The following is a 72089-nucleotide window of genomic DNA, read 5'->3' on the forward strand; positions in this document are numbered from 1 at the left end:
CTCATATCACGCTAATAAACTTGTGCATTGATTACTAACTAAGAAACTAGCTTTTAAAGTTCCTATGGTTCCATACAATAATTCTATAATGGTACAAAATACCCAAGATTCATACTTCATACAAATTCAAGTCCTAGGCTGCTATAGGCCATCTATTGGGCTGCTGCAGGCCGCCCCAGGTTAGTTCTAGGCTCTGATAGGTCACTGCAGGCCATTTCCAGCCACTGCATCTCTTTCGCAGAGTAGACATTATGCCATGTAATAGTTATATGTACAATCATCTCTTTAGATTGTCAAGTCTCAAAAAATGCAACTTATTACTTAATTACCATATCATTAGTCTACGAGACAATTTCAGTTCAAAGACCTTTACACAATTAGCATGTCTCAGTTGAGTGCTACAACTTACGCAGGTTTTGCAAGGTCCATAGGATCCAGGTCTTTACTTCAAAAAACCAAAAAACTACATGATGATAAATTGATTCAAGGTAGAGTATAATAGGAGTCAAACTAATAAAATACTAATTAAAAATTGATAAAAAAGGATGATAAGTATTGAACATATTATGCTGTCATCAATCTTAAACCACTTCCCCTGGAAATTCCGAATATTGTTGGGGTTTATACCAATGCCAATCGATTTCCCACTACACAGATAACTTGTATTTGAACTCAATTCAACTCCAGACAAATTCTAAATATCAACTACAACCTAGCTAACGTGCCCAACTCGCTAAACAACTATTAACAACAGATAAAGCAGTAAAGCGCATACCACAACACAAAGATATACCGTGGTTCAGCCAATGGTGCCTACTTCCACAAGAGCTAATCCTTTTATAAAGTGGTAAGGAATATTACAATCACTCCTTTCAGTCTCTCACCTTACTAGATCACTCTCCTCTCTTTACAGGGTTGTTTATCTGTGAAGGTTATCTCTCAATCTTGATTGCTTTCAAGATTGGGTTTCCTCTCTGTGTGTTGTGTATTTTTGTGTCTCAGTATATGTTTGGTTTTGCCAAAAACCCAAACATTATAATGCAAACTCACGGTTCACAAAAAATAGAATTCTGCCGAAAATAGACATGGGCGCGGGGCGCGCCTTGGGCAAGGCCAAGTCGAGCGTGGGTCACACTGAAAACACTGGAAGTCGTCCAAGGCATGAGTGTGGGCCGCGCCTTGTGCAAGACAAAGCGAGCGCCGCGACGACCTTCAACCTTCCTTGGTGAGACCGGTTTCTCCTAATGTGAGGGATAACTCCAACAATCTCCCCCTCCCGAACAGTGAGGGGGAATACCTCCATGCAATTTCCAAATCAACAGGAGGAGTCTGCTACCATTCCGGCGGTAACACAGCAAACATCAAACTTACCTTTCGGTAAGACTTTGGTCATCATATCCGACTTGTTCTTGTCGGTATGGATCTTCTTGATACATAAATGTTTGTCTTTGAGTACTTCTCTAATCCAATGATAACGCACATGTATATGCTTGGATCTAGAATGAAAACTTGGATTCTTGATCAAATGGATGGTGCTCTAATTGTCACATAGAACTACAACCTGCTTCTGCTTTAGCCCTAGTTCGTCGAAGAACCTCTTCATCCATAACATCTCTTTGCAACACTCAGTGGCTGCAATATACTTGACTTCTGTAGTGGAGAGGGCAACACACTTTTGCAACTTAAATTGCCAAGAAACTGCTCCCCCTGCAAAAGTAACCAGATAATCGGAGGTGGACTTCATCGAGTCAACATCACCTGCCATGTCTGTATCAGTGTGGCCTTCAAGTAAGGGCTTACTTCCACCAAAACACAAACACGATTTGGAAGTGCCCTTGAGATATCTTAATATCCACTTAACACTTTCCCAATGTTCTTTCCCTGGATTTGACAGAAATCGGCGTACAACACTAATGGCGAAAGCAATATCCAGTATTGTACATACCATTGCATACATTAAACTGCCCATTGCGGATGCATAAGGAATCTTTTCCATCTGACTCTGCTCATGCTCACCCTTTGGACAAATCTCTTTGGTCATGCGGAACTGGCCACCAAACGGACAATTGACTAGCTTCGCTTGATCTATGTTGAATCTCTTCAACACTTTCTCAATGTAGCTTTCTTGAGAAAGCCACAACTTCCCACTCTTTCTGTCACGAGTGATCCGCATCTTAAGTATCTGCTTTGCTTGACCCAAATCCTTCATCTTAAAGGACTTACTCAAGTCTTTCTTCAGCTTGGATATCTTGTTGATGTTTGGGCCAACTATCAACATATCATCCACATACAACAAGAGTACTATGAAATCCCCGTCTGGAAAATTCTGAACAAACACACAATGATTGGAAGTAGACTTCTTGTATCCTTGCTTTGCCATAAAGGAATCAAACATTATGTACCACTGTCTTGGTGCTTGCTTCAACCCATACAAGTTTTTTATCAGCTTGCATACTAGGTGCTCCTTGCCTTTGACATCAAACCCCTCTAGCTGGTCTATGTAGACATCTTCTTCAAGGTCTCCATGAAGAAAGACTGTCTTAACATCTAGCTGCTTAACCTCTAGGTTCATACTTGCGGTCATACCCAATACCATCCGAATAGAAGTCATCTTCACTACAGGAGAGAAAATCTCATCAAATTCAATCCCTTTCCTTTGACCGAATCCCATCACTACAAGGCGAGCTTTGTGCCTTGGGTGTGGATTGTTCTCCTCATGTTTGACCTTGTAGATCCATTTATTCTTGAGAATTTTTCTTCCTTGTGGTTTCTCAACTAACTCATAAGTGTGATTCTTATGCAAATAATATATCTCGTCATGCATAACCTTCAACCACTTCTCTTTGTATGTACCTTCAAGTGCCTCTTGATAGTACATAGGTTCTCCACCATCTGATAGTAGAACGTATGTATGTGGTGGATACCTGGTTGAAGCTTGTCTCTCTCTGTCTGACCTCCTTGCCCCATCTGCTGGTGCCTCAGGAGGATGCACTTCTGCTTACTCTGGTGGTGGTTCATGCACTTCATTTGCATCTTCTATACCATTAGGTTCTATCATATCCCATCATGAGCAATAAGATTCTTATCATGAGCTTCAAACTCATAGTTTTTGCATTCTTAATGCCTTCTACACGTTCCACAGTAGGAACTTCTGGTTATGAATCAACAAGATCATTAGTGAAAGCCGGTAGCTTCTTACCCTCCTCAAAGTATGCTATGGTTTGGTCTTCCAAGAACACAACATCTCGACTTTAGATTACCTTCTTGTTAATCGGATCATAGAGTTTGTAACCAAACTTTTCATCTCCATAACCCAGAAAAATGCACTGCTTGGCTTTATCATCAAACTTGGATCTCTCATCCTTTGGAATATGCACAAATGCTCTGCACTCAAATACCATCAAGTATCCATAATCAACATCTCAGCCTGACCATACTCTCTCTGGATAATCACTATTTAGAGGCTTTGACGGTGATAGATTGATCATATGCACGGCTATACGCATTGTTTCTACCCAGTAGGTTCTAGGTAGCTTAGAGTGAGACAACATGCATCTCATCCTCTCTATAATGGTACAGTTCATTCTCTCTGCTATTCCATTCTATTATGGTGTCTTGGGAACGATCTGCTCATAAAGAATCCCATGACTCTGGCAATACTCTTCAAACAGCCCAATGTACTCACCCCCATTATCTGAGCGAATACACTTCAACAACTTTCCTGTCTCTCTTTCCACCATGCTATGGAATTTCTCAAACACGCCAAGTACTTTATCCTTGGTCTTCAGACTATATGCCCATACCTTTCTTGACGCATCATCAATGAAGGTCACAAATTATAAAGCTCCTATTGGACTTCACTTTTATAGGACCACATAAGTCTGTGTGCACTAGTTTAAGGACATTGTCCTTTCTGTGAGACGGGAATCTTTAGAAAGACACCCTGTGTTACTTTCCTACCAAACAGTGAGTACATCTATTTAAATGTGTACCTTTGATGTCTGGTAGGGCCTTTTGCTTAGCAAGAACTTCCATCCCTTTTTAGCCCATATGAAACAGTCTTTTGTGCCACAGTTCAGAGAAAGCTTCTTCTTCTGCCGCATTCACTTCTGCTTTACACAAACTAGCCTGTGTTTTGTAAAGAGAGCAAATTTTCTTTCCTCTGGTTGATACAATGGAACCTCTGCTCAGTTTCCATACCCCATTACCAAACGAGTTTACAAAGCCATCGTCATCTAAATTTCCAGCCGAAATTAGGCTTAGCCGAATGTTAAGGACATGTCTTATATCCTTGAGTGTCAAGGTGTAGCTGACATTGGTTTCTACATGAACATCTCCAATGCCTATAATCTTCAAGACATCACTGTTACCCATCTTCACTTCACCATATTCACCATAGCTGTAGGTAGTAATGAATTCCCTGTGCGGTGTGATGTGATAGGATGCTCCTATATCTATCACCCACTCTGTATCCTGGCATGAGGTACTAAGACATAACACACCATAATTTGACACAATTCCCACTAGGTCATCGACTAGTGCGGTAGTATCTCTGCCTGTGTTTCCGTTCCTTTGCACCATGTCTTCACGTACACAATTATTCTTCTCATCCCTCTTTAGTGTTTTGCACTTATATCTGAAGTGACCCTTGGGGGCACAATAGTAACATTGCCTCTCTGCCTTAGGAGTTTTAGCTTCACCCCTAGATTTACTTCTGTCATCATCTCTAGAACGAGATGGCTTTTTACTTCTATCTTCCCCCTGTTTCTCTATGACAAGAATCTCTGAGTGAGAGGAGCTGCCTTTTGAACTCGTTCTAGTCTCCTCATTTAACAAAGACGCAGTAGCCATCTCCATGGAAATGATTCCATCCTTGGCTGCTCCGTGTAGAGAGACTGCTAACGTCTCCCAACTTTTGGGTAGAGAGCCTAATAGAAACAAAGCCTCAATTTCATCTCCCAAATCAATCTTCATCAAATGCATCTGATTGATGGTATTCTGTACTTCGTTAAGATGCTCAGACATTGAAGAACCTTCTTGGTACTTCATGTTGGCAAACTTCTTAACGACCAGCACTTTGTTTCCGCCCACCTTACTCTCATAGAGGTCTTTGAGTTTCTTCCACAAACCAAAAGTTGTAGTCTCTTGGGATACATGGTGAAAGACACTGTCATCAATCCACTGTCGAATGTACCCAATTGCTTTTCTGTCAAGCTTGCTCCACTCAGCCGTAGCAACCGATTCCGGTTTTTCTCTTCCATTCTCAATGGGTTTTGCCAAGTCCTTGCAGTTAAGCAAGTCTTCTATCTTGGCTTTTCAAATGTTGTAGTTCTTCCTATTTAGACTCGTCATGCGAGTGTTCATGGAATTGTCCATCTCTACAAGTTATTTAAACTCAAAGCTTCTCTCAGGAGTTTTGTCAAACACCTTCTGACCAAGATTTGGATAACACCCTAGGCTAATCGAACCAAGGCTTTGATACCACTTGTTGGGGTTTATGCTAATACCAATCGATTCTCTACTACACAGATAACTTGTATTTGAACTCAATTCAACTAACTACAACCTTGCTAACATGCCCAACTCGCTAAACAACTATTAACAATAGATAATAATGTAAAGCAGTAAAGCACATACCACAACACAAAGATATACCGTGGTTCGGCCAATGGTGCCTACTTCCACAAGAGCTAATCCTTTTATAAAGTGGCAAATAATATTACAATCACTCTTTTCAGTCTCTCACCTTACTAGATCACTCCTCTCTCTTTACAGGGTTGTTTTTCTGTAAAGGTTATCTCTCAATCTTGATTGCTTTCAAGATTGGGTTTCCTCTCTGTGTGCTGTGTATTTTCGTGTCTCAGCATATGTTTGGTTTTGCCAAAAACCCAAACCTTATAATGCAAACTCGCGGTTCACAAAAAATAGAATTCTGCCGAAAATAGACATGGGCACGGGGTGCGCCTTGGGCAAGGCCAAGTCGAGCGTGGGTCACACTGAAAACACTGGAAGTCGTCCAAGGCATGAGTGCGGGCCGCGCTTTGTGCAAGACCAAACTGAGCGCGCGCGCTCAGCCTTCTTCGTGCATACTGAACTTCACTGAACTTCAGTTTCTCCTCATGTGAGGGATAACTCCAACAAATTTAACACACGTAGTGTCCAGAAAATGCCGCATTCAATGTATCTAGGTGAACCACCATTGCATAAAGCCAGTATTTTGTGGATTTGTCACTAGTCCCACTCATATATGGGGCCAAATTTAAGATCTTTGGAAACAGGACTGCTTTTATATTGACCTTCCCAAACTTCCCACCCAGGGTACAGCATGAAACTTGAGATGTAAAAAACAGGTATGCTAGCAGTGGAAAAGAGCCACTACTTTGATTTATGACATGAAATCTCATTTTCTAAAAATAATATTATGAACCAATTACCTGAAATCTCGTTAAAGCGATTGTGAGGACATTAGGGGCCTCCACTATCGTCAACCTTTTTTTGGCTTTTTCATAAGACTTACATCTGATTGAAAATAAACAGACCTTCAGAATGATACAATAGTCTTCAGAAAAACTCAAGAAAGTGTATCCCAAAACTTAAAAAGGTTCAGTCGTGGTATGGGGAAGATCCATGTATGAATCTGACAAAAAAATAAAGATTGACAACCAAAATATTACGAACTTGGAGGTCAAAAAAGAAAAGGAAAATAATCCAATGTTGACCATGTTGGTATACGACTCAGATTTGGATAAACCACACAGTTAAGGTTTTGGTTTCCTATTCTAAATAGGATTCTAATTTGATACCCACCTCTATAAATACGAGACCATTTGGTGGGATTTGTAAGGTTCAATTTGTGAGAGAGAGTTTGTGAATTCTTCGGGATTCGTTTGTGAGTGATTGTACTCTATTTGTTTATCTCTTGATTAGTAAAATTCTCCTCTTTTGCTTGGTGGATTAGGATAATGCCAAACCACGTAAATCTCGTCTCCACTTATATTGGTTATTCGCTTTGCATTGGTAAGTGTTTTAATTGATTTGTTTTTTGTCAATTTCTATCACCACATTCAATCTTCTTTGTCCAATTGTCACGCTTCCGCATTCGTTTACGTAACAAATTGTTATTGGAGCCAAGATTCTACCTAGGGTTTCTTTTGTTGGTTTATTGATTATTTTGTGGTATATGAAAGTTTGAGAAAGTATGGCGACAGATCCTCCATCGGGTACTACTTCTATGACGTCTAAGGAGAAATCACCTCCTACAACTTTGAATATTAACCATGCAAGGATTGATGTGGAGAAATTCGATGGATCTAACAATTTTAGTATGTGGCGTTGTGAAGTTATAGATGCACTATGCCAACAAGACTTGGATGATGTGTTAGACGAAAAACCATCGGATATAAAGGAGAGTGTTTGGGTTAAGAAAAATAGGCGAGCTTGTGGTATCATAAGATCGTGTTTGGCTAAGGATGTGAAGTACATTGTTCTCAATGAGACTTCGGCCAAGAAAATCTGGAGAATCCTTGAAGAGAAGTACTTAGATAAGACAATAGAAGGTCGTGTCTTTATGAAATCAAAGTTGTATGATATGAGAAAGAAAGAAGGTATTTCATTGTCCCAGCATATGAACGAGTTTAACAAGTTACTTACCGACTTGTTGAACATTGAAGAAGAAACGAAGGATGAAGACAAAGCTTTCCATTTGTTGAGATCTCTTCCCAAGGAGGAGTATGGGCATATAAAAACCACCATTATGTTCGGGAAGAAAGCTTTGAACTATTCTGAGGTGCAGTCTGCGTTGACAAGTTGGGATATGATGAACAACAATGAAAAGGAGTCAAGAGAGTAAATTTGTTAATCTTTTGTGGTAAGAGGGAGGTCTAATGACCGGCCCAAACTCTGGTGGTGGAAGAAGTAAATCTCGCTCCAAGTCGAGAGGGCTTAAATCTAGCCCGTGATGAGTGTGTTTTTGTCATGAGGTTGGACATTGGAAGAAGGATCGCAAGAAGTTGAAACACAAGCGAGAAAGATCCGGCGTAAAACATCCTAATGTCAACATTGCTCAAGGAGGTAATGATTCCGATAGTTTAAATTTCTCTTTTCCCTGTTACATCGAAAGTATTTGTTTCATTGATTCGGTCATTGGATTTTGGATAATGGTGCTAGCTATCATGTTTGTCCCATAAGGGAGTGGTTTACAAGTTTCAAGGAGCTTGAAAGTGGTGATGTGTTGATGGGGAATGATCAACCCGCCGCATTATGGGGATGGGTAATATTCGCCTTAAGATGTATGATGAAACAATTAAGGAAATAAAAGATGTTCGATATGTTCCCGCTTTGAAGAAGAATCTTATCTCTTGTTGGTACTTTAGAAGCTAAGGGCTACAAGGTAGTCATTGATGATGGTGTTCTAAAGATAGTTTCGGAGCAATGGTTATCATGAAAGGCATACGTCGTAATAACTTGTACTATTTGAAGGGTGGTATGCAGTTAGTGGAGAAGTAGTCATATCGAGTATTCGTGAGGCAGTTGCTAAGGAGGCCACAGATTATGGCATATCGTCTTGCACATGCGGTGAGAAGTCCATGCAAACGCGTTAATAAAGCAAGGATTGTTGAAAGGTGCTAAGACCTGTAAGTTGGATTTTTGTGAGCATTGTGTTCTGGGCAAGCAGACAAGGGTAAAGTTTGGCACCGCTATCCACCGTACGCGTGGAACCCTTGATTATGTTCATTCGGATGTTTGGGGTCCTTCTAGGAATGCATCTCTTGGAGGGAACAAACATTATTATGTGACCTTTGTTGATGATTACTCTAGGCGTTTGTGGGTATATACCATGAGAAACAAGGATGAAGTCCTAGATATCTTTGTGAAGTGGAAGAAGTTGATTGAAACTTAGACTAGCAGAAAGATCAAAAGACTCCGAACCTAAGCAGTTAAAATCGGTTTTCAGAAGTAATCGGTCTAAGAGCGATATGTGATTAATCGGTGAATCGGTGATTAATCGGCGATTTAATCGGTTTAATCTGTTTTATATTATTATATACAATTATATCTTCAAAATATTTTAATATAGAATAGTAACAACATTAAATGTATTAATAAAAATTGTTATTAATTAGTAGGCATTGTTATCCTTGTTCTTATTTATTTTATTGTTATTAAAATTTTAGTTGTTTTTATCTAATTTGTAGTTTCATAAAAAAAAAAAATTATCTCATTCTTATGTAATATTAATATTGCAATTTCAATGCATTTGGTGTGACAAAATTTGCAAAACTCTCTTTCAATTTGATTGATTGAATAAAAAATAGTTATTAGTGGAAAAAAAAATAGAAAATAGTCAAAATATAACTTTTTTGGATGAGAATATATATTAAAAAAACTTAGTAAAACTTTAAAGAATATAAGTATAGAGATCATTGGCTTAACAAGAAAAGTAGTATGGCCATGTAACTAACATTGGTAAGCACCATAGTATTTCTTTACAAAAATAGAATAAAACAATGTTTGACTTTAAGCTTTCACCATCGTCCTCAATCTCTCTTCAATATAGATCTGTAGATCTGGTTTTCTTCTTGGTTCTCTCTCTCATCTCTCTTTGTATTTTGAGGAACCCATCACTCCTCAAAATTCCATCCATCGTCCTCAATCTCTCAAAATATAGATCTTGTTTGTATTTTGAGGAACCCATCACTCCTCAACCAATCACTCCTCAACCAATCACTCCTCAAAATTTGATCCATTTGCAGTTCTGGAATATTAATCTTGTTAGGATCCGATAATATCGGCGAGGATTTTTCTCATTTGTTTCGAGAAAACGGTGTTTTCTCAGTGTTATCGGTCGATATGACCGATTAAATCGGCAACTGAGTATTAACTAAGAAATCGGATAAAAGCATATCGCTCAACCCCCGAGATACGATTAATCACCGATTAATCAGCGATATAATCCGATATTAACTGCTTAGCTCCGAACTGATAATGGTGGTGAATATACTAGTGATCCATTCTTGTAAGTAAGTCAGAATGAGGGAATAGAGAGGCACTTCATAGTGAAAGGTACGCCGCAACAGAATGGGGTAGCTAAGCGTATGAACCGTACTCTAATGGAGAAAGTGCGGTGTATGTTGTCCAATGTTGGATTGGGCAAAGCCTTTTGGGCTGAGGCTGTGAGTTATGCATGCTACCTTGTTAACAGGTTGCCTTCGGCTGCAATTGGAGGTAAAACTCCTATGGAGGTTTGGTCTGGTAAACCTGCTTAGGATTATGATTCCCTTCGTGTGTTTGGGTGTCCTGCTTACTTTCATGTCAAAGATGGTAAGTTGAATCCTAGAGCAAAGAAAGCTATCTTTGTAGGTCTGAAAAGTGGAGTTAAAGGTTATAAGCTATGGGATCCGAAAGATAAGAAATTCATTTTGAGCAGAGATGTGACATTTGATGAGGCTTCTATGTTGAAGTCTGCTGACTCTCAGCAGGTGGAGAGTATGGACAAAGAGGTATTGCAGCAGGTGGAGATTGATGCGTCTTCACCTAGTCCAGATGGTTCTGTATCTAGTAGATTGGCAACCATGGATAGTCAGTCAGTTAATGTTCCAGTTGAAGACACAGAAATAGTGATTACAGGTGATGGAACAAATGATGATGCAGAGGATATGGCTCCATTAGAGGAGCAGATGAATGTTGGTCCTTTAGCTCCGGTTCATGAGCCTATTGCAACTGGTAAATCTAAGAGAAATGTTCCCCCATTGTATTGGCTAAACGATTACGTTACCTATGCACTTCCTATTATTGAAAGTCTTGATGAAGATGTTCCTTTCTCATATTATGGAGCAATCCAGTGCTCCAAGTCAGAAAGGTGGAAGACAGCTATGGATGAGGAGATGCAATCTTTTCATAAGAATGATACCTGGGTGCTTGTAAAGTTACCTACGGGTAAGAAGGCGATTGGCGGGAAATGGGTGTTTGCATTGAAAGAAGGATCTCTAAGTAATGAGTTACGTTACAAGGCAAGATGGGTAGCTAAAGGCTACGCTTAGAGGGAGGGGATTGACTATAATGAGGTGTTTTCTCCAGTTGTGAAGCACTCCTCTATACGCATCCTTTTGGCCTTGGTAGCTCAAGATGATTTGGAGCTAGCTCATTTCGATGTAAAACCGCTTTTTACATGGTGATTTAGAAGAGGAGATCTATATGACTCAGCCAAGTGGGTTTAAAGTTGCAAGCAAAGAGGATTTGGTGTGTAAACTGAAAAAATCGCTATATGGTTTGAAACAGTCTCCTAGGCAGTGGTACAAGCGGTTTGATCGGTTTATGCTAGGGCTCAAGTACACAAGAAGTCACTACGATCATTGTGTCTATTTTCGCAAACTACATGATGGTTCTTTCATCTACTTGCTCTTTTATGTTGATGATATGCTTATAGCCTCAAGAAGCAAGACTGAGATTGATAAGCTTAAACAGCTTTTGTCCTCAGAATTTAAGATGAAGGACTTGGGTGAAGCTAAGAAGATTCTTGGCATGGAGATTCAGAGAGATAGAGCAAAAGGCATAGTTTGTTTGTCTCAAAAAACATATTTGAAGAAAGTACTACAGAATTTTGGTATTGATGGGAACACTAAGTCTGTGAGTACACCTCTTGCCCCTCATTTTAAACTTAGTGCTACTATGTCTCCGAGTTCCAATGAGGAGCATGAGTACATGACTCATGTTCCATATGCAAGTGTTGTTGGTAGTTTAATGTATGCGATGGTGTGTACTAGGCCAGACATTTCACAAGCTGTTAGTGTTGTTAGTAGATATATGCATAACCCTGGGAAGAAACACTGGCAAGCTGTGAAATGGATTCTACGATACATTCTTGGTGTTGTAGATGTTGGTTTGATGTTTGAGAGGGATACTAGTAAGCTTTGTGTGGGTTATGTGGACTCTGACTATGCAGGTGATTTGGATAAGCGTCGGTCCATTACTGGGTATGTATTTACTTTAGCTGGTGCTCCGGTAAGTTGGAGGTCTATTTTGCAGTCTCTGATTGCATTGTCTACTACGAGGCGAGAATATATGGCGGTGACTGAGGCTATGAAAGAGGCTATTTGGTTGCAGGGTTTGTTAGATGACTTGGGTATTGTGCAGGGTCAGCTCGAGATTCACTTTGATAGCATGAGTGCTATATATTTGGCCAAGAACCAAGTTCATCATGCCCGTACGAAGCATATTGATGTGCGTTTTCACTTTGTCAGAGAAATTTTAGAGGAGGGTGATATCTTACTCACTAAGATAGACACCAAGGAGAACCCAGCTGATATGTTAACCAAAGTGGTTTATGGAATCAAGTTTCAACATTGTTTGAATTTGATTCATATCCTTCATTGGAGATGATTTGGCTCTTAAGAGCATTGGTGAACTATGGTCGGCTTGATCTTTTAATAAGGGTACGTAGGCAGCCACTATGTGGTACAGTCGTGTTTGGTCCATCGGGACATTTTGTTATTTGTTTGGTCCTTCGGACATTTGTGCTTTGAAGAGGGGATTTGCTATTCGGTTGATCGGCTCAGATTTGGATAAATCTTCACCGAGGTGGAGAATTGTTGGTATACGACTCAGATTTGGATAAACCACACAGTTAAGGTTTTGGTTTCCTATTCTAAATAGGATTCTAATTTGATACCCACCTCTATAAATACGAGACCAGTTGGTGGGATTTGTAAGGTTCAATTTGTAAGAGAGAGTTTGTGAATTCTTCGGGATTCGTTTGTGAGTGATTGTACTCTATTTGTTTATCTCTTGATTAGTAAAATTCTCCTCTTTTGCTTGGTAGATTAGGCTAACGCCAAACCACGTAAATCTCATCTCCACTTCTATTGGTTATTTGCTTTGCATTGGTAAGTGTTTTAATTGATTTGTTTTTTGTCAATTTCTATCACCACATTCAATCTTCTTTGTCCAATTGTCACGCTTCCGCATTCGTTTACGTAACAGACCAAACCATCCCACTGGAATACAAAGCAAGAGGAAGTATGAAAGGTCCCCCAGCAATGAGAGTTTCTTTACTTGCAAGTGCTATGTCTTTTCTTGCTAAGACAAGATGGAAAAGATAATCTGGTTACAGATGATAAATATTTTGCAAAATTTTATGCATCAATGCCGTGTTACAGATTACAAATCGTACTCCATACCATTAGATATGTTAGACACGTAAGGTCAACCAGACTCCTAATGGATTAACCTTAACAGAATTTCTATTTGTTCGTCAAAGCATGCAAAATCCCATTGTAAATTATTACAGTAAATATTTTTAAAATTCTTGATCTTCACTATTTTGAGCAAAAACTTCAATCTTACCTTCAAACGGTCAAACCAGCACACCCTACTATTCCTGTGATTACTGTAACAGCATCAGGGTGGCGAGCAACCTGATAATCATTATGAAATAACTTGTGAGACAAAGAACTCCACCATATAAAAGAAAACCAAAAGACTAAAGAAAATGGGTCTAACCTCCACAACACCTTGCTCTCCAGGGATGATCTCCGGACCCAGCAAAAAAAAGGGGTGATCTCCGGCTTGTAATCGGCATCAGCCAAAGCTTCTTTAAGTTCATTTAGTAACGATTCATTTCTAACAGCTGCCAGTTGAGGCCTAAAGGTTTTCACCTGTTCATAGATAATTACTAATAAGCATCTAAGTATTCAAAGCCAACCCAAGTGTTGCTAACATATTAAACAGATTTCTAGCTTCACCAGCTTTGTGTATGCTTTTTGTCAAATTGAACTTGAAACACACTCGCTTTCCAAAGAAGAAGAGTGACATTCGAACCGGTGCTAGTGCAACAACCCCGAACTTATCTGGATTCTCTACAACTATGTCCAATGTCTGCAAAATACCAGATCATGGGACTCAATGACCATATGAAGAAGTAACAGATACCCAAAATTTGTTAACCAACTCAAACTTAACAGAATATATCAAAGGGAACAAAATAGGTTTATGCAAGCATATTCATGACTAAAAGCTCCTAAACAAACCTATTCAAGCAAGTTGGTGTTGCTTAAATCATCAATTGTTCTTCTACTTTACAGACACTGTACCTGAGTTCCAATGGAGCCGGTAGACCCAACGATAGAGATAGGTTTGGGACCATCCAAAACCTTACACCCCTTGCTTTCGATGTATTTCGTCGGCGGCCAGCAGAGGAGGCGATTGAATAGAACAACGAGCTCTCCTTGATTCTATCACTTCAATCTTGTGGTTAGTAGTTAAAAAAGCTAGTGTTATTTTGTTCATTTATACAAAGAATTCCTACTAAAACATTCATTAAACTTAAGGAAATACAAAAAAAGGTGAAGTAAGTACCGTGTTACAGCAGCAGATCATCTGCTTCACTCCCAAAGTGAATGCAAGCAAGGCATGCTCACGAGTTTGTCCATCCTTCGAGAATCCAGCTTCAAAACCACCGGTAGTTGAGGCAATGATCAAGACTGCACAATCAGCTTGAGAGGTTCCAGTGATCATGCTCTGGATAAAGTCACAATGTCTAGGGGCATCAATGACAGTGCAGTAGTACTTAGTTGCCTCGAACTTCCACAAGGCAATGTCAACAGTGATACCACGTTCATGCTTAGCCTTAAGCTTGTCAAGGACTCATGCCTAAGCTTGTCAACATAGGTAACAATATAGAATTGTGGGCAACAACTGAAAATAACCGACATAATTATCATACAATTGACTGAAAATAAGAGGCTTAAGTTAGACAAGTTAAGCTTGATTGGGCAGAAAATGATGGGACTATATCATGAATCAAGGGCTACTTATTTGAGGAGATGATCTCCCTGCCATAAAGACAATATAAGGATGGAGTAAAAGATGAGTTTCTCGCCATGAATAGAAACAAGCAGAAATTGTAGAAGTAAGAAAAAGAATTACTTACATCTATAATAGCACCAGTAGCTTCAGTTAACGTAGGTGAATCCAGCAAAAGAAAACATCTGCCATCCTTCTCCCTCCTCCTTTATCTGGGCTTGGACCAGTAATGCAAACTTATCATAAGTTTGCACAGGCGGAGTTACAAAGGGGGTTAGTAGAACACAACTCAATTATTACTTTCCTAAGAACCATATTACTAGTGATAAAACATATACATCACAACCACGAAACCCAAAAGGAAATAGCAAAAAGCCGGTAGTTTACTTAGTACTTGGCACTCGTAAAAGCTAATAAAAACATTTAAGTACATTAGCAGTGCTTCAAGAAGGTGACCCAATGATTACAACATTAGCAGTTCTTTGGGCCAGATAACACTCCCTTGAGCGACCTCGCCAAGCTTTGATCTCCAATCATCATGAGGCAATGATAGTACATCACCTCCGTCATAAACCACGTTCACATGAACTTTGAAGTTCCCCTCTTCCAATCTCTTATTACCAAACTCGGTATTAGGATCAATATCTTGCACGATACCTCTCGCCACGACTCTAAGTGGCCAACCACCACGCAGATCACATTCTTGACCAATATATCCATTGACAACCTACAAAATTAAATTGTGTTATCAGTCTTTCCTTATAAGAGTGGATCATATATGTTTTTCAAAAAATAACTCGAATAATTACCAGGGAAGCGTGACTAGCTGCCATATACGTTCTTCCTTGGCTCATAAACTCTCTCAACAAAGTTGTATTCTCCAACAGTCCATTCTAAAGCACATCTACCCTCTTCTCAAGATTCGTGTTCATCTCTTTCAAAGCCAAATTCTGTTACGCCACAACTTTCATCTTCTTCACCGATGTTTTGCATACCCCTTCACCCAAGCCTCGAAAACGACCCCTATTATCTGGCTTAAGAACCTGTACTTAATGGACAATCGATTTAGTACCCTTAAAATCATGTCAAACAACAATTAATTACAACAACTATGATTAAATATGAGACCTTTGTAAGGGCATCATTAACCGACGTCTCTCATGACTCCAGGTGCAAAGCAGTGTAACCATTAAGCTTTTCCTAGTAAATCAGATAAACAAAAATATCTCAAATTACTATCTTAAAAATAATTAAGTATCTCAAGTCTTATTAAGTCAGTACACTAACAGCTAGCTCCGGGTCCTGGTGTTCCCCATTCTTTCTTTTATGATTGTGCATATATTGGTCTAATCTAGTGATAGATGACACAGGGACCACTTTCTCCTTTGCCATTTCAACTTTAGCTACAGTTGTAGATTTCCTCCCAAGACACAAAGAGTTTTTTTTTGTTGCTTACGATTTTCTGTGTTCCTCAAACTAGAAGCCTGCACATGTTAAAGTTAGTTATAGTGCACTTTAATTTATATCAAAACATATACACCTAATCACCATGAAATAAAACAAAAAAACCCATTAACCTTGAACTTCTCTATATATATTGCAATTATCCACAAATTGTTGCCAATTTTGCAAAGGAATTCCTTATTTGGGATGTTCCCTCACAAAGGAAGGAGGTTGCTCTTTAAGAAGAACAAAAGAAATACATTGTAAATTATTGCCAGAGAGAAGAAATAAGAGTAATTTCTAATCAATCAAGCAGGACATTGAAGAAAAGGCACTATCAATATTTGCTAACATAATCCTGTATTAAACATTGGTAAATAAGCTTTAAGAGTTTCCACAATCATGTTTATAACAATAACAACAACATCGACTTTGGATCTGATCACGTTTATGGCGCTCTAACTCGTGCTTGAGAAATATGCCCAACAAATCAAATTTCTAATAAGATACAATTCTATAGTTATACTAAGTAACTTCTCACAGTTGGTACATACTTCTCATAAAACTGCTTAAGAAAAATTTGAAAAGAAAACACTCATCCGATAAGACCAATTAGAACTTTTGAATCAAAAGACTATTTATGGAAAGTTCATTAGAAATTAGTAAACCAATTTTATTTTGTTTAAATGGTTTGTAAGACAAAGTTACAAAGTCACATAGGAACTTAACATATTTTTCTAGGAGATATAAGGTTATGAACAATCTCGTTTCACAATGCACCTCTTGTTTCCCTTAAACGGCTACAACAATTTGGTTCGCCATGTTCGTATCGATACAAAGTTGGGTTTGGAGAGAGGACAAGTAACAATTCAAAATCACAATGGTGTTCCAGAGTGGTCATCTATATGGATTCTCTGCTTTCGCCAAGAGAGTTGTTGTCAATTCAAAGGGGATTGTTATGCATCAGTACGCTACTACCTCCAACAAGTCTGAGAGTTTAGTGGTACAACCCGCAGTGCAGAGGAGAAGAGTAACAATATGGAAAGGGATCTGTGCAAGGAGACATATTACTCAAGGAGGAGCACTTTTCTTAGAAGAATGCCAGAGTTGTTTAGGATACGTCTCGAAGCATGTGCTGAGAGGGGTCTGTGCGGCGTAGATGATCGTGCAACTCAACCACGCACAAGTCTGATTAGCATTCGGTGCTCAAGTAACTCATAGATAGTCGAGAATGAGGCTTACCCCGTTTGCCCACAGTCTAATCCTCGGATGTGTCTGAGAGGAGACAAGCACTCCAGTCCCATGTCGTACACCAATGGGACGAGTATCTAAACGTTCCCACGACCAAGCAACACAGCGTAACGCGATGCACTAGGACGGGATATTGACAATCTCGCTTCCCAATGGTACCACGTATGCATGCTCCAAATGTACTATGCCTCTAGACCCGTCCTAAAGTTGTCGAGGATCTATGACGCACCCTTGAATGTCGTCATGAATTGGCCTTGGTATTGCACCAAGGAGGTTCCTAGCTGATGGTCCGGAGACCATGAGGAGTGATGGGGAGCCAAAGCATTGCCTTTGCAATTAATAAGTGGGTTTGTGCAAGGTGGAAAAATTAGGCAACAAACTGTAATTAAATGTATACAATGCAAAAGATGAAGAGATCAATAATATGAAGACATCAGTGCTAAAATCGTCAACATATTCTTTTCACACTAAGAAAGTAGTTGTGAGTAGGATTTAACTAATAATACTGAAGTAACTAATGAAATCAATAAAGAGATATGCCAAACCAATATGTAAATAATACTTCACTGTCAGCGGAAGAGGAAATGTTAGTTTGGACCAATTGGACTAACTTTAGTTGAAATCTGCACATACCAAGTGTAGCTTGAGAAGAAGCTCAAGTTGTAACTCTTCAAATGCAGATACTTAGAGAAAGGAAAAGCCATGCTTAGTACCGGTTAGAAGAGGGGTCAAACAATGGCTACAAATCTTAAGAAACAGACTACTGCTAAAACATTAAAAGGATAAGTCACCCAATATTAGTTTTCCTGCCACATGAAAGCATATGCAAATCTGAATATAAGCACGGAAGATTGATGGAAAGTATGGACAACTTTCTCTGTTTGTCCATGCTTTTCATTCATAACTTTGAGGTTGAAAAACAGACGTTAAACATGTAAAATTTGACATTCAAATTGCTAAGAAAATGTTCACCCACGAAGAGTCAGAAAAAATTAAAGAAGCGGGAAAAACAAAACAAAAAGACACAATTTGCATAGCCCTTGGGAACATCGACTTTAAAGTTAGATATCGCGTCTCGGTAACAAAGGGCTCAACAGTGGCTGCACATAACTCTTGGGAACAGAGGGCTTTTCCATCCGGCATGCGTTGTTCAATATCAAATTGTTTGAAAAAGTAATGATGAAGAAGGTAGACTTTGAAGATTGCAGGAGCTAGGAACAATGAATTACCGTTATATCAGGGCTCGAATAAGTGGAATTAAGAAGTAATCGATAAATAAGTGGATAGCAAAGCGACGGCTTAGTAATAGAAAACATATTTACTGTAAACAATTTCTAATCGTTTTATCCAACTTATTACTAATATACATGTGTAAGAAAAATAAAAAAACATAAAAAATCATCATACTTAGCTCATATTGAAGAATCCTTAAAAACATCGTTGTGTTTGACTTCTGCTTCCGTGACAAAGCGCTCAAAATTATGTTTATGTTCAATGTTTTGAATAAAGAGAATGGCAGAGTTCACAGAGACTGATTGATGGATTCAACTTTTGAAGATGAAATGTAAATAAAACACGGAATGGTCAGATTAAACGGTCGTAGTAGCCAAAGCGAAAGAAAAGACTTTTCGCGAATCGTTTTCCCAGAGATAGAATATGGTTTTTGGAGCAAAAAAAAAAAATTGTCTTTTGGAGAGAAGGGTTTCGGGTTATTTAAGAATCAAATGATTTAAGAATGTACAGAAACAAATGATCCAAAACATTTAAGAATACACTCAAAATTTCAAACAAACAATTGCACCCAATTAAAAATTTCAATGATATACTTCAAAAGAGATAATTGAATATGAAAATTTTAAAGTGTACTTTTAGAAAGAAAGGGAGGTTACCTCTTAGTTGTGCAAAACACAATTAACACCAAGACGACCTTGCGCAAATAGGAGAATGCTCGGAAGTAGTACATCTTATCCATTCCATTGATTCATAACCTAAAATATCCTTTCAGTGTATTGGCATATAAGTCAATCCAATGCAACATCTAAAATTGTTTCAAAAATTAAATGGCACAAAAAGTTTACAATTGTCAAAAATTTTGGAGTTATCCCTCACATGAGGAAGAGGGAGAGAATTCGGTGGTGTTAACATGAAGAAGTTTGAGCGAGCGAAAGCTCGGAAATGGTCTTGCCCAAGGGTGCCTTAGAGAAAGAGAAGATAGTTTTGTTTTCTCAGTTTTTCCGAAACAATGTTACTGGACTTTTTCTTGCAGAATTCGAAGAGGGCGCGCACGCACTTGAAATGGCCTGTCTGAGGGCGCTCAGGTCCAAATTGGTCAGAATTTCTATTTTTCAGTAACCGCAAGACATCGTTTTTTGTATAAATAGAGAACATGGTTTTTGAGAAAACCTAACACAAAAGTCACGAAAAAAAAAACCCAATTTTGAGAGAGATCAAGATTGAGAGAGATAACCTTTGCAAAGACAAAAAACCTGTACAGAGAGAGGAGTGATCTAGTAAGGTGGAGAGACTGAGAGGAGTGATTATAATCTTCCTTTCCATGTTATAAAAGGATTAACTCTTGTGGAAGTAGGCACCATTGGCTGAACCACGTTACATCTTTGTGTTGTGGTATGCTTTATCTTCTTTATATTATTATTTGTTGTTGATAGTTGCTTAGAGAGTTGGGCATGCTAGGTTGGTTGTAGTGGATATTTAGAATTTGTATGGAGTATTACTGTGTTCATATTACAAGTTATCTATGTAGTGGGGATTGATTGGAATCGTTTGTCCCCAACAAGTGGTATCAGAGCCAGGTTACATTAACCTAGGTTGTTATCTGAATTTTGCTCAGAAAGTGTTTGACAAAAATCCTGAGAGAAGATTTGAGTTTAAATAACTTGTAGAGATGGATCATTCTATGAACACTCGCATGATTAGTCTGAATAGAGCAAACTACACTATTTTGAAAGCCAAGATGGACGATTTGCTATACTGCAAGGACTTGTCACAACCCATTGAGAATAGGGGAGTAAAACCGGAAGCGATTGTCGTGGCTGAGTGGAACAAGCTTGACAAAAAAGCAATAGGGTACATTCGACAGTGGATTGACGATAGTGTCTTCTACCATATATCCCAAGAGACTACTGCTTTTGGTTTGTGGAAGAAACTCGAAGACCTCTATGAGAGGAAGTCGGACGAAAACAAAGTGCTGCTCATTAAGAAGTTTGTCAACACGAAGTATAAAGAAGGTTCTTCAATGTCTGAGCATCTTAATGAAGTACATAATACCATCAATCAGTTGTATTTGATGAATATTAATATGGGTGATGAAGTTGAGGCTTTGTTCCTATTAACCTCTCTACCCGACAATTGGGAGATGTTAGCAGTTTCTCTTAACGGAGCCGCTAAGGATGGAGTTATTTCCATGGAGATGGCTACGGGGGCATTGTTAAATGAGAAAACAAGAAGGGGTTCAAGAAGCAGCACCTCTCACTCAGAGATCCTTGTCACAGAGAAGCGGGGGAAAGGTAAGAGCAGAAAGCCATCTCATTCTAGAGGTGATGACAGAAGCAAATCTAGGGGTGAAGCTAGAACTCCTAAGGTAGAGAGACAATGTTATTATTGTGCCACCAAGGGTCACTTAAGGTATGAGTGCAGAACACTAAAGAGGGATGAAAATAATAACTGTGTACATGAAGACATAGTAAAGAGGAACGGAAACACAGGCAGAGATACTACCACACTAGTCGATGATCTAGTGGGAATTGTGTCAGAATGTGGTGTGTGCTATCTTAGTACCTCATGCCAGGATACAGAGTGGGTGATAGATACAGGAGCATCTTATCACGTCACACCGTATAGGGGATTCTTCACTACCTATAGCTGTGGTGAATTTGGTGAGGTAAAAATGGGTAACAATAGAGTCTCGAAGATTGTAGGCATTGGTGAACACTAAAGAGGGATGAAAATAATAACTGTGTACATGAAGACATAGTAAAGAGGAACGGAAACACAGGCAGAGATACTACCACACTAGTCGATGATCTAGTGGGAATTGTGTCAGAATGTGGTGTGTGCTATCTTAGTACCTCATGCCAGGATACAGAGTGGGTGATAGATACAGGAGCATCTTATCACGTCACACCGAATAGGGGATTCTTCACTACCTATAGCTGTGGTGAATTTGGTGAGGTAAAAATGGGTAACAATAGAGTCTCGAAGATTGTAGGCATTGGTGATATTCATGTAGAAACCAATGTCGGCTACACCTTGACACTCAATGATGTAAGACATGTCCCTGACATTCGGCTAAGCCTAATTTTTATTGGGATGTTAGATGATGATGGCTTTCTAAACTCGTTTGGTAACGGGGTATAGAAATTGAGCAAAGGTTCCATTGTAGCAGCCAAAGGGAAGAAAACTTGCTCTCTTTACAAGACACAGGCTAGTTTGTGTAAATCAAAAGTAAATGCGGTAGAAGAAGAAGCTTCCTCCGAACTATGACATAAGAGACTATGTCATATGGGCGAAAAAGGCATGGAAGTTCTTGCCAAGCAAAAGGCCTTGCCAAATATCAAAGGTATGTATTTAAATAGATGCACTCACTGTTTGGTAGGAAAGCAACACAGCGTGTCTTTCCAAAGATTCCCGTCTCACAGAAAGGACAATGTCCTTGAGCTAGTTCACACTGACTTATGTGGTCCTATGAAAGTAAAGTCCCACGAGGGAGCTTTGTATTTCTTGACTTTCATTGATGATGCGACAAGAAATATATGGGCATATAGTCTGAACACCAAGGATGAAGTACTTGGTGTGTTCAAGATTTTCCATAGCATGGTGGAAAGAGAGACATGAAAGCCTTTGAAGTGTATTCACTCAGATAATGGGGGTGAGTACATAGGGCCGTTTGAAGAGTATTGCAAGAGTCATGGGATTTTTCATGAGCAAACCGTTCCCAAGACACCGCAACAGAATGGTATAGCCGAGAGGATGAATCATACCATTGTAGAGAGGATGAGATGCATGCTGTCTCACTCTAAGTTACCGAGAAGTTACTGGGTAGAAGCAATGTGCACAACCGTACATGTGATCAACCTATCGCCGTCAAAGCCTTTGAATAGTGATTATCCAGAGAGAGTATGGTCAGGCAGAGATGTTTATTATGGATACTTGAGGGTATTTGGGTGCAGGACATTTGTTCATATTCCCAAGGATGAAAGATCCAAACTTGGTGACAAAGCCAAGCAGTGCATTTTTCTGGGTTATGGGGATAAGAAGTTTGGCTACAAACTCTATGATCCGATTAACAAGAAGGTAATCCAAAGTCAAGATGTTGTGTTCTTGGAAGACCAAACCATAGCAGATTTGAGGATGGTGAGAAGCTAGAAGCTTTCACTAATGATCTTATTGATTCAGAACCAGAAGTTTCTACTATGGAACATGTAGAAAGCATTGAGAATGCAGATAACCATGGGTTTGAAGCTCATGATAATGATCCTATTGCTCATGATAGGATAGAACCTATTGATATAGAAGATGCAGATGAAATGCATGAACCACCACCTGAGCAAGCAGAAGTGCATCCTCCTGAGCCATAAGAAGATGGGGTAAGGAGGTCTGACAGAGAGAGACAAGCTTCAACCAAGTATCCACCTCATACGTATGTTTTACTATTTGATGGTGGAGAACATATGTACTATCAAGAGGCTCTTGAAGGTACAGACAAAGAGAAGTGATTGAAGGTCATGCCTAATGAGATGGATTCAAGCATGAAGAGTGTAGAGGCCATATTCTTGACATAGGAGATTATAGGAGGTAAGTGGGCCGGAGGCAATTTAAGAAGGAGGAAACATGTTGCAGTAGATCAGGTTCACGGAACCCTAACTACTAGAAAACCGCCACGACATGTGGGGGACAGTGGACGCTGGATTAAGGAGAGATCAACGAACGACAAGAGGCGGTTGGAGAAGAGGGAGAAAAGGAGAGATAAAATAGGGAGAGAAAGAGAAGAGAGAAAAGAAGAAAAGAAAAGAGAGAGAGAGAACACATTAGTACTAGTAAATTTATAGGTTGTAATCTTTGATAATACATTTGGCGCCGTCTGTGGGGACCTAGCGAAAATAGCCACCATAGCGAAAAGAGTAGTAGGAAGACCTAGGAAAGAAGCGGTTTGAAAGGCGAAAGAAGAAGCAGCGAGCATAGAGATAGAAGGAGTAGGAGAAGAAGAGACATCGGAGGTGGCGGCGGATGCCACTAGTCTCTTTCAAGAGGAGATAGTTAGGTTACGTAATGAGAATGATGGGCAGAGAAAAGAAAGGGAGTCCACCCAAGGGGAAACAGAGCGCAGGGATTTGCAAGGTAGTGAAATGGAGGGGGAGAATGAAGAATTTCCACCTGTGGGCGTGGAACAAACATCGGGCATCACGCTGGAGGTTGAACAGGCTATGATTGAGAAAGATAGGGAAGCGAATCGCAGAGCAGAAAGAATGAACCAGAGCGCAGCGCAGAAAGAGATTGCGAGTCTCAATAAGAATCCACTGGCAGATTTGATTTGGAATTCTGAAGTGCCTAAGAGGTTCAGCCAACCAAGGTTTGAGAGGTATGATGGGAAAGGAGACCCGACAGATCATCTGCATCACTTCCAGCAACAGATGCCATTATGGCAGGAAAACAAGTATGATGGACTCTGATGCATGATGTTCCCGGCAAGTCTTAAGGGTGGAGCCTCTGACTGGTATTACATGTTAGCATCAAGAAGCATCAACAAATTTGAAGAGCTAGAGCATGCCTTTGTCGGTCACTTCATACACCAGAAGCGGAGGGTGGTTGATATCGCGGCCCTATTCAATATTAAGCAGCAGTCAGCGGAATCATTGAGGGAGTTTTTGTGTAGATTCAAGGAAGAGACGCTAAGAGTGGAAAATTTGGATGAACATACAGCAGTCATAGCCTTCCAGCATGGTTTGAGGCAAGGAACTAGAGTCCACGAGTCGGTTTCTAAGATTGAAATCACCACTTTGCACGCTTTATACCCGAAGGTAGAAAAATACATACGATATGAGGACATAATGTAGAGAAACGCAAAGGAACAGAAGAGATCGGGGAAGGCAGTGCAGGCTGTGGACAAAGATGACCGGAGGGATAAGAGCAGTAGAGAGGAAAAAGAAAAGATATCATACAGAGAGCTGAGCCGCGGACTAGAGAAGACTGGTGATCGTGGTAGGAGGGACATTCGGGAAAGGAAAGCACTGTGAGATAGAGCAAACTCCGCTTAACAGGCCTCTAGAGGAGATCTTGCCGCTAATTAAGGGGCTACAGTACTATGAAGGTCCACGGGACATGCCAGGAGAGTTAGAAGGGAAACCATTTTGTGCATATCATAAGATCCAGAACCACGCAACTAATGAATGTTATGCCTTGAAGTGGTTGGTGGAGAGGATGATTGAAAAAGGAATGCTCAGAGAATTTGTCACTGAGGTGCGTCAAGCTGAGAGGTTGTCGGCACTGGCAAGAATCTTAGGAACTATCAACGTTATTTTTAGTGGGGAAACACTTGGGAGAAATGTACACCGTGAAAAAATCAGAAAGACAGCAAGTCTGCGGCAGGTCAATGAAGTGGTAAGCATACCGCGGTTAGTCAGTGGAACCGCGAAGGGTGAGGAAACCATAATGTTCATCCCAAAGGACTTGGAGTCAGTAATTTCACCGCATAAGGATGCATTAGTAATCACTATAGCAATGAGAAATTATCTGGTAAAGAGGGTGTTGATAGACTGCGGAAGTTCGGTGGATCTGCTATTCAAAGGAGCCATGGAGGAAATGAATATCGATAGAGACTAGATGAAAGCACCACAAACGAATTTGTTTGGGTTCAACAGCAGTATGACCGAGCCCATGGGGGATCTAATATTACCAGTACCTGCTGGGCCGACGACTGTATTCACCAGGTTCATGGTGGTGGACACTAACTCCCAGTACAATGCAATCCTAGGGAGACGATGGATTCATGAGATGAGGGCAATTCCATCGACATATTACCAGGTAATACGTTTTCCCACAAATGGAGGGATGTATGAAATAAGAGGAGATCAAGTGGCCGCACAGAACATCCACCAGGTGACAGTAAAAAATATGATCCGAAGAATGAAAGGGGAGAGCGCGGCTCAGGAGTCTGGAGCGGCATAGCAATTACAGGAGGCGGCTTTATAGCAATATACAAGCCTCCGCCTGGACCAAAAACTTTAGATGAGATTGAGATAGTGAACCTGGGGGTAGGAGACAAGGAGAAATTTACTTCGGTAGGGTCTGAATTGCCAGATGTATGGAAGAATAAGCTAGTAAAGTTTTTGATAGAGAATAAGGATATATTTGCATGGGTAATTGAGGATATTACTGGGTTAGATCCAGAGTTTGCCTGTCATCGCTTGCATATGAATGAAAATGTTAAGCCTGTAAGACAGAAATGAGAAGCGTGAGGCCGAAGTACGCTGAGGGTATTCGCGAAGAGGTTACAAGATTGAAGGGGGCTGGGATAATTAGGGATGTTAAGTTCACAGAATGTTTGTCGAATGTGGTCGCAGTGCCAAAGAAGAATGGCAAGGTTAGGATGTGTGTTGACTTTACGAACGTCAACAAAGAATGTCCTAAAGATTGTTACCCAATGTCTCGGGTAGATGAGCTGGTAGACAGAACGGCAGGGTTCAAGATATTCTCTTTTATGGACACGTCCATGGGCTACAATCAAGTCGCGATATACGGGCCAGATCAGGAGAAGACAACTTTCGTGGTGGAAGGTGGTACCTACTGCTATACGAGGATGCCATTTGGGTTAAAGAATGCTGGGGCCACATTTCAGCGGTTAGGAGAAAAAATGTTTGAGGGCAAGATTCGGAAGGGGATGGAAATATATATTGACGATATGGTGGAAAAAAGCATGTCATAACAAGAACACTTAGAGGGTCTCCAGGAGACCTTCCTCATACTGCGGAGGTATAAACTGAAGCTCAACCCTGAGAAATGCACCTTTGGGGTAACTTCTAGAAAATTCTTGGGATACATAGTAACACATCGCGGGATAGAAGTGAATCCCGAATAGATTAGATCATTGATAGATATGCCATCCCCTCAGAACGTGAAAGAAGTGCAACGGTTGGCTGGAAGGGTCGCGACATTGAACATATTTATTTCAAAATCGTCGGACAAATGTCGACCGCTGTATCGTTTGTTGAGAAAAACTCTGGATTTCCAATGGATAGTGGAGTGTGAAGAGGCATTTCAAGAGTTGAAGAGTTATTTGGGAAAAACACCTTTACTATCACGGCCAGAACAGGGGGAGAAGCTATATTTGTATCTGGGAGTTTCAGAGTTCGCAGTGAGTTCAGTCCTAGTACGAGTGGTGAAAAAAGTAGAAAAGCCAGTTTACTTCCAGAGTAAAACCATGCTGGACGCGGAAACCCGATCACAATCTGTGAGAATTGAAAAGTATGCTTTGGCCTTGATATTTTCGGCCTTAAAGCTGAAGCCCTACTTCGAGGCCCATTCAGTGGTGGTGATAACAAATTTGCCATTAAAGCAAGCGTTAAAGGCAGGCAAATCCGATAGAATGCTAAAGTGGGCGGTGATGCTCAATTGTTATGAGATTCAATACCAGATTCGAACTGCATAAAAGGCATAAGCCATGGCGGAATTTTTGGCAGAATTTCCAGCCGAGGACCCGACTTGGGGAGAGGACATGGTCATGGAATAGGAAGGGGAGTTGATCTGTGATCCTTTGGATCCTTGGGACTCGTCGAATGGATGGAGAGTTTTCGCGGATGGATCCGTGACAGATACAGGGAACAGAATTGGAGTCATCCTGGTGACGCTGGAGAACAATCGACTAGAGTTGTCGATGAAATTGGGATTCGCGGCTTCTAATAATGAGTCTGAATATGAGGCAGTGATAGCAGGTTTGGATCTTGCAAAAGATCTGGGGGTGAGTGAATTGTCTGCTTACTTTGATTCAAACTTAGTAATTTGTCAGATGAATGGAAGATTTATGGCCCGTTGCCCAAGGATGGAGAAGTACTTGGAAGTCCTACAAAGAAAAGCAAACAAGTTTGATAAGATCAGGTTTGTACATCTAGGCCGCGGTGAAAATAGACACGCTAATGCATTGGCTTATGTGGAACAGAGGGTTGATCAATTGAAGTGAGGGTGCTAAGCAGACCAAGTACCTTAGAGGAGGAAGGCGTTTGGCTTACTACCGAGAAAGAGCAGGGATGGATGACACCCATAAAAACATTCCTGATGGGAGTAGAAATATAATACAAACATGAGAGATGAAGGATGGAACAAATAAGTCAAAGATACACATTGCTAGAAGGGGATTTGTATAAAAGGAACTTCAACGGACCGATGTTGAAGTGCATAGGACCGCAGCAGATACAAGAAGTTTTGGCTGAGATACACGGCGGGGATCGCTGGGCAATCACGGTCGGCGCATAAACCAATCCACGATTGATATCACAGGGGTACGTTTGGCCATATATGAAGAGAGATGCCACAGCGTATGCCAAGAAATGTGAGAAGTGCCAGAGATTTGCACCGCTCATACATTCACCAGCAGAGCCGTTACATAACGTGTTCAGTCCTTGGCCATTCGCCATGTGGGCATTGGATATAGTGGGGCTGCTGCCCATGGCGAGTGGCAAAAGAAGGTTTATGTTGGCCGCTACTGATTATTTTACCAAGTGGGTAGAGGGAGTAGCGTTGCAACAAGTTAAGGAAGAAAATGTGAAGAAGTTCCAATGGGAGAACATCATATGTAAGTTCGGGTTGCCACACACGATCATCGCGGATAATGGAACCCAATTTACTGGGGGAAAGGTGTGAGAGTTCCTTCAGGCATTTAGGGTGAAACAGGGGTTCTCAACACCATATAATCCAGAAGGAAATGGGCAAGCAGAGTCTTCAAACAAAATCATAATGGATAATATAAAGAGAAAACTGGAGGAGAGGAAAGGAGCATGGGCTGACGAACTGAATTATGTACTCTGGCATACCGCACCACACCGCGAACCTTGACTAATGAGTCACCGTTCGCAATGACATATGGGGTAGAGGCAGTCATACTAGTGTAAATGATAGTATCTACGACTAGAACCAAAGCTGTAGAAATGGGAAAGAATGAGAGGATATTAGCCAGCGAGCTGAATCTCATAGAAGAAAAAAGAGAAATAGCCCACATACGGTTGGAGGAATATCATCGGAGGTTATAGCGGCAATATGACAAGAGAGTGAAGCCGCGCACCTTCTAGGTTAGGGAGTTAGTTCTGTGGCGCGTTACACTAGCCACGAGAAAAGAGAATGAGGGTAAACTGGGGCCCAATTGGGAAGTGTAGGAACCGTTATTTCAGAACCAATATTTCTACAAACCGCGAGAACCACGCGCAACAGAATCAATGGGGTTCTCACGATTTTGAATAGAAAACATACCTTTGAATTCGATTTAGATAACTCTGAGAATCCAAGCTTTATCAAATCCGAAAGCAACCTTTTGATCTTCTGTTGTATTCCTTTAGAATAGATTGGACGTTGTGTGGACAACGATATACCAATCCCCTTCTTTCTCACAAAGCTAGATCCAATTTTGGATCTATCTTTCCTTGCCTTTTTTTCTATTAAGATGAATAGTGAATTTCGGCCAGAGAGAGATTATTCTATTTAGGGTTAGTTAGACTTACCTCCCAATTACAAGATCCAACGGCTATGAAATGATTTTTTTTTTCAGATGAAGAAATCTGACCATTGGATCTTACAAATGGTGGGGTAAGTCTATCTAACCCTTCTATTTATAGGCTACAACAGGGACCATGAGGAGAAATTAGGGTTGGACCTCCTGACGGGCTTGGGCTTCCTATGTTCTCCCAGAACACACAGCCCAAGTCCGTCAACAAATGGCTTATTCCACTAAAGGCCATTGTTGCACTACCGCCTTAATCCCAAATTACGTGTCAGCGTTTATGGGCTCCATATTATATGCTAGTTGATCTCCCCGTGTTTAAGATATCGAATGTCCGTTAATTAAGTCAAGTTACTAACAACTATATTAATCAAGTTCTTATGTCCTTGAGTAGTACCACTCAACCTCATTGTCATGTCGGAATAAATCCACCTGCAGGGTTTACATGACAATCTTTTTGAGCTCCTCAAGGGGACATCATCAACCCGACTTCTTGCGGGACACGGATTCCTTCTATAATCAACAGCACACCTTACATACAATGTCATTACCCAATCCATCGAGTTTGTTGATTCACAAATAAATCTCACTCATTGATGATTTAAAGCAATGTACAATGCATGTAAGTGCCCGTTATTATATCCGGATTAGGAGGACAAGCATCCATAATAACAAAGGCGTTTGTAGTCAGTATAAGGAGAAACAACCTCACTTGGTCCTGTTCAATACACACAAAGTGTACTAGTGTAATCCTATAGTCAAGATAGACTAATACCAGATTATACTACAACCGTACCAATGGTTTGTCCAAATCCATTTAGGTTGTGAACGATTACTTATATTTTATAAGGTACTGATGATATGATCTTCTGTGTGTTCACACCATATCATCTACAACATAAAGTATTAGACACATGCATATAACTAATAACATATATAATATGTATAACATTTGCCCATATGATTCTCATTCAAAATATAAAGAATTAGAGTTAATACAAAAGTAATGCTTTTAGTATATAACTCTATCAGGAAGGACCCTATGTGGTGATGGAGAAGGGTACCTTTGGAACTTATCGATTGCAAACTTCAGCTGGGGTGAAGATTGAGAAACCTTGGAACATTAGAATGTTAAAAAAGTTCCATGTATGAGATGAGGATTGTTAGTTTTGGTTACCTATCATATAATAAAGTGCACTTCTTCCATATGTTTTATGAATATGAACAAAGGAACACAACTAGCTTGGGGGCAAACTGAGCTGCCCCCACCATGCTTCGCAGCCGCCCATAGATAGTGGGGGGGATGAGCCCTTCACGGACTGTGGTCTGACTTAAACTGGGGCAAACTGAGCTGCCCCCATAGGCTTCACAGCCATCCAAAGACAGCAGGGGGAATGAGCCCTTCGCGGACTGTAGTCCGAATCAAACTAGGGGCAAATTGAGTTGCCCCACCAGGCTTCACAGCCACCCAAAGATAGCGGGGATGAGCCCTTCGCGGACGGTGGTCAGAATCAAACTGGGGCAAACTAAGCTGCCCCCACAGGCTTGACAGCAATCCAAAGATAGCAGGGGGGATGAGCCCTTCGCGAACTGCGGTCCGAATCAAACTGGGGGCAAACTGAGTTGCCCTCACAGGCTTCACAGCCATCCAAAGACAGCGGGGAGGATGAGCCCTTCATGGACTGTAGTCCTAATCAAACTGGGGGCAAACTGAGCTGCCCCCACCAGGCTTCATAGCCGCCCAAAGACAGCAGGGGGGATAAGCCCTTCGCGGACTCTGGTCCGAATCAAACTGAGGCAAACTGAGCTACCCCCACAGGCTTCACAACTATCCAAAGACAGCGGGGGGGATGAGCCCTTCGCTGACTGCGGTCTGAATCAAACTGGGGGCAAACTGAGTTGCCCCGACAAGGCTTCACAGCCACCCAAAGATAGTGGGGTGATCCCTTCGCGGACTATGGACCGAATCAAACTGGGGGCGAACTGAGCAGCCCCATCAGGCTTCACAGCTGAACAAAGACGGATAAAATGAAGTAAAAATATATAGGACATCTTGCACTACTAAGGGAGTTAGGCTCTCAATTACGAAACAATGGAAAATATAGTAAAATTTGAAATTTAAAGGACGGTGAGTTGTAACCTACTGGGCTTACCCAGAAATCCAAGCTAAATTTATATACACAATGCAAAATGAGTAACAGTCAAAAGTATATCAACTGCGAATAACAAAATTACAAAGTTCACTCGACATTCAAATCTTCAGGGTCATGCTCTCCCATCGGCTGGCCTTCAGACACATCCTTCTGTGAGGAAACCTCAACCACATCCCCAGCAATTATAAGATCATCATCCTCGGCAATGGGGGAAGTGACCGCGCTGTTAGTAGATAGGGGATGCAAAGGCACAGCAGACTCGGATGGCGTCAACGTTTGAGTATCAATGACTGGAGGCGGAATTACCGGAGGAGGCATGGGAAGAAGGCGGCTAGTGGCAGTAAGCTCTTCAAGCTGTTGCTTCAGTGCACGACCAATCTTCTTCTCAGCTAGGACTCGAAAGTGGTCAGTGGCATCCTTCACAGCTTTGTCCACAGTAGCCTGAGTGGAAAGCCTATCCGCCTCCCTTTGGCTCTCCATTTTGGAAGCGACCCCCGATACATAATCGCGATGCTTATCCTCCGACTTTGTGGAGCTTTTCGCGGCCTTCACTGCCACGATGCGCAGATCGTCCCGATCCTTCTCCAGCTTGTTATACTTCATTTTCCAGCCATCAGGACCATTAATCTCCTGCTTTGCGATCTCCAGAGAGTCCAATGTGCTAGTCAAGCCGCGCACCACATACCTAATGTCCAGGCTCAGCTGAAAAGAAATATTCCTTAGCAACGAATGTAACGGAAATGAGAGAGAAATAAATAAAGGGAACCTACCTTTTCCCAACTGGTATAGATAGCCGATCTATGAGAGGAAAAAGAGCCAGAATCGCCATATGCTTGATCCTTGGGAAGATGTGAGCTAAAAAAGAAGGACGCTGCAACAGCTGGGTTGTCCAAGGCTGAGTCGTGGATAGTTATATCGCGATCTCTAGCCTTAAATCGAGGTTGCCAGATTTCAACTGTACTAGAAGGCAAGGAACCCGATGCAGTGGGTTCCTTCCCATGACGACGCCCTAGAGCTAGTGGCCGTGGCGGTGCAATAGGGAGGACAAAGGCGCCCAGAGGTGTAGTCCTGGCCTTTTTCGCTAGCGGACTCTTGGCCATAACTTCTACGGCCTCGTCACCATCTGAGTCGCTGTCCCACAGTTTGAGCTTATTTGTTGCCATGTCAACGACAGAATTAGTAGAAGGAGGAGGAACAATATCGGATTTCAGTCCGCTAACGTAGAATACGAAGAGGGGGTGGTATGGGGAGTAGCAGAGTGAGATTGAGCGGTGGCTCTTTGGGCAACGGCTTGGGAATGGTAGATCTTGGTGGTGTATTTGAATGACTTGTGGGTCTTTCTTTTTGGGAGTGGGGAGGATTTGGGTTTTCTTTCTTTGGGAGGCAGCAAGCGATAGAGGGGACCTTGGTAAACGCCGATGCTTTTCAAGGATGGATCAAGTAAAAGAGGGTTGCCTTTTTCTGGGTCAATGCCGAGAAGTTCGCACTGAGCACTTCCCAAATCGCGGAGGTGTTGAAAAATTTCGGATGAAATGCCGACACAGATTTGAGATCGCGAATCACGTTTCCAGCCTAGATCACAAAATAAAGACAAGTTAAAAACATAGTTAGAAAGGAGCATTGCGAAGCAAAAGGCGGTACGTACCACTTTTAAGGAAACTGAGATGCCTCAGAGAAACTTCTGATGGAAGGTTTGCAGAGATAAAACCCCCAGACACATATAACAGATAGTAATGCCACACTTTGTCAGATGTGGTGAGGTGGAGGACAAAAGACTTCTTCTGTAGACGAGTACAGAAGGATTGGTGCCCTACGCTACCGAACTTGGTGCTCTTCTTTATATAAAAATGAGCAATTATGTCGCAGAGTTGGATTTTAGGAGACTGGGTTTCATTATAATGGTTCGCGGCATACATGACACGCCAAAAATTACCTATGCCTTGGCATGGTGGAATATTGAAGTGATTGCATACCTCGACATCTAAAAGAGTTAAAGGAAAACGCAAGCCTGCTGCTATCTGCCCTACAGTAGCGATGAGACAACCAAGCAGCGGTTTTACCAAATGTAGAAAATGGGTGACGCCGGGCACATGCTCAAGGACCAAGTTGGCCGGAATGCCATAGGCAACTTTGATCGCATCTAGATTTGGTCTACAGTGATATGACGGTGGGGGAGGAAGAGCAGTCTTCCTTCCTGAGGTAGAGGGTTCAGCGGCAGAACTGGAAGAGCCAGAATTCGAGGATTCAGATATGTTCGCAGTATGTCTGCTAGATTTGGACTCCGACCCATCGGATCTAGTGGCCGAGGTATTCACCGAGTCAGATTCCGACATATCAGACTAAAATAAAGGGAGGAAATTGGAAGCAACAATGGTGGGAACCAGTTACGAAGGGAAAAGTGAGGGACAGCGACGCAAGCAAACAAAACAAGATAACAAGAGAAGGGAATAGAAAGGGAGGAGACAAACTTGAAATGCAAGGCAGCAAAAGCCAACGAGGTAGTTCAAAAGAAATCTGAACGGAGCTTGGAAATCACACAAAGGTGAAGAACAGCAAGAAGAAGTTGAAGAAGCTATAAGAAGATAGAAAGGTGTAAGGCTAAAGTGTGGAATTGGGAGTGGAGAGAGGGGTTTAAGCGGGAGTCTAGGCGGTAGGGGCAAAAGGGTAATCACTGAAAAAGGGACCATGGGAAGTAAGACATGTGGGGACTCAAAATTCGAAAGGCTAGGCTATATGCACGTACGCCTGAGACACGTGGAAGTAATGATGGAGCACGTGCTAATAAAGAACGGGAAGGTAATAGAACCAATCAAAGAAAGGCATACCGTGAAAGGAAGAGGGGATTGAGAAGGGGGTTCTCGGTCCCATTGTCTGTTCGCGGACCACCAAGGGGTTCACTCGACATCTATAGGACCGAGAGGGGCATCTATAAAGGCCATATTCCTGACATAGGAGATTATAGGAGGTAAGTGGGCTGGAGGCAATTTAAGAAAGAGGAAACATACTGCAGTAGATCAGGTTCGCAGAACCCTAACTGCTAGAAAACCGCTGCGACATGTGGGGGGACAGTGGACGCTAGATTAAGAAGAGATCAACGAACGACAAGAGGCAGTTGGAGAAGAGGGAGAAAGGGAGAGATAAAAGAGGGAGAGAAAGAAAAGAGAGAAAAAAAGAAAAGAAAGGAGAGAGAGAGAGAGAGAGAGAGAGAGAGAGAGAGAGAGAGAGAGAGAGCACATTAGTAGTAAGTTTATAGGTTATAATATTTGATAATACAAAGAGAATAATTCACACCCAAGGCACCAAACTCGCCTTGTTGTGAAGGGATTCGGTCAAAGAAAAAGTATTGACTTTGATGAAATTTTCTCTCCTGTGTTTGTTTGTGTTTTGTTACTTGAATCCATCCAATATCTTGCCCTTGCATCACTTTTTATTTCCTATTTTTTTAGTATAATTTATCGTTTTTTTGTAAAAAGATGTAATTTATCTGAACATGACAATGTAAATGTTTCTAATAAATTATTTTTTCTTTATTTCCCTATAGATTGTTAGTGCGTCCCAGGCAGGTGACATTCAATTTCTTGAATATCATAAATGAAATTGATGCCTACCTCACTATTGATGCGCATAAAGGCTCACTCACTTTGCATTGGTCGTTGCGTTGACATGCTCCTATTTCGCCAAATTGGCTCAACGTAAAACAACTTATAAAAGTATTTAGTATGAATGGTGATCAACTTGGCACTATTCGGTACTATCGCCACCGCCATGGCCCCCCAAGATTGGGTCATTCTGTTTATAAATTCATTAGTAGCGTTGTCCAACAGAAAATTGTGCTGAGGGCCCTTACTGCTTTCAACATTTAAGTGTAGGTAATTGCTCATGTTCTTTTTACTGGTAATGTTTATGAACCTGAAGAGATTTGAAATTTGAAATTGGTAGTGGGATTTAGTTTACTTTTCGAGATTGATACATCTTGAATCCCTTATGTCCATTGGGTATACTTAGTCTGGAAGCCCTTGTTTGACTTGTCTCTCGCTAAAACAGTATGAAGGACCAAATAGCTTGGGAATTAAAGTGAAGTGTGATCTATGTGTAGGCTACATACTAAAATATCTTTATTCTACTTGTAAAAGCATCTTTAGGAGTGATATCAACCTAACATCAAACACCAAATTTCCAAACCAAACCTAGCATCAAGATGTATGTTACATAGAATCAACCTAGCATCAAACACCAACAATTTGGTGTTTTTTCAACTTCAGGAGAGTTACATGTTGATGAAAACACCAAACCAAACACCAAATCGGCCAATATTTGGTTACAGGTTTGGTGCTGTATCAAATCACCTACGTGGTTTTAGAAAAACCGCACAGTTTTGCCAACACCGCGTGGGCTTGGGCTGCTAAATAGGCTTCTATGGCATGGTTTTGGTAAAACTGCGCGGTTTTTCTAAAACTGCATGCTCTCAATGACAACAATGGGCAAAAAACGGCTATATCTTTCTAACCCTATAAATTGAAACACTCACACCATAGTTTTACACTCACTTCTTTTCTCTACTCTCTACTCTTTACTCTCTACTCTCTACTCTTAAAACAACAATGGCTAGTCAAGAACCAAAATCAAAATCTAGAGGGGCTTCATGGATACAAGAAAAAGATGTTGCTCTCACCAATAGTTGGCTACAAGTTAGTCAAGATGGTGTAGTAGGAAATGAGCAAAAGTCGAACGATTTTTGGGCTAGAATTCTAAATGCATTTCATGCAAATCTAGGAAGAATGACCGAACGCAACTTGACTAGCATGAAACACTATTGGACTCTCATTCAAGCTAATATCAACAAGTTTCATGCTATTCTTTCTAAGATTCAAGCATCTCCTCCAAGTGGCTATAATGACAATATGATGGTAAGTATTTATTTTTTATTTGTTATTTTGATTCAAAAATACATCTTTCATTTCTAATTTAGTTTTTGCTTAATTGGTAGGTTGAGGAAGCAATAAGTGCATATGTGATGCATAATGAGGTTTGGAAGTGGATGCAATGCTATAATATGGTGAAAGACTCACCCAAATGGAAGAGGCTACAGTTGAGAAATGATTTGCATCCCACCAAAAAGTCAAAGTCAAACAGTGGGGAAGGAGGTTCATTAGTTCCAATATCAACTGCGACAACTCAATCAATGGATTATGATTCACACCAAGTTCATGGGCTTGAGGATAGGCCTCTTGGAAAGAAAGAAGACAAGAAAAGAAGGAAAAAGGAGAAAGAGGAAGGTGATTCTAAATTGGAGGAATTCGCTAAGAAACTTGATGATTTTCTAGTGGAACTTTCTAAAACCACCAAAGAAGGCTATGAATTGGAAGCTCAAAGACAATTGAAGAAAGATGAGATGGAATTCGAAAAACTTCAATTGAAGAATAGTTTGATGGATTGGAAGCTCCAAATCCAAAAAGAAAAACTTCAATTGAAGAAAGATGCGCTCCGAGTTCGAGAAAATGAAAATGATGCGAAAATACTAGGAATGAAATTAGAAGGATTGCCCGAAGACGAGCGTGAAATTTGGCAACTCAAAAAGGCAGAAATTTTACAAAAAATGAAGAATCGACTTGGCAATATCACTAGTAGTAGTCAAAGTAGTGCATAATCTAAATTTGAGTTTGTATGTCTTTTAATTTGAGTATTTTAATTTGTCTTTTAATTAATGACGTACTTTAATTTGAGTTTGTATTTTGATTTTAATTAGAATGTACTTTAATTGAATATTTTCTTTTAATTTGAGTTAAGTTACTTTAATTTAAAGTTGATACTTTTTATCATTCTAAAAAAAATTCGGCAGAGTCTACTTTGTATTTTCAAAATTCTCATATACACAAATCCTTTCATAAAACCATAAATACATAGAAATAAACTTGGAACACAAATACATAGAAATTGAAACGATAAATAGACACAAAGTCCAAATGAAGTGCAAATATAAATAGAAATCAAGTTTGACCACACCGCCTACGTACGCCTACTCCCCAAATGCTCGACCAAGTCATTCTTCAATCTATCATGAACAACTTTTGAACCAACCCTCTCGATGCCAGATGCCCAACGAGATAGAACAAATTGGCGTTGATCTTCAGATGCACCTTCTCTACTTGGTATTTCCAAATCAAGAATATATTGCGGGATATCCATTTTGCGTTCATCTTCCACAATCATATTGTGTAAAATGATGCTAGCCCTCATAACAGTAGCCATGTTCTCCAAATACCATAACCTGCACAGATTCGCTAAAATAGACCAATGCGACTGTAATATACCAAACACCCGCTCTATGTCTTTTCTAGCAGCTTCTTGCTTTTTTGCAAAATGTTTGTCTTGTGCAATAGTCAGTTTAGCAATCGTTTGAATCAAGGTGGCATAATTAGGATAAATACCGTCAGCCAAGTAATAGCCCATATCATAATGATGGCCATTCACAGTGTAGTTACAAGGAATAGCTTCATCATTGACTATATCATCAAATATTGGTGAGCGGTCAAGCACATTAAGATCATTATGAGAACCCGCCATTCCAAAAAAAGCATGCCAAATCCACGCGTCACGATCGGCAACTGCCTCCAAAATCACTGTTGGTTTATGCTTATGGCCAGTGTGAGACCCTTGCCACGCGGATGGGCAATTCTTACATTGCCAGTGCATGCAATCAATGCTTCCTAGCATTCTAGGCCATCTGCGTTCCTCAGACTCTTTAAACAAACGTTGAATATCTGCAGCATTTGGTTTGCGCAAGTATTCACCTCCAAAAATTCTAATAATTCCATCACAGAAATAGCGCATGCATTCATGAACAGTTGGCTCAGCAACATGTAACATATCATCTACTAGATCAGCTGCAGTCCCATAAGCAAGCATTCGTATAGCAGCAATTACTTTTATTTTTGGGTTAATCCCAAACTTACCTGCACTATTAACTTTTTGTTGAAAATATGATACATTATTTAAGATGATTGAAAATATGAGTAAATAATGACTGACCTATACGAAATCGATATCGGAAGTCGTGGTCACGAAATATAGGATTTGCGCCGAAGTAGTTAGCATGTACACGAGCCAGTGTTGCCTCGTACTGACGATTCTTACATTTTCTTCCTTTCTTCGAACCACCATGTGGTCTATAAGAAGACTCTGCTTCTTGCTGACGCAATAAACTCAGACGATGTTGAACCAAAGGTAGAGAAATAGCCACTAATTTACGAGTTTTAACTGCAGTGTTATCATTTGAAGAGCTTGAGCTCGAGCTCGATGAAGAATCAGAAGAAGATGAATCAGAAGAAGATGAATGATCCATTGAAAAATCGTCAAGAGTTTTGGTAGTTTTTTCTTTTGCTCAAGGAGATGAGTTTAGATAAGAAGGAAAATGAAAAATGAAGAGAACCTCACATGACCAAGAGGGTTAAATGGTTATAGCACGCGGTTTCTGGAAAACCGCGCAGTTTTGGCAAAACCGCGTGGGCTATATGGCGCGGTTTATCCAAAACCACGTAGTTTGATGTCGAAAATTTGATGTTGCTCCTAAAGTTGCTTGTTTTTTTTTGGTAGCTCTCCTAAAGATGCTCTAAGCTATCTACTACAAGATTTTTGTTCGTTGATTAGCCACATTTCTTGCAATTTAGTCAACTATCTTTTAACTTAGTGCAAAGACTACTTCGAGTCATGAAGAGTTTTTGAAGCTAACATGGTCTGAGAGCAGATAGCATCTGTAGTCCTTGTTGGCATGATGTTATGGAGCTGGTGCGGTTGCATGGATGTGTGGAACTATGGCAGAAGTGATCATTTTCGTGTCGAGGTTGTACCTCTTTTTTTAGAAAAGAAAAGCTTCGGCATTGAGGTGAAAAAATGTTCACATATTCAATAGACATACCAATCAGCAATTATAATATGTACTTTCAGTTTTATTATTTTAAAAATTCTATGGTTTGTCAAAGTCTCAAAGATTAGTTGTGAAAGTCTTATGTCATAGATATAATGCATCTTTTAACGAAGCAATGAACTTTTATTTTCCTCCAAAATGCGTTGTTTTTAATTCTTTGGATAGTTAGAACGAACTTTCCCCAAAAATGTGTTGAAAGATGTTGAATTGATAATTGTAGTGGACATATTCATGACGTAGTGAAGAGGATACATGATGCAGCGGATCAGATCCGCGGTAACCTAACTGCCGAGAACTGCCATATATAGATAGGGACAGGTGGAAAGAGAGGGAGCATGAGATGGGAAGAGATGGAGGAGCCAGATGGAGATGGAGGTGAAGTAGATAGTGGGCCGTGTGCTGAGTAGTGAAGAGGATACATGACGCAGCGGATCTGATCCATGGTAACCTAACTGCCGAGAACTGCCATATATAGAGAAGGACAGGTGGAGAAGAAAGAGAGGAGATAGGAAGAGATGGAAGAACCAGATGAGAAGAGGAGTTAGATGAAAAAAGAAAGAGATATAAAGAAAGAGAGGGGAAAAAAAGAAAGAGGAGAGGAGCGAGAGAGAGAGAAAAGAAAATATACCCTAATACTAGTGAGTTCATAGGTTGTAATATTTGAGTATACATTTTGGCACCGTCTGTGGGGAGAGCAGAATAAAATGGCCACCGTAACAAAAAAAGGAGTAGAAAGACCTAGGAAAGAAGCAGTTCGAGAAATAGTGGAGGAGGTTGTGAGCGAAGAAAAGGAGGTGGGTGGAGAGGAAGAGATATCTGATGTGGCGGCAGACGCCACTAGACTTCTGCAAGAGGAAATAGTTAGGTTGAGGAATGAGAATATAGAGTTAAGAAAGGAAAGGGAGACCACACAAGAGAAAATGGAGCGTATAGATCATCGAGGCAGTGAAGTGGAAGGGGAAAATGAAGAGTATTAGCCCCGGGGAGTAGATCCAGTAGAGGGCATCACGCTGGAGGTAGTACAGGCGATGATTGAGAAAGATAGAGAAGTGAACCGTGCGGCTGAAAAAGTGAACTAAAGTGCCGCTCAAAAGGAAGTTGCTAACCTCAATAAGAATCCGTTGGCCGATTCAATATGGAATTCAGAGGTGCCTAAGAGATTCAGTCAACCAAGATTTGAAAGGTATGATGGGAAGGGCGACCCAACAGATCATTTGCATCACTTTAGGCAACAGATGTCGTTGTGGTAGGAAAGCAAGTATGATGAATTGCGTTGCATGATGTTCCCTGCCAGCCTTAAGGGGGGAATCTCGGATTGGTATTACCGATTGTCTTCGCGGAGCATCAGTAGATTTGAAGAGCTAGAGCGTGCCTTTGTGGATCATTTCATCCACCAGAAAAGGAGGGTTGTGGATATCGCGGCCCTATTCAACATCAAGCAGAGGTCAGCGGAAACGTTAAGGGAGTTTCTGTGTAGATTTAAAGAAGAGACCTTGAGAGTGGAGAATCTGGATGAACATATAGCGGTCATTGCCTTTCAGCACGGCTTGAGACAGGGAACCAGAGTCCACGAGTTAGTGTCCAAGATAGAAATCACCACTTTGCATGCTCTATACCCAAAGGTAGAGAAATATATTCGGTACGAGGACATCATGCAAAGAAATGCAAGGGAACAAAAAAGATCCGGAAGGCAAGACAGCCGTGGATAAGGATGATCGAAAAGATAAAGGTAAGAGAGAAGAGAGAGAGGGGGGATCATATAGAGGGGAGAGTCGTGGACCCGAAAGAACTGGAGATCGGGGATGGAGAGATATACGCGAAAGAAAGCCACACCGTGAGATAGAACAGACACCTCTTAATAGGCCATTAGAGGAAATCTTGCCGCTGATAAAAAGGTTGCAGCATTATGAAGGACCGCGGAATATACCTGGGGAAATATATGGGAAACCCTTTTGCGCCTATCATCAGATTAGGAACCATGCCACTAATGAGTGTTATGCTTTGAAGTGGCTGGTGGAAAGAATGATTGAGAAGGGGATGCACAGAGAATTTGTCGCGGAGGCGCGTCATGCTGAGAGAGCGCAGGCGGAGCCAGGATCTTAGGAACTATAAATGTCATTTTCAGTGGAGAGACACTCGGCAGAAATGCACACCGAGACAAGATGAGAAAGATGGCTAGCTTACAGCAGGTAAATGAGGTGGCGAGCACGCCGCAGTTAGTTTTGGGAACCGCGATGGGTGAGGAAAACATAATGTTCACCCAGAAAGACTTGGAATCTGTGATCTCGCCGCATGAGGATGCTTTAGTGATTACCATAGGAATGGGTAACTATCTAGTGAAGAGGGTGTTGATAGATTGTGGAAGTTCGGTGGATATATTATTTAAAGGGGCCATGGAAGAGATGAACATCGATAAAAATCAGTTAAAGGCTCCTCAAACCAATTTGTATGGCTTCAATGGTAGCATGACAGAGCCCAAGGGGGAGTTAACACTACCAATAACAACAAGTCTGACGACGATATTCACTAGATTTATGGTGGTGGATACGGGGTCCCAATATAATGCCATTCTGGGGAGAAGATGGATCCATGAAATGAAGGCCATTCCGTCGACATATTATCAGATGATCCGCTTCCCCTACAAAGGGGGGGGGATATATGAAATAAGGGGGGATCAAGTGGCCGCACAGAACATACATCAGGTGACTGTAAAGAATATGGTCCGCGAAACAGTAGGGGAGAAGTTGATACCCGAGCAAGTAGCAACATAGCAATCACAGGAGGCGGAGTCGACAGAAAGATACGAACCCACTCAGTGACCGAAAACTTTGAATGAGCTTGAGGTCGTGAACCTAGGGGTGGGCGAGGAAGAGAAGTTTACATCGATCAGGTCGGACTTGCCGGAGGAATGGAAAATCAAGCTAGTACAGTTGTTAACAGAGAATGCAGATATATTTGCATGGGCGATTGAAGATATCACAGGGATAGACCCAGAGTTTGCTTGTCATCACTTGCATATGAAAGAGGATGCGAAGCCTATAAGACTAAAATGGAGAAGCGTTAGACCCAAATATGCAGAAGGGATTCACGAGGAAGTTATACGGCTGAAAGGTGCGGGGATTATCAGGGATGTGGAATGCATGGAATGGTTATCCAACGTCGTCGTTGTTCCAAAAAAGAACGACAAGGTTAGAATGTGTGTTGACTTCACAGACGTGAATAAAGAGTGTCCAAAAGACTGTTATCCTATGCCGCGAGTGGATGAGTTAGTGGACAGAACTGCAGGTTTCAAGGTGTTTTCTTTCATGGATGCATCCATGGGATATAATCAAGTCGCGATGTTCGGCCCAGATCAGGAAAAAACAACCTTCGTGGTGGAAGGAGGTACTTACTGTTATACAAGAATGCCTTTTGGTTTAAAAAATGCGGGGGCTACATTTCAGAGGTTAGGGGAGAAAATGTTTGAAGGTAAGATTAGGAAGGGCATGGAAATATATATTGATGATATGGTGGAAAAAAGCATGTCAGAGGAGGAACACTTGGGGGGTCTCCAAGAAACTTTTCACATACTACAGAGGCATAAGTTGAAACTCAACCCCGAGAAATGCACCTTCGGGGTCACTTCAGGAAAGTTCTTGGGTTACATAGTTACTTATCGTGGAATAGAGGCGAATCCTGAGCAGATTAGATCATTGGTGGAGATGTCGTCTCCTCAGTGTGTGAAAGAGGTGCAACGGTTGGCTGGAAGAGTTGTGGCATTGAACAGATTTATTTCTAAATCATCGGACAAATGTAGACCACTGTATCGTTTGTTGAGGAAAACGCCAGATTTCTAATGGATCGCTGAGTGTGAAGAAGCCTTTCAGGAGTTAAAGGTTTATTTAGGACATGCCCCTTTACTGTCGCGACCGGAACAGGGAGAGAAAATGTATCTGTATTTGGGGGTTTTGGAATATACGATAAGCTCAGTCCTAGTGCGAATTGTAGAAAAAAATAGAGAAGTCAGTTTACTTTCAGAGTAAAACCATGCTAGGCGCGGAGACGCGATACAGTAGAATTGAGAAATACGCATTGGCGTTGATTTTCTCTGCATTAAAGTTGAAGCCCTATTTTGAGGCTCATTCAGTAGTGGTGATAACAAATCTACCCCTCAAACAAGCGTTGAAGACAGAAAAGTCAGGCAGAATGCTAAAATGGGTTGTGATGCTTAGTTGTTACGAAATCCAATATTAGATCAGAACGGCAGAAAAGGCGCAAGCCATGGCGGAGTTCCTGGCTGAATTCTCCGCTGAGGATTCAACTTGGGGAGAGGAAATGGTCATGGACCAGGAGGGAGAACCTAACCGTGATCCATTGGATCCTTGGGATATGCAGAATGGATGGAGAGTATTCGCGGATGGATCCGCTACCGATACGGGGAATGGAATTGGCATTGTTTTGGTGACTCCTGAAAACACAAGACTGGAGTTGTCAATGAAACTGGGGTTCGCGGCTTCTAATAATGAGTCTGAATATGAAGCAGTGATAGCAGGTTTGGATTTGGCACAAGATCTGGGAGTAAGGGAGTTATCGGTGTACTCTGACTCTAACTTGGTTATCCGGTCGATGAATGGGGTTTTGGCACGCACGCCCAAGGATGGCGCGGTATCTAGAGGTCCTACAAAGAAAAGCAAGCAAGTTCAAAAAGATTCAATTCACCCATTTGGGCCGCGGGGAAAATAGACATGCTGATGCTTTAGCATATGTGGCTGCTATACTTCCAGGAACGGAGGGTCGTTCGATTGAATCAAGGGAGTTGAGAAAACCAAGTACATCAGAAGAGGAATGTGTACTGCTCACCACTGAGAAGGAGTCGTGTTGGATGACGCCAATAAAAACTTTTCTGAGGGGAGTAGAGATAGAGAATAAATAGAAGAGACGAAGGATGGAGCAAGTAAGTTAGAGATACGTTCTATTAGAGGGGGATTTGTACAGGAAAAGTTTCAGCGGACCACTGTTAGGGTGTATAGGGCCTCAGCAGGTCCAAGAAATGCTAGCCGAGGTCCACGAAGGTGATTGCGGAAGTCACTCAGCTGGGCGAACGACAACCCATAGATTGATATCTCAGGGGTATTTTTGGCCCCATATGAAGAGGGATGCGACAGAGTATGCAACAACATGTGAAAAATGCCAGAGGTTTGCACAACTCATACATTCCCCAGCTGAGCCGCTGTATAATGTCTTTAGTCCATGGCCATTCGCCATGTGGGTATTGGATATAGTTGGGCCCTTACCCATGGCCAGCGGCAAAAGAAGATTTATGCTCGCCGCTGCTGATTATTTTACCAAGTGGGAGGAGGGAGTGGCATTACAACAAGTCAAAGAGGAGAATGTGAAGAAGTTCCTTTGGGAGAACATCATATGTAGATTCAATTTGCCGTACACAATTATCGTAGATAATGGAACACAATTTATTGGGAAAAAAGTGCGCTAATTCCTTCAAGCCTACAAAGTGAAACAAGGGTTCTCGACGCCATACAATCTGGAGGGGAATGGGCAGGCGGAATCATCAAACAAAATCATCATGGACAATTTAAAGAGAAAGTTAGAAAACTGGAAGGGCGCGTGGGCCGATGAATTGAATCATGTTTTATGGGATTATCGTACCACACCGCGAACCTCCACAAATGCATCACCATTCGCAATGGCATATGGGGTAGAGGCAGTCATACCTATGGAAATGATAGAGAAAACGACAAGAACCAGGGCTGTGGAAATGGGACTAAATGAGAAGATATTAGCCATCGAGTTGAATGTCATAGAGGAAAAAAGAGATATAGCTCGCATGCGACTGGAGGAGTACCATTGAAAACTACAGAGACAATATGATAAACGAGTAAAGCCGCGTGCATTCAAGGTTAGGGATTTGGTGCTGCGAAGAGTTACACCAATTACCAAGAAGGAGAACGACGGCAAACTGGGACCCAATTGGGAAGGACCGTATGTCGTGACAGAGAAGGGAACTTCTGGAACATACAAGATTAAGACACCGGCAGGGGCAGAGATTGAGAAACCATGGAATATCAGAATGCTGAAGAAATTCCATGAAAGAAGCAGCGTTTGACTTTCCAGTGGGACAAGAAAAGTCTTTATTTATGTAGAGTGATACGAATATGTATTGCGTTTCGAATTCTAAGTCAATGAAATAAAGAGTGCTTTTCTTCCAAACATGGCATGAATAATGGTTGAGTTAGGACAACGGGGGAGATCAGCCTTTCGCAGACTAAGGTCCAAATCAAACTGGGGGCAAATGAGATGCCCCCATCAGGCTTCACAGCTAATCAAAGACAGCAGGGGGGATGAGCCCTTCGCGGACTAAGGTCCAAATTAAACTAGGTGCAAAATGAGTTGCCCCCATCAGGCTTCACAGCTAATCAAAGACAGCGGGGAAGAGGAGCCCTTCGCGGACTAAGGTCCAAATCAAACTGGGGGCAAAATGAGCTGCTCCCAAGAGGCTTCACAGCCAATCATAGACAGCGGGGGGGATGAGCCCTTTGCGGACTAAGGTCCAAATTAAGCTGGGGGCAAAATGAGTTGCCCCATCAAGCTTCATAGCTGATCAAAGACAGCGGGGGAGGAGCCTTTGTGGACTAAGGTCCAAATCAAACTAGGGGCAAAATGAGCTGCTCCCAAGAGGCTTCACAGCCGATCAAAGACAGTGGGGGGGATGAGCCCTTCGTGGACTAAGGTCCAAATCAAACTAGGGGCAGATTGAGCTGCTCCCAAGAGGCTTCACAGCCGTCCAAAGACAACGGGGGGGCGGGGCGGGCGGGATGAGCTTTTCGCGGACTCTAAGTCCGAATCAAACTGGGGCAAAATGAGTTGCCCCATCAGGCTTCACAGCTAATCAAAAAGACAACCGGGGGGGGGGGGGGGAGCCTTTCGCGGACTAAGGTCCAAATCAAATTGGGGGCAAAATGAGCTGCTCCCAAGAGGCTTCACAGCCGATCAAAGACAACGGGGGGGATGAGCCCTTCGAGGACTAAATCCAAATCAAACTGGGGGCAGAATGAACTGCTCCCAAGAGGCTTCACAGTCGTCCAAAGACAGCGGGGGGGATGAGCCTTTCGTGGACTCTAAGTCCGAATCAAACTGGGGGCAATCTGAATTGCCCCTACAAGGCATCACAGCCGTCCAAATACTAAGGTGAGCGAACCTTCGCGGAATACATATCCAAATCAACTTGGGGGCAATCGGAATTGCCCCCACAAAGTTTCACAGCGTTTAATAAAACCGAGGTAATTCAAATGAGGATAGGCATCACATATTGAAAGATAGAAAGTTGAGCAACATATGAGAGGCAAATGCAAGTTGCTTAAAAACCTGCTGGGCATACCCATAAAAACAGGCTAGAGTATAAACATACAAACCCAAAATATCAAAATGTCAAGATGAGTGCATGTCGGATGAATAAAAATACAAATACAAATTTCAGTGCATCATTCTTGGCCTTCAGCTACATCCCTTTGAGAAGACACCTCGGTAGCCTCCACCGTGGTGGTCATCATCCACTTCAATAAGAGAGGTGACCACGTTAGGAGTGGCTTGAGGGGACAGTGGTATCGCGGCCTCAGGAGCAATTGGTGTGAGAGAGGCGGCCTCAAGAGCAATTGAGGATGGTGATGCAATTTCAATAGAAGGGACTGAAAGGAGCAATAGGGAGTAGACGACCAGCAGCAGAGAGTTCTTCGAGTTGTTGACTTAGTTGGCAGGCTATCTTCTTCTCTGCCAAGCTTCGGAATCTGTCAACGGCCTCCTTTACAGCCTTATCCAATGCAGTTTGAATAGCAATATTCTCCAACTCCTTTTGGCTATCCAGTTTAGACGTGACTCCCGCAACATAGTCGCGGTGCTTGTCCTTAGCTTGCTGCAAAGCTCTTTGGGCCTTCACCGCATTGATTCGAAGATCATCTTGGTCCTTTTCTAACTTGGTATATCTGGCTTTCCAACCATTAGGATCATCAATCTCCTTCTTCACGACATCTAAAGCCTCCAAGGTGTTGGTTAGTCCACGTACCACATAGCCGATGTCTAGGCTCATCTGAGGACAAATACTTGTTAGAAAGAGTTACAAAGAAAAAGAAGGGGAAAAGACATTAACACACCTTTTCCCATCCGATATATATGGCAGCACGGTGAGATGCGAACGAGCCAGAATCACTGTAAGCTTGGTCTCGTGGAAGGTGAGAGCTAAAAAACAAAGACGCTGCGACCGCCGGGTTTTCCAATGTCGAGTCACGGATGTTAACTTCACGATCTCTGGCCTTTAATTTTGGGTGCCATATGTCAACAACACCAGATGAGAGGGAACCAGACATATGGGGGTCTTTCCCATGATGACGGGTCTGAGTCGATGGCCGCGTCGATTCAGTTTAAGGTGCAGAGGGACCTACAGGGGTCAATTCTGGCCTTTTTGGCTGGGGGGCTCTTGACAGCGATTTCAACAGGATCATCACCATCTGAGTCGCTATCCCAGAGTTTGATTTTAGAGGATTTGTTAGAGGCCATGGTGGAGGATGGAACAGGAGAGGGATGTGCAAAATCGTCTTCCCAATCTGCTAATGCAGAATATGAAGAGGGGGCGGTATGGGGGGCAGGGGCGTTTGATGGAGCAGCGGCTCTTTGGGCTTTTTGGGCTCTTTGGGCGGTGGCTCAGGAGTGGGAGATCTTGGTTGTGTATCCAAATGACTTGTGGGCTTTACGTTTTCGTTGGGGAGGTGGAGAGGATTTTGGTTTTCGTTCTTTGGGGGGCGGCAACCTATAGAGGGGACCGTGGTACTTACCAATATTTTGTAGAGAGGGGTTAAGCAAGAAAGGGTTTCCTTTTTCAGGGTCAATGCCGAGAACTTCGCACTGGGCGTTTCCTAGATCACGGAGCTCTTGAAAAATTGCAGAGAAGATGCCGGTGTATAGTTGAGATCGCGAATCTGGTGTCCAACTTGATTCACAGAGAAAAGGGCAGATTAAAAAAAACAAAGTTATACAAAAGTATGGCGGATTAAAGGGTTTGACTTACCACTCTTAAGGAAATTGAGGTGCCTTAGAGAAACTTCTGAAGGAAGATCCGCAGAAAGGAAACTTCTAGACACAAACAAGGGATAGTAGTGCCACACCTTGTCAGAAGTCGTAAGGCGGAGGACAAAGGACTTTTTCCGCGGACGAGTACAAAAAGACAGATATCCTACACTACCAAACTTGGTGCTTTTTTCACATAAAAATGGCTGATTATGTCTTGAAATTGGATTTTAGGAGTGTGGGTTTTATTGTAATGGTTAGCGGCGTACATAACACGCCAGAGGTTACCCATGCCTTGACAGGGTGGGATATTGAAATGATTGCATACCTCGACGTCAAGTAGGGTCAGAGGGAAACACAAACCTGCCGCGATTTGGCCAACGGTTGCAACAAGATAATCGGGCCGCGGTAGTACCAAGTGGGGAAAATGAGTGATGCCAGACACGTGTTCTAAAACTACATCATCTGGGATGCCATAAGCATCTTTGACTGCAACTAATTTAGGTCTGCAGTAATATGATGGAGGGGGCGGAAGAGAAGCCTTTCTCCCTGAAGTAGAGGGGACAGCGGCCAGACCGGCAGAATCTGAGGCTGGGGATCCTGATCAATCCGCGGTGGGATGACTAGACTTGGAAGTGGAAGTCTCGGATCTAGTGGCGGAGGTATCCACCGATTTTGATCCCGACATGCTAAAATTAACAATAGCAGTGGTAACTTGAAACAATGGAGAAGAATATATGCTAGGAAAGAAGGAAGGAGAGCGTAACAGTACCAATACAGGAATATAGCAGTAAAGAAAGGAAGATTGACGGTGAAAAACAAACCTGAGATACGCAGTAGCCAAGAAAATGGAGTGACCAAAAGAGAAACTCAGGTGATGCAAGCTAAATCCACAAGATTAAGGAACTGTAGAAAGGGAGAGAGAGATGCGGAGGAAAAAGAAAAGTTGAGGTGAAGGGAATAAAAGAGAGAAGGGAGTTAAGGGTTTGGGGTTTGAGGGGAATGAGGAGTTTGGGCGGGATTTGAAGGGACAGGGGTAAAGAGGTAATTGCAAAGCTAGAAACCAGAGAAAAAGGGACACGTTGGGTCTTGATATTCGCAAAGTCAGAGGCAAAGTCACATGCGCTATTCCCACATGTCGATACAGATGGAGCACGTGCTACATAGCAGAGGAAACAATGGTAAATAATATAAATAGACCTCGGACGATAGATGTTAGGTCTCGGCCTCATTGTCTGTCTGTGAACTATCAACAGGACCGAGAGAGGGCATCCGTAGTGGACATATTCATGACGTAGGATGTTACATGTGGCAAGGGGGGGTCGTATGCTGAGTAGTGAAGAGGATACATGATGCAGCGGATCAGATCTGCGGTAACCTGTTAGAAAAATGATTTGCTCAAATCTATTTAAATATGAATGAGTAGTTTGTCTCCCAAGTTACCCCACTTAAGATGAAATGGGTTTTTTCTTGAAACAGTACGTAATGTGAGAAAAACCTTTTCAAAATGATGCATTTGTTTGAAACAGTGCATTATGCCAAAAGGTGCGACCTTTCGAAATGTGCACTTGGTTTGAAAAAGGCATCATGCATGAAAAGGTGTAACCTTTCGAAATAGGCAATCGGTCAAACAAATGCTATATGCCGAAATGGTGTGTCCTTTCAAACATGTGACTTTTCAAAGAGTTGCTTACTTTTTCCCAAAAGTCACCGTGTTGTTTGAAAAAAGGCACCACTCACCTATAAATAGTGGATGAATTTGGAGAAAAAAACACACCTTGATCACACGAGTTCGATCTTTCTCTTCTCCCTCGTTCTTAGTCAAATACTATGTTGTGTTTGGCTGAGTCTATAGAATTGAAGTGCTAGCTTTCTATAGAAGGAAACCGTTCTATCTTGGGAGATAGTTTCCCATCAACCTTCAAGCACCGTGAGGGGAAAATCTGTCTTAAGGACATAGTGTATCTACACTAGGCTCGGATTTAATTAAGAAGTACAAGACACTTACAAGACAAAAGGTTTGTATAGTTTGGTAATTGGTAAAGAGTAAGTACAATTAAGTTGTATATTCCTAACAACTTAAGACAGATTTCCTTTTCTTCTTCTTCTTAACCAACATAATTTGTTTTATTTTTTCTTTTTTTTTTGGTTTAAGGAAATAACGAAGGTGTGTTTCTATTTTAGAATAGAAATGACAACACCACCAGGTTCTCCTATTCTTGTTGTTCCTATTTCATTTGTTAGACCTACTAGTTTGTTGAATGGTATGAACATTTTGGTCCCCAATGATGACCTTATGTTCGTAGAAGTGGAACTCAACAACTACGGGTGTCTACTAGCAATGGTGGATACTGGTTCAACTCATACGTTAATATCTGAGTATGTATCCGAGGCTATTGGATTGAAACTCGCAGAATGTACAGGCTCTATGAGAGGCTTGAACCAAGAAGCCGAACCGGTGAAAGGACTCGCTTTGGAAGTTGACATTAAGATGCACAACTGGCGAGGAAAGGTGGACCTGATGGTAGCTCACTTAGACCATTTTCAAGTCATTCTTGGAATGGACTTCTTGAAAGCAAACAAGGTGGTGGTAATGCCACACTTGGAGGGAATTATGATCCAAGATTCCGAGAATCCTTGCTTCATTCCAGATGTTAGGAATGGCTAGTGCTAAAAGGGTTCTAAAAATATTGTATTATTTGTAAGATGTATGTGTTTTACTATTGCGCCAAAGAGTGCCAATAAAGAAGATTGTTTAAGATATTGTTCTGTAAGCATACTGATAAGAGCCCAAAACTGTAGTTTTAACCCCTTAATAATCATACTATTAGACCAATTATGTGAATAATAAGTAAGAGTTAACACTGATTACGCGTTTTTATGCATTTCAGGCTTCAAAGTCCATTATGTGCAGAAATGTACCACTTTAGCGAGATACAGGAGCAAAAGTCAACAGAACTTCCGAAAGCCGTATCTTTGGACTCAGACCTCGGAATTGGGCATACCTTATGTCAAAACGACCGGCTCGGAAAGAGCTTTGTAATGGTCCAAGCCTTGACCCAATCAGAGGAGCAGAAGTGGACGAAAAGTCTGTGGAAGTCAACTGCAGCTGAAGAGGCCTTTTGATGAAAGAATTGGGTTTTGGGGCAAGATTCTCGCCCAAAACATGGCTCCAAGCCCATGCACGATTTTTGGATCTGAATGTATAAAAACAAAAGCTTAGTTCATTGTTAATGGTAGATAGTTAGGTTAGAAAAAATAAATTAGATTAGTTAGCCTCCATTAAACCTTAGTTCTAGATCTAGTTTTTATATTAAAGTAATTAGTTTTATTCTTGTTTTAAATTTAGTATTGAATGATTGTTCTCCTTGAATTAGATAATAAAATAGTTGTTCTTGATTCAATTTCGATTTGTCAATTACAATTGTTAGATCTAATTTCATTTACTACTTGTTATTCAATGCTTAGTTGTTAATTAGATTTTCGTTATTGTTTAATTTAGATTAGTTAAATTTCATAAAGTTAGAATCTTTATATTATGTTTAGTTTAGATTCAATGGGAAATGTTAGTTTAATGAATCAAGGCTAAAACCTCCATTAGAGGGGTTGATGAAGCCTTGATGAAAACTTAGTTGTTAGTGTAGAATTGTTTGTAGATTCTATTCCACTCTAGAAAGTCGTGTTTTCGGCCATGAGAATGGGTAGACGACTTCACATGCTAGTTAGTACTTTCGGTAGAAGCCATGAACACTAGGGATTAGAACTCGAATTTCTTTGCCGTGAAGAACGTGAGAATCGAGATACAAGAATCTATACTAGGTTATTAAGTTGGATTCGAGGTGGATTCAATTCCCCTCTAATCCTTTATCTAGATTCAAAAACAAGCATATTTCCATAGTATTCGTAGTTAAATTCAACGTAGACTCATTTTAGTTTCATCGTAGTATAACACCCTTCGTAAAGCTCTCATTGACTTAAGACTGATTTCTTATAATTAGAAAACAATCCATGCTAGGGAACTAGGAGTGGAACGAACTTCGTACTCCATTTAGTGCAATTCGCATCGAGAGTAGAAGATTTGATAATAGACACGTAAAAGGATAAGTTTAGTTTACTTACGTGGGGATTCATCGTTCATTTCGTAGGTAAACTACTCATTTTACATTTATCACATACTTGTAAGCAAAATTGAGGTCTTAGAAGTGTTTCGATACTATATGAATGATATGTGACATTCTTTAACAAGACACCTCACTTGCTAAACATATATCTAAATGGTTTTCCAATTTATTGACTTTGTCATGAGAAATTGGGAAAATATGGGGGATTATGAATCTCTTTGAATTAATTAATTCAAAATTGGAAATTTGTTGAAGCATTACTCAAAAGACATCAAATGTGGTGTTTTACTCTAGGAGAGATGCATAAATTTCTTGGAAATCCTCAAAGCAAACATGCATAGCGAGGTCCACTATGGAATCATAATTCATAGCATTGGACAAGGCTGGAGAAGAAGCAGAGTGGCTTCGAAATTTCTTAGAGGATATTCCAAACTGGGCTAAACTCGTGCCGGTGATGTGTATACAATCGTGATGACCTAATCTGCTATTGGTAGAGCACATAGTAGCATGTATAACGGGAAGTCTCGACATATACGTCGTAGACATAATACCGTTAGACAATTGCTCTCAAATGGAGTTATCTCAATCGACTATGTAAGGTCAAAAGATAACATTGCGGATCCGCTTACAAAAGGTTTAACAAGAGAGCAAGTAGAAATATTATCAAGGGGAATGGGCTTAAAGCTTTTGAGAAAATCAACCAAGAGTCATCATAATGGAAAAACTAACCTAGTTGACTGGAGATCCCAAGATCTAGGTTCAATGGGCCAACTAAATTATGTTTGTGACTCAGTTAGCACTGGGGAGTAATATTATACTCTAACCCATTCCTATATAAGACAGTGCATATCTGCCGCGAGAACCAGGATAAGTCAAGCTTTTAATGATTTACTATATCTTGGAAAGTTAATTATATTATCCAAGTGGAGTATTGCAGGATATTCTTTATAGAAATCACCTATGTTAGTGCGAAGTGGGGCCGCTTCTATGAGAATTTTAAAGACAAATGTCTCAAAAGCACTATCTGAAACCAAGAAGTGTTCAAGGCCAAAATGAACACAAACGTGAGAACCAACAACAAGATTCGAGGCATGCTAGCGTGAAGATGATTGTCTAGGTTTATACAAACGGTGACAGGTTCAAGGACATTAATTGAAGTCCATCGATCGTCCAATTAAATCCGATCGTCTTTCACTAAGGCAAGTTCAAGGCCTCCCATGCTACTTTGACGATCGCGGTATATTTTCATTTGTAAAAGAACGTAAACCGATGTTTATGATAGAAGAAGCCAAATTTTCATTCATGTGGGGATTGTTAGAAAAATGATTTGCTCAAATCCATTTAAATATGAATGAGTAGTTTGTCTCCCAAGTTACCCCACTTAAGATGAAATGGGTTTTTCTTGAAACAAGACGTAATGTGAGAAAAATCTTTTCAAAATGATGCATTTGTTTGAAGCGATTGCATTATGCGAAAAGGTGCGACCTTCGAAATGTGCCTTTGGTTTGAAAGCAGTGCATCATGCCGAAAAGGTGCAACTTTCGAAATAGGCAATTGGTTGAAAACGATGCTATATGCCAAAATGGTGTGTCCTTTCGAAACATGTGACTTTTCAAAGAGTTGCTTACTTTTTCCCAAAAGTCACTGTGTTGTTTCGAAAAGGCACCACTCACCTATAAATAGTGGATGAATTTGGAGAGAAAAAACACACCAGATCACACAGAGTTCTGATCTTTCTCTTCTCCTTCTGTTCTTAGTAAAATACTATGTTGTGTTCGCTGAGTCTATAGAATTGAAGTGCTAGCTTTCTATAGAAGGAAATCCGTTCTATCTTGGGAGATAGTTTCCCATCAACCTTCAAGCACCGTGAGGGGGAAAATCTGTCTTAAGGACATAGTGTATCTACACTAGGCTCGGATTTAATTAAGAAGTACAAGACACTTACAAGACAAAAGGTTTGTATAGTTTGGTAATTGGTAAAGAGTAAGTACAATTAAGTTGTATATTCCTAACATAACCTAACTGCCGAGAACTGCCATATATAGATAGGGACAGGCGGAAAGAGAGGGAGCATGAGATGGGAAGAGATGGATGAACCATATGGAGATGGAGGTAATGTGGATAGTGGGTCGTATGCTGAGTAGTGAAGAGGATACATGACGCAGCGGATCAGATCCGCGGTAACCTAACTGTCGAGAACTGCCATATATAGAGAAGGACAGGTGGAGAAGAGAGAGATCGAGGAGATAGGAAGAGATGGACGAACCAGATGAGAAGAGGAGTTAGATGAAAAAAGAAAGAGATATAAAGAAAGAGAGGGGAAAAGAAGAAAGAGGAGAGGAGAGAGAGAGAGAGAGAGAGAGAGAGAGAGAGAAAACAAAAGATACCCTAATACTAGTGAGTTCATAGGTTGTAATATTTGAGTATACAATAATCCTAGGAAGCAATCCCTTTTTCAGAGAGCAAGACTACTTTTCATCCGTAGTTTGAAGAAACAATCTATTTAACCACTCAAGTGTCACTTTATCCCACTCAAATTACCATTCACAATCTTCTTATTAACCAAAACTATTCTTAGCTTACGCTAAGTGACAAATTGATAATACATGCTCTAGTTGAAACTAGTTAATCGCAGAGCAAACTCTGCGAATCTCGCCTTGTGTACCTGTCTTCACTTCTATATTACTCATCTTCACCATCGACCTGCCAAACTCAATACCAAACCTCAACCCGAGCAAACCTCTAATGGGACCAGAAAATTGCTGTACAATAGTTCTCGTTGAAGTATCAGTCCATAACTTTTGATCGGACTCGAGTATTCCCCTTCCATTCCTCAAGTTCGTAAAGAAAGAAGTATCAAAACTGTTTTGGCTCCCAGTGTCTAGTGCAACACGTCTGTTTCCATCGCCATTGGATGGACAAAGAGCTCGTAACTGAGGAAGAAAAGATGGGTCGATGCTTGGGTCTGCACCCGCTGTGGTAAAGTTGTTCAGTCTGTAGCTGAAGAACTGGCACGCTACAGTCCCAATGGTGTGCCCTCCTGGTTACAAATTAGAATGCAAGTATACTATGGTTAGCGAAAATGAACCTTGATGCTAGCTAGTAGTATAATTTATCCAGGTGTTCAATAATTATTACCAACAAGAGCCACCAGATCCTGAGTATTCAGTCCCTTAGCAGTAAACTTCTGCTTTTGTACATCAACGGAGTCTGTGAAACCTGGAAGATTAGAGGTATCGGAAGCCAATGAAACACGTCCCATCTCTACGCCCTGTAGGCACTGACCAACTTAGTCCATTTGTCTGTTAAGGTTATATATATATCCGTTAGTATATTGTTCATTATTCTGGGTTAACTACGTTCTTTTATTTAATTTAATTTGTTTTCATTACGTGCTTACCATAACGACGGAATCTCTGGCAGCCAAAGTAAGAATATCAGCGCAAGATACAACACCAGGGCATGCAGCTTCAAGCTGCCTCTTAGCATCGTCAATGACATCGTAACCTCTTAATAAGAGATTAGGTCCTGCAGTTTTTTCTGTGGAAGATCCATCAATAAGAATTGATGCATCACACCCTTGGACAAAGCAGTCATGAAAATGCATTCTAAGCAAACCGGGAGCAATGGAGGGATCCGAGCGGAAGTGGGATTGAACTGTCGCTCTAACAATGGATTCGGCTTGCGAGCATGTTCTTGAATAGAATCCCACACTAGTGCCCTGGCCTTGAACAGAGGTAGTAGCTAATGTAAGCAAAAGAAATACAGAAAGAACGATTGCAGTGTAATACTCCTTCATGACTCAGAATTGAAGAGAGAATTGAAGAAAGGTGGTGAAGGGTTTAGATAAGCTAGTGGAATGCTTATTGTGAAGCTCGAGTGAAGTGATAAACTTAAGGGACAAAAGTCAAGTATTTATAGTGATCAAAAAACTTCAAGAAGTCAGAAGGGAATAGTAAGCATAGTAAAGCTGGCTCATGAGAATGGATCAGTTTAAGAAAAATTCAACAAAGAAAAACGGGTTATTATATTTTATGCCATAGGGTCTTCAAAGATCAAAACGCGTACTGTGGGTGGCTAGCTTAGATTAAAAATTGTCTCAATCTTAGTGTGTGATATGTTTTCGTGTTCATGGCATGGTAATAAACAGTACGTACAGTCCACTAATAATCTTGTAATCATCTAAATTAAAATGTCGCCTGCGGTGGGTCGGCTAGCCTAGTTTTCTTTCCAATTATTAGCTGTTAACTACTTCATTAATCAACTGAGATTGATCAACTGTGTCCAATGAGAGATCGTTAATTTATGGACCAACTTGGCTGATTGGAGATTTGGAGAGCAAGTATTTCAAAATTTTCTTCATTAATTATACCAACTAGTCAACTACTGCGGTCCAATGTCATAGTTGATTTCAAGTGTCAACTTCATAACATAACTTGTACATGATTATTTAGATTGCATTTTTCGTGAAAAAGCACATGTAACGCCTTGTCGCCGTGCATATGTCCCACTAAAACAGGTAAATATGAAGGTTTTTAGTTTACAACTAAGTAGTGGAGTCGTTAGCTCCAAATGCGCTTGTGGAAAAAACTGGTATAACATTACAACACGTGCTCCAAATGCCGTAAAACATCTAGTTGTCAACCACTCAATTTTTTTGAACCGAGGGTTTGAATTTGATTCTACACGTCATCAAAAAAAACATTACAACACGTGCTCACGAAGGCTTCTGACTTCGTAACAAAAGATTTGTCTCTAATGCTATTTATTTTCACTAGTCTTTTTGTAAGTGTCTCCGCCATGTTAACAATTTCTGATTTTATTTTATTTTATTTTTCATTAATTTCTAGATGTAAAATTACTATTTTATTTCTGCAAAAAATAAAATAAAAAATAAAACAAAAAAATAGCATGAGCTATAATATTCGTGTTTGAAAAAAAATAAAAATAGAAAAAAAATTAATGGCGTGATGAATTCAATGTTGAAGCCCTTATTTTCTTTAAAGAAGTTAGATATTTCTTGTTCCTTAATTTGTGTTGACTGTTGAGTACTTGAGTTAAAGTTGGTTACAATATTAATGCAAATAAGTTTTCAATTATTTGCACAGCTGCCGCTTTTGCACTCTTCATTGTTTTTGTTTCTTTAGTATCAGGCCAATTAATGACTAAATGAAGTGGAAACCAAGTCAGGTGGTGCAGTATGTCATGCTATGCTAGTCAGCAGCAATCTAAGTAGTTAAAATCGGTTTTTGAAACTAATCGGTTGAGGAGCGATATGCGATTAATCGGTTAATCGGTGATTAATCGGTGATTTAATCGGTTATATCGGATGTATATATTTGACGTTTTCAAAATATATAATAGTATAATCATACCAAATATTTATAAATAATTATTCGAAATACAACAAAAAATATCAAATTCTCATAATCACATCTAACTAGCTCAATTTTGGAGTACTACAGATATGTCAAACACAAATATTATGTTAAATATTTATAGGAATAAGGAGATTGAGAAGCGATAATATTTATTAGAGAGATAATACAATAATTTGTATATTTAACTTTCCGTCAAGGAGGGGAAAATAAGTAAACTCTTATCTTTGTGTATTAATTGGGTTATATTATTATTAATACGGTTTAAGAATCTAATTCGTTAATTTTACGTATTTTTTTAGATAGAGAACCGATATTTTCAATAATTTTTTTTCTCGGTTTAGCGAGAAATCGGTCATCTCGGCCGATTAATTGGTCAATTCGGTGATTAAATCGGTTCGGTGAGAAAAGGTTAAAAAATCGGTAAAAACTAATCGGCTTACGAGCGATATGTGATTAATCGGCGATTCCGATATTGATAGCATAGGCAGCAATGACTCAGTGTTAATTAGCTCTATGTTCAAATAGTTCATCGATCATATCGTGCAAGGCTGCAATCAATAATTTATGAAGCAAGACTATGCTGGCACCTGGCAGTGGCTATCTCCTAATTTAAATTTCAAGGCCTTACTTTGTGTTTTAGTACGAGACCCTGATCATCTCCCCTGGGCATATAGGTGGTCGAATCTATGAAACTTTATAAACGTACCTCGCCTACGTTAAATAATTCAGCACCTCTGGAATCTTATTAGTAATTTTCCGAATTATTCGCGAATCGAATTTTTGAAGGACAATATGTATAATATTTTCGAATTCGAATGTTTTAAAGATTTGAAATAATTCGTAATTTTTGAAGGACAATTCGGTTTTTGGTGAATTTTTAAAAAATTCGGTTAAAAAAAATAAAAAATAAAAAATTCGGTCCAGGTGGCAATAGCTTTGGATATGATTCAGGAAGAAGAACCTTCTTACGGGCTGGTTCTTAATGTGGCTAAAACTGAGATATTTTGGCCATCATTGGATCCACGTCGCTCCACTCCCGGTCTCTTTCTTTCAGATTTGTCCCGTCCTCAGCAGGGAGTCAAGTTGCTTGGAGGTGCAGTCAATACTGATTCATCCACAGTGTGAGTTAGCTCTCTTACGTGCTTGTGATGTGCTCTCTAAGTTGGTCTTTGCGATTCGTACTTGTCCACCATCCCTTTTTAGAGAGGCAGCTAAGACTTTTGATCGGCATCTCCGCAATGTTCTCCAGGGTATTGTGGTTTCTAATGGTCCTAACTTCGGTGATTTGTAGTGACGTTTATCGACACTCCCATTATGTCTGGGTGGGTTAGGTATTTATTGTGCTACTGATGTCTCTATTATTGCGTTTGTGGCCTCCCGTTGTCAGACGTCTGAGCTTCAGAACCACATTCTTAGGAGTTGTGGGCCAGTGCCTTTGGATGAGATTCTTGATGTTGCTAGCAGTGCATTGAGTCTTTGTCTACCCGATTTTGACCTCAGTTCTATGGCTGTGAATGCTTCCGTCCCCTCAAAACCACAAAAATTTTTGGCGGAAGCGTTCTATGGTAAGATTGTTGCTGGTCTTGAAAGGGAGTTTGTGTTATCTGCTCGTCAAAAAGCAGTCATTAGATGCTTGCAGTCAGAACACGCAAAAGATTTTCTACTTGCTATTCCGATGGAGGGACTTGGATAGTATATGTCGCCGGTGGAGTATCGTTCTATTCTCCGGTACCGTCTCATGATTCCTTTGTACTCTGATGGTGGTCTATGCCCTGTTTGCAAAAAGAGTAGACTAGATGCTTTCGGGGACCATGCAGCACATTGTCGATATTTTCCAGGTTTCAAATATCGACATGACCATGTCAGAGATATTTTATGTGATGTATTTTGGAGGGCTGGGGTACAGGTGAAGAAGGAGGCTCCCGTGAATTTTCTCACTGATCCGAATGAGGGAAGATCTACACTTCGGTCTGCGGATGTATTGATCTACGGTTAGTGCGAAGGGAGACATGCATGTGTTGATGTAATGGAGCCTCTCCGTTGGTAGGGCTTGGGAATGGAGTCTTTGAGGTGGGGTGAAAAAACTAAGAGAGTAGCGGCGAGGGGAAGATGGAGAAGCATGAAGAAGCTTGCACGGGTAACCAGCATTGTTTCATTCCGTTTAGTTTCGACACTTTTGGTTTCTTGGAATAACAGTCTGTTGAGCTTCTCAAGAGACTTCAGAAAGTGATGGACAATAACGTTATGATAGCTGGTTCTAATGAGTTTGCTTTTAAAAGAATATGATTTGCTATTCAGAAAAGACTTGCGGCGCAGCTTGTTGCACGCTTGTCCTAATTATTTGTAAAATTCCTTATCAGTTTCAATAAAATTTCCACTTAAAAAAAAATAAAAATAAAAATAAAAAAGAAAGAAAGAAGATAATGAAAATTCAGTTGCGCTTTTGTTATTTTTTATGTATTTTATATCCTCACTCTTACTTTAAGTGCCCTACTCTCACATTCTTAATGATAAATTAATCTAAAAGTTTTGTTTTTATACTTTTTGGACAATATTTAAATTATTATGTCATGGTGTGTGTATTTTGAAGTTTGAACTGTAATTTCAATCCAATAAAAAATAAATAAAGGTACCTATGTAGACCGTTCAATTGGTATCAATGTTTTCGTAGTTAAATTGCTTGGATATGTTTGTTATATTGTAAAGAATAACAACTACTATTAATATTTACTAACATAATATTATGAATTTTTGACTTCCGAATTTTTGCAACAAAACGTTTAAAACACGTATTAATTAAACACCGCATAATTGTCGTATTGTGAATTTTTGACCGAATATTTAACCGTACCGTTTTTTTGAGTCACCGAATAATTTTTAAATTATTCCGTACCGAATTTTTGCCGTATCCCGAATTGCTAACAAGAGCCTAGAATGGTGTAATATGACATCAACCAAGCGGTACAGGCCGATTTATAAGGTTGTACATGCCAAGGCCCAAAATATCGAATTCGGTAAATATTTCGATATACCCAAAAATCGATATATATCAGATATATCAAAAATATTTATTTTTTTGTTGACCAGTCAAAATTTTGTTTTGTATGTCGATATGTCGAAAATATCATCGATTATATCGGAAATATCGTCAATATATCAGTCAAAGTCAACAATATTTAGTCAGAGTCAACAATATCAGTCAAAGTCAACAATTTATATAAGATATATTGTATATATCGGTTGATATATATCGTTATATCGAAAATTACGATATATATCGGAAAAAAATGATTCAATATTCGGTTGAGATATATCAAATATATCCATATCGGTATACCAAAAAAACGATATATATCGGATATATCGGCGATATATTGGGCCTTGGTACATACCACCATACTGCTAAAAGAACTAGAAAAAAAACCTCATGAAATAAATTTAATTTACGGTCTTAAGCATACTTTGTAGAGTCGTTCTTAAACTTTGAAGATTTTGGTGTGCGTCTAGGCTCGCCAAACCTAGCGACTCATGACATTGGAAAGACATGGTAAACAACTACACACCATCTAATCAACTTCATATAATTGTTGAATTCCATTTTTTTTCTTTAGGGGTGCAAGGTAAAACGTATCCAAGTTTAAAGTTTTAACCCCAGTACCCAAGACCTCTAAGCGAATCAAAGATGGAAATTGTTAAGAACTTCAGGCGAGCAAAAAGGACTGATAGATCATTCATCCAATTTCTTTTCAATTCTATGGCCTATTGGTATACTAGAATTTCGGTAAGGCTCTAGGATTCAAACATGTAGGCAGTACTCTGTCCATTTTTCCAGCCAAAGAATAGTATGTTTGTCTTATCTAGAATCTTGATTTGTTGTTATTAATGGAAATTAGAACCAGCTAAAACCCAGAATGAAAAGTAGCTACTAGTACTAGAGTGTGGACTTCGTTGAAGAATATAATAACATAATATATATATATATATATATATATATATATATATATATATATATATATATATATATATATTTGGAGGGTTTAGTTGATTGATTATTTGTGTTTACGCATAGATAGTTAGTTTACATAAATTTACGTTTATCAAATGGCGTCACTGCCATCTTAAACTCATTCAGGACAAGAATTCAATTGGTTGAATCCAAGGGCCAATCTCCCATTCTCTACCTACTCACCCTTTTAATTTTTTATTCTTGTTTCCCATATTTTCGTTACTATTCAATCTTGATATTTTCTCATTCATGACAAGTTATTCTTTCGACCGCCCTCCCTTTTGCCTTGCACAAAGCACGCCCGCGCTCCCTTAAGACTGCAGACTCACAGTGAAGAATACTGTGGTAAAGGTATTTTTAAATTTCTAAAAATTCTAATATTTTTCAGGCATAATCTTTAAGGTGTTCTTGATTTACTGGAATTATTTCAGATTATTTATAGTTGTTTTACCTAGTGAACTATTACCATCTTTACACTGCTGTATTTCAGTTTTCACACTGTAAGTTTCTGGAAAAACAAACGAGTAGGGTTACGTAGGTAGTTCCACAAATTCTAATTTTTTTACAAGAGTATCTATCTGTTGGGGTTTATACCAATACCAATCGATTCCCCCACTACACAGATAATTTGTATTTGAACACAATTTAACTCCAGACAAATTCTAAATATCAACTACAACCTATGCTAACATTCCCAACTCGATAAACAACTATTAACAACAGATAATAATGTAAAGCAGAATTAAACGCATACCACAACACAAAGATATACCGTGGTTCGGCCAATGGTGCCTACTTCCACAAGAGCTAGTCCTTTATAAAGTGGGAAGGAAGATTACAATCTCTCCTTTCAGTCTCTTACCTTACTGGATCACTCCTCTTTCTTTACAGGGTTGTCTCTCTTTAAATGTTGTCTCTCAATCTTGATTGCTTTCAAGATTGGGTTTCTCTCTTTGTTCTTGTGTATTTTCGTGTCTCTTTTGGGTGTTAAGTTTTGCCAAAAACTCTAACTATTATTACAAACTCGCGGTCCACAAAAATAGATTTCTTCTGAAAATAAACTTGAGTGTGGGGTGTGCCTCGAGCAAGAACAAGCTAAGCGCGGGGTGCGCTGAAGTGCCTGGTGGTCGACCAAGGCATGAGCGCGGGATGCGCCTCAAGCAAAGCAAACTGAGCACATGGCGTGCTGAAATGTCTGGAGGTCGAGCAAGGCATGAGTGCGTGCCGCGCCCTGTGCAAGACCAAACTGAGCGCATGGCGCACTCAGCCTTCTTCATGCAAACTAACTTCAACTTCTCATAATGTGAGGGATAACTCCAACAATCTCCCCCTCCCGAACAGTGAGGGGGGATACCTCCATGCAATTTCCAAATCAACAGGAGGAGTTTGCTACCATTCCGGTGGTAGCACAACAAATATCAAATTTGCCTTTCGGTAAGACTTTGGTCATCATATCCGACCCATTCTTGTTGGTATGGATCTTCTCAATACACAAATGCTTGTCTTCGAGTACTTTTCTAATCCAATGATAACGCAAATGTATGTGCTTGGATCTAGAATGGAAACTTGGATTCTTGCTCAAATGGATGGCGCTCTGACTGTCACATAGAACTACAAATTGTTTCTGCTTTAGCCTTAGTTCGTCGAAGAACATCTTCATCCATAGCAACTCTTTGCAACATTTAGTGGCTGCAATATACTCGGCTTCTATAGTGGAGAGGGTAGCATACTTTTGCAACTTTGATTGCCAAGAAACTGCTCCCCCTGCAAAAGTAACCAGATAACTGGAGGTGGACTTCATCGAGTTAACATCCCCTGCCATGTCTGCATCAGTGTAGCCTTGAAGTAAGGGCTTACTTCCACCAAAGCACAAACACAATTTGGAAGTGCCATTGAGATATCTCAATATCCACTTAACACCTTCCCAATGCTCCTTCCCCAGATTTGACAGAAAGTAGCTTACAACGCCCACGGTGAAAGCAATATCTGGTCTTGTACACACCATTGCATACATTAAGTTGTCCACTGTGGATGTATAAGAAATCTTTTCTATCTAACTCTGCTTATGCTCATCCTTTGGACACATCTCTTTGGTCATACAGAACTGGCCACCATGCAGACAACTGATTCGCTTCGCTTGATCCATGTTGAATCTTTTCAACACCTTCTCAATGTAGCTTTCTTGAGAAAGCCACAACTTCCCACTCTTTCTGTCACGAGTGATCCGCATCCTAAGTATCTACTTTGCTTGACCCAAATCTTTCATCTCAAATGACTTGCTCAAGTCTTTCTTCATCTTGGATATCTTGTTGATGTTTGGGCCAACTATCAACATATCATCCACATAAAGCAATAGCACTATGAAATCCCCATCTGAAAATCTCTGAACAAACACACAATGATCGGAAAAACACTTCTTGTATCCTTGCTTCGCCATAAAAGAATCAAACTTTATGTACCACTGCCTCAATGCCTGCTTCAACCCATACAAGCTCTTTATCAGCTCGCATACTAGGTGCTCCGTGCCTTTGACCTCAAACCCTTCTGGTTGGTCCATGTAGACATCTTCTTCAAGGTTTACATGAAGAAAAGTTGTCTTAACATCTAGCTGCTCAACCTCTAGGTTCATACTTGCGGTCATACCCAATACCACCCAAATAGAAGTCATCTTTACTATAGGAGAGAAAATCTCATCAAAGTCAATCCCTTTTCTTTGACCGAATCCCTTCACAACAAGGCGAGCTTTGTGCCTTGGGTGAGGATTGTTCTCCTCATGCTTGACTTTGTATATCCACTTATTCTTGAGAATTTTTCGTCCTTGCGGTTTCTCAACTAACTCATAAGTGTGATTCGTATGCAAAGAATCCATCTCGTCATGCATGACCTTCAACCACTTTTCTTTGTCTATACCTTCAAGTGCCTCTTGATAGTACATATATTCTTCACCATCCGATAGTAGAACGTACATATGTGGTGGATACCTGGTTGGAGCTAGTCTCTCTCTGTTTGACCTCCTTTGCTGGTGCCTCAGGAGGATGCACTTCTTGCTTGCTCTGGTGGTGGTTCATGCACTTCATGTGCATCTTCTATACCAATAGGTTCTATCCCATAATGAGTAATAGGATTCTCATCATGAGCTTCAAACTAATGGTTCTCTGCATTCTCAATGCCTTCTGCACGTTCCACAGTAGGAACTTCTTGTTCTGAATCAACAAGATCATTGGTGAAAGCCGGTAGCTTCTCACCCTCCTCAAAGTCTGCTATGGTTTGGTCTTCTAGAAACACAACATCTCGACTTTGGATTACCTTCTTGTTAATCGGATCATAGAGTTTGTAACCAAACTTTTCATCTCCATAACCCAGAAAAATGCACTACTTGGCTTTGTCATCAAGCTTGGATCTCTCATCCTTCGGAATAGCCCTGCACCCAAATACCCTCAAGTATCCATAATCAACATCTCTGCCTGACCATACTCTCTCTGGATAGTCACTATTCAGAGGCTTCGACGGCGATAGGTTGATCACATTCACGTCTGTACACATTGTTTCTACCCAGTAGGTTCTAGGTGGCTTATAGTAAGACAGCATGCATCTCATTCTCTCTACAATGGTACGGTTCATTCTCTCTATTTTTCCATTATGTTGCGGTGTCTTGGGAACGGTCTACTCATGAGGAATCCTATGACTCTAGCAATACTTTTCAAATGGCCCAATGTACTTACCCCCATTATCTGAGCGAATACACTTCAACAACTTCCCAGTCTCTCTTTCCACCATGCTGTGGAATTTCTCAAACACGCCAAGTACTTCATCCTTGGTCTTCAGACTATAGGCTTATATCTTTCTTGACGCATCATCAATGAATGTCAAGAAGTACAAAGCTCCCTGGTGGGACTTTACTCTCATAGGACCACATAAATCAGTGTGAACAAGCTCAAGGACATTGTCCTTCTTGTGAGATGGGAATCTTTGGAAAGACACCATGTGTTGCTTTCCTACAAAACAGTGAGTGCATGTATTTAAATGTGTACCTTTAATGTCTAGCAAGGCTTTTTGCTTAGCAAGAACTTTCATCCCTTTTATGCCCATATGACACAGTCTCTTGTGCCACAGTTCGGAAGAAACTTATTCTTCTGCCGCATTCACTTCTGCTTTACATAAACTAGCATGTGTTTTGTAAAGAGAGCAAGTTTTCTTCCCTCTGGCTGCTACAATGGAACCTCTGCTCAGTTTCCATACCCCATTACCAAACGAGTTTACAAAGCCATCGTCATCTAATTTCCCAGCCGAAATTAGGCTTAGCTGAATGTCAGGGACATGTCTTACATCCTTGAGTGTCAAGGTGTAGCTGACATTTGTTTCTACATGAACATCATCAATGCCTATAATTTTCAAGATGCCACTGTTACCCATCTTCACTTCACCATATTCACCACCACTGTAGGTAGTGAAGAATTCCCTGTGCGGTGTGACGTGATAGGATGCTCCTGTATCTATCACCCACTTTGTATCCTTATATGAGGTACTAAGACAGCACGCATCACAATCTGACACAATTCCCACTAGGTCGTAGACTAGTGCGGTAGTATCTCTGCCTGTGTTTCCGTTCCTCTGCACTATGTCTTCATGTACGTAGTTATTCTTCTCATCCCTCTTCAGTGTTCTTCACTGATATCTGAAGTGGCCCTTGGTGGCACAATAGTAATATTGCCTCTCTACCTTAGGAGTTCTAGCTTCACCCCTAGATTTACTTATGTTATCACCTCTAGAACGAGATGGTTTTCTGTATCTACCTCTCCCCCATTTCTTTGTGACAAGGATCTCTGAGCGAGAGGAGCTACCTTTTGAACTCCTTATAGTCTCCTTATTCAAGAAAGACGCGGTAGCCATCTCCATGGTAACAGTTCCATCCTTGGCTGCTCCGTGTATAGAGACTGCTAATGTCTCCCAACTTTCGGGTAGAGAGCCTAATAGAAACAAAGCCTCAACTTCATCTCCCAAATTAATCTTCATCAAATGCATTTGATTGATGATATTCTATACTTCGTTAAGATGCTCAGACATTGAAGAACCTTCTTGGTACTTCGTGTCAGCAAACTTCTTAACAACCAGCACTTTGTTTCCGCCAGACTTCCTCTCATAAAGGTCTTCGAGTTTCTTCCACAAGCCAAAAGTTGTTGCCTCTTGGGATATATGGTGAAAGACACTGTCGTCAATCCACTATCGAATGTACCCAATTGCTTTTCTATCAAGCTTGTTCCACTCAGTCTCAACAACCGCTTCCGGTTTTTCTCCTCCATTTTCAATGAGTTGTGCTAAGTCCTTGCAATAAAGCAAGTCTTCCATCTTGGCTTTCCAAATGGTGTAGTTTTTCCTATTCAAACTCGTCATGTGAGTGTTCATGGAATGGTCCATTTCTACAAGTTATTTAAACTCAAATCTTCTCTCAGGAGTTTTGTCAAACACCTTCCGACCAAGATTTGGATAACACCCTAGGCTAATCTAACCAAGGCTCTGATACCACTTGTTGGGATTTATACCAATACCAATCGATTCCCCCCCCCCCCCCCCAATACACAAATAACTTGTATTTGAACACAATTCAACTCCAGACAAATTCTAAATATCAACTACAATCTATGCTAACATGCCCAACTCGCTAAACAACTATTAACAATAGATAATAATGTAAAGTAGAATTAAACGCATACCACCACAACACAAAGATATATGATAATATGTAAAATGATAGTTTTACCTACGAATAATTTACGAAACTCAAACGCAAGTAAAACTAAAACTATTTTTTTACTAGATGTTTATCAAAGATTATTCTACTCTCGATTCTATCGAAATAGAGTGGAGTAAAAGATTCGTTCCACTCTTAGTTCGTTAGTATTCAATGTTTTCTAAGATTATCAGTTCTATCCAAAGTCAATGAGAGTAATGTGGGAATTTATACTACGATGAAAATTATACTAACAAGATATGATAATTCAACTACGAAATGCTAAGGTTTGAATCTAGATAAAAAATTAGTGGGGAATTGATTCCACCTTGAATCCAACTTAATAAACTACCATAGATTGTTGTAATTTAATTCTTACGTTCTTACGATAAGAATTGGTCATTCTAATCCCTAATCATTCATGACAATCTCTACCAACTAATGACTAGCATGTGAGGAAGTTCAACCCATTCTCATGGCGAATCAACTACCTTCTAGAGTGGAATAGACTCTTACAACTATTTCTACACTATACAATCAAGTTTTCATCAAGGCTTCTTCAACCCCCTCTAATGGAGGTTTAACCTTGATTCATCAAACTATCATTTCCATATGAATTTAAACTAGACATCATATAAAAATTCTAACTTTACTAATATAAACTACAATAGTAATGATTTCAATCAAATTTAACAATACTAAAACTAAATAAGAATTTAATTGATAAACTAAATTAAGATGAACATGAATACTTTATTATGAACTAATATTTGATTCTAAAATAACAATCTACTTGTTCTAACTGATCTATTGCAAAGTAAAATCTAGATCTAAAACAATAATTGAAAACTAATTAATGGAATGTAAAAAACTAGATCTAGATTATCCTCTAATGGCTACTTTTCTACCTAACCTAATTGATGCTTCAGAGTTAAGTCTTGTGTGTTGAAATGGAGGAGACCAGATCCACACTTTTGTGCATGGGCTGAGGAGCCATATTTTGGGCCGAAAAATCAAGCCCAAAGCCCAATTTCTTCACTCCACAGAGCCCTTTTCAACTAGATTTGAGTTCAACAGACTTTTCGTCTACTTTTACTCATCTGATTGGATCAAGGCTTGAACCATTAGAAAGATCTTTCCGAGCCGGTCGTTTTGACATAAGGTAGGCCCAATTCCAAGGTCTGAGTCCAAAAATATGGCCTTCGGAAGTTCTACTGACTTTTGTGCGCTGTTTCTGCCCGCATTGACTTTGACTTTTAAGCTTTGTCTGGGCTTTTTAAAGGCTTTTTTCCCTTGAATCTTGGCCTTTAATCACAGAACGTCTTAGCGACCAACCCTTGCTATTTTATCTCGCCAAAGTAACACATTTCTGCACATAATTGACTCCAATGCCTGAAATACATAAAAACACGTAATCAGCATTAACTTTTATTTATTACTCGCATAATTAGTCTAAAAGTATTATTGTTAAGGGCTTAAAACTACAATTTTGGGCTCTTATCAATATACCATGGTTCGGCCAATGGTGCCTACTTCCACAAGAGCTAGTCCTTTATACAGTGGGAAGGAAGATTCCAATCTCTCCTTTCAGTCTCTCACCTTACTAGATCACTCCTATCTCTTTACAGGGTTGTCTATCTGTAAATGTTATCTCTCAATCTTGATTGATTTCAAGATTGGGTTTCTCTCTTTGTTCTTGTGTATTTTCGTGTCTCTTCTGGGTGTTAGGTTTTGCCAAAAACTATAACTATTATTGCAAGCTCGCTGTCCACAAAAATAGATTTCTTTTGAAAATAGACTTGAGCGCGGGGCGCGCCTTGAGCAAGAACAAGCTGAGCGCGGGGTGCGCCTCGAGTAGAGCAAACTGAGCGCATGGCGTGCTGAAATGTCTGGAGGTCGAGCAAGGCATGAGCGCGTGTCGCGCCCTGTGCAAGACCAAACTGAGCGCATGGCGCACTTAGCTTTCTTCATACAGACTAACTTCAGCTTCTCCTCATGTGAGGGATAACTCCAACAATCTCCCCCTCCCGAACAGTGAGGGGGCATACCTCCATGCAATTTCCAAATCAACAGGAGGAGTCTGCTACCATTCCGGTGGTAGCACAGCAAATATCAAACATACCTTTTGGTAAGACTTTGGTCATCATATCCGACCCGTTCTTGTTGGTATGGATCTTCTCGATACACAAATGCTTGTCTTCGAGTACTTTTCTAATCCAATGATAACGCACATGTATGTGCTTGGATCTAGAATGGAAACTCAGATTCTTACTCAAATGGATGGCGCTCTGACTGTCACATAGAACTACAAATTGTTTCTGCTTTAGCCCTAGTTCGTCTAAGAACCTCTTCATCCATAGCAACTCTTTGCAACACTCAGTGGATGCAATATACTCGGCTTCTGTAGTGGAGAGGGCAACACACTTTTGCAACTTTGATTGCCAAGAAACTGCTCCTCCTGCAAAAGTAACCTAATAACCGGAGGTGGACTTCATCGAGTCAACATCACCTGCCATGTCAGCATCAGTGTAGCCTTGAAGTAAGGGCTTACTTCCACCAAAGCACAAACACGATTTGGAAGTGCCCTTGAGATATCTCAATATCCACTTAACACCTTCCCAATGCTCCTTCCCTGGATTTGAAAGCGGCTTACAACGCCCACGGCGAAAGCAATATTCGGTCTTGTACATACCATTGCATACATTAAGCTGCCCACTGCGGATGCATAAGAAATCTTTTCTATCTAACTCTGCTCATGCTCACCCTTTGGACACATCTCTTTGGTCATGCGGAACTAGCCACCAAGCGGACAACTGACTGGTTTTGCTTGATCCATGTTGAATCTCTTCAACACCTTCTCAATGTAGCTTTCTTTAGAAAGCCACAACTTCCCACTCTTTCTGTCACGAGTGATCCGCATCCCAAGTATCTGCTTTGCTAGACCCAAATCTTTCATCTCAAATGACTTGCTCAAGTCTTTCTTCAGCTTGGATATCTTGTTGATGTTTGGGCTAACTATCAACATATCATCCACATAAAGCAATAGCACTATGAAATCCCTATCTGGAAATCTCTGAACAAACTCACAATGATCGGAAGAACACTTCTTGTATCCTTGCTTTGTCATAAAAGAATCAAACTTTATGTACCACTGCCTCGGTGCCTGCTTCAACCCATACAAGTTCTTTATCAGCTTGCATACTAGGTGCTCCTTGCCCTTGACCTCAAACCCCTCTGGCTGGTCCATATAGACATCTTCTTCAAGGTCTCTATGAAGAAAAGTTGTCTTAACATCTGGCTGCTGAACCTCTAGGTTCATACTTGTGGTCATACCCAATACCACTCAGATAGAAGTCATCTTTACTACAGGAGAGAAAATCTCATCAAAGTCAATCCCTTTTCTTTGACCAAATCCTTTCACAACAAGGCGAGCTTTGTGCCTTGGGTGAGGATTGTTCTCCTCATGCTTAACTTTGTATATCCACTTATTCTTGAGAATTTTTCGTCCTTGCGGTTTCTCAACTAACTCATAAGTGTGATTCTTATGCAAAGAATCCATCTCGTCATGCATAGCCTTCAACCACTTTTCTTTGTATGTACCTTCGAGTGCCTCTTCATGCAAATATGTTCTCCACCATCCGATAGTAGAATGTACGTATGTGGTGGATACCTGGTTGAAGCTAGTCTCTCTCTGTGCAAGACCAAACTGAGCGCATGGCGCACTCAGCCTTTTTCATGCAGACTAACTTCAGCTTCTCCTCATGTGAGGGATAACTCCAACACTATCATAAGTGAGGAGTTCGCAGTACAAATTTGAAGAGTTTTTTATTTGTTTTGACCACCTAACTAGTAGATTGTTTCCAGTGTGTTTCTGTAGTTTTGCAACACTTAATTTCTGGAATAACAGCCGATAAGGAGGGTTTGTAGAACTCCAATTGCTCTAAAAATTTTATAGGAATATGCATGATCTGACAGAAATCTCCAATAAAATTTTAGCGATTTGTGGCTCTATTTTGATTAGTTAACCATTTGATTGTTTGTGTTGTGTCCGAAAACAGTTTCACAAACTTTGCAGGGTAGTAGAAGGATATTCATAACTTCAATTGATCTGAAATTTTATATGCGACTTACTGGACGTATTAGCAAACTACTGTAAACATTTCAAATTTTTTGGAGCGCGCCCGTGCCCTTTTAACCCTATCATTTGAGCGTGCCCGCCCTCTTGTTACTGGAATTTTTTTTGCGAACAGTACCTTGAGCGTGCTCGCGTCCCTTCTGAAGGAAGCCTGGTTTTCACAGGTTAGTCACCGGCTCTCGTTTGGTTCATATTTTTATATATATTCAGTGTTTCCATCTTCTTAAATACACTGAGATTGCGTATCAAAGACGCTATTCATATGCGTAGCAAGGAAGCATTCAAGTACTCCTTCTTCCACTCCTTGTTTCTTTTATCAAAGGAGTTTTAATTATAGTATAATCAGGCTTATTTTTTGTAGACACAATACCACAC

General features: G+C 40.6%; 3 protein-coding genes across 3 annotated transcripts; 2 read left to right on the forward strand and 1 right to left on the reverse strand.

The window, feature by feature from the left end:
- Nucleotides 1-24828: 24828 nt before the first annotated feature.
- On the forward strand, nt 24829-25329 carry LOC147492703 (uncharacterized). Its single transcript, XM_086567599.1, has one exon. It carries the CDS (start codon nt 24829-24831, stop codon nt 25327-25329), a length of 501 nt encoding a protein of 166 aa, XP_086423725.1.
- Nucleotides 25330-25951: 622 nt separating this feature from the next.
- On the forward strand, nt 25952-27682 carry LOC147492704 (uncharacterized). The gene is made up of 3 exons (XM_086567600.1): nt 25952-26369; nt 26745-27077; nt 27318-27682. The coding sequence occupies exons 1-3, from the start codon at nt 25952-25954 to the stop codon at nt 27680-27682; spliced, it is 1116 nt and encodes a 371-aa protein (XP_086423726.1).
- Nucleotides 27683-54986: 27304 nt separating this feature from the next.
- Nucleotides 54987-56361, reverse strand: LOC147492705 (peroxidase N1-like). Its single transcript, XM_086566679.1, is given in 4 exon segments — nt 54987-55504; nt 55603-55723; nt 55725-55766; nt 55865-56361. Coding segments are annotated over 4 exon segments (981 nt in total). The 5' UTR covers nt 56264-56361; the 3' UTR covers nt 54987-55085.
- Between the last annotated feature and the right edge of the window lie 15728 nt (nt 56362-72089).

The sequence above is a fragment of the Coptis chinensis genome, chromosome 6, assembly GCF_015680905.1.
Source record: "Coptis chinensis isolate HL-2020 chromosome 6, ASM1568090v1, whole genome shotgun sequence".
NCBI lineage: Eukaryota > Viridiplantae > Streptophyta > Magnoliopsida > Ranunculales > Ranunculaceae > Coptis > Coptis chinensis.

Coding starts and splice junctions, on each gene's coding strand:
- LOC147492703 (XM_086567599.1), top strand. CDS start 24,829: ATGCCAGGAGAGTTAGAAGGGAAACCATTTTGTGCATATCATAAGATC.
- LOC147492704 (XM_086567600.1), top strand. CDS start 25,952: ATGAGAAGCGTGAGGCCGAAGTACGCTGAGGGTATTCGCGAAGAGGTT. Junction 26,370..26,744: donor AGGAGAAAAAATGTTTGAGG/GCAAGATTCGGA, acceptor TCCAATGGATAG/TGGAGTGTGAAGAGGCATTT. Junction 27,078..27,317: donor AAAGCAAGCGTTAAAGGCAG/GCAAATCCGATA, acceptor GATCCGTGACAG/ATACAGGGAACAGAATTGGA.